Source organism: Pan paniscus, chromosome 18 (assembly GCF_029289425.2).
Source record: "Pan paniscus chromosome 18, NHGRI_mPanPan1-v2.0_pri, whole genome shotgun sequence".
In the NCBI taxonomy this organism is placed as follows: domain Eukaryota; kingdom Metazoa; phylum Chordata; class Mammalia; order Primates; family Hominidae; genus Pan; species Pan paniscus.
Window position 1 is genome coordinate 42,728,252 of NC_073267.2, and position 72,089 is coordinate 42,800,340.

Consider the following 72,089-nt stretch of genomic DNA (forward strand, 5'->3'; position numbering starts at 1 on the left):
GAATGGAATGGAATGGAGTGGAGTGGAATGGAATCAACCCGAATGTAATGTAATGTAATGGAATGGAATGGAATGGAATGCAATGGAATGGAATGGATTCAACGCGAAGGGAAGGGAATGGAATGGAATGGAATGGAATGGAATGGAATGGAATGGAATGGAATGGAATGTAGCCGAATGGAATGTAATGGAATGGAAAGGAATGGAATGGAATGGAATCAACCAGAATGGAAGGAAATTGAATGGAAAGGAATGCAATTGAATGGAATGGAATGGAATCAACCACAATGGAATGGAAAGGAATGGAATGGAATCAATCAGAACGGAATGGAATGGAATGGAATGGAATGGAATGGAATGGAATTGAATGGAATCAATAGGAACGTAATGGAATGGATTGGAATGGAATGGAATGGATTGGAATGGAATGGAATGGAATCAACCCGAATGGAATGGAATGCTATGGAATGGAATGGATGTCATCAATCCTAATGGAATTGAATGGAATGGAATGGCGTGGAATGGAATGCTATCAACACGAATTGAATGAAATGGAATGGAATGAAATGGAATGGAATCATCCCAAATGGAATAGAATGGAATGGAATGGAATGAAACCGAATGGAATGGAATGGAATGGAATGGAATGCAATCGAATCAACCATAATGGAATGGAATGGAATGGAATGGAATGGAACTCAATGGAATCAACCAGAATGGAATGGAATGGAATGGAATGTTCTGGAATGGAATGGAAGCAACCGAATGGAATGGAATGGAATGGAACGGAATTGAATCAACCCAAATGGAATGTAATGCAATGGAATGGAATGGAATGGAATGGAATCAACCCAAATGGAATGGAATGGAATGGATTGCAATCAACCGGGATGGAATGCAATGGATTGGAATGGAATAGAACGGAATCTACCCGAATGGAATGAAATGGAATGCAATGGAACGGAATGGAATTGAATCGAAACAAACCGAATGGAATGGAATGGGATTTAATGGAATGGATTGGAATGGAATCATCGCGAATAGAGTGGAATGGAATGGAATAGAATGGAATGGAATGCAATCAACCCGAATGGAATAGAATGGAATGGAATGGAATGGAATGGAATCAACCAGAATGGGATGGAGTGGAATGGAATTGAATGGAATCAACACGAATGGAATGACATGAAATGGAATGCAATGCAATGGAATGGAATTGAATGGAATGGAATGGAATCAACCAGAATGCAATGGAATGGAATAGAATGGAAAGAAATGGAATGGAATCAACCCAAATGGAATGGAATGGAATGGAATGGAATGGAATCAACCCGAATGGAATGGAATGGAAAGGGATGGAATGTAATGCAATGGGATGGAATGGAATCAACGAGAATAGAATGGAATGGAATGGAATAGAATGGTATGGAATGGAATCAAACAGAATAGAATGGAATGGAATGGAATGGAATCAACGAGAATGGAATAGAATGGAATGGAATGGAATGGAATGGAATGGAATGGAATCAACCCGAATGGAATGAAATGGAATGGAAAGGAATGCATTGGAATGGAATGGAATGGAACCAATCCGAATGGAATAAAATGGAATGGAATGGAATGGAATGGAATCAAAAGGAATGGAATGGAATAGAATGGAATGGAATGGAATGGAATGGAATCAACCAGAATGGAATGGAATGGAATGGAATGTTCTGCAATGGAATGGAAGCAACCGAATGGAAAGGAATGGAATGAAATGGAATCAACCCGAATGGAATGGAATGGAATGGAATGGAATGGAATGGAATGGAATGCAATGGATTCAACCCGAATGGAATGGAATGGAATTGAATGGAATGAACCCGAATGGAATGAAATTGAATGGAAAGGAATGCAGTGCAATGGAATGGAATGGAATCAACCACAAAGAATGGAATGGAATGGAATGGAATCAATCGGAATGGAACGCAATGGAATGGAATGGATTGGAATGGAATCAATTGGAATGAAACGGAATGGAATGGAATGGTTTGGAATGGAATCAATAGGAATGGATTCGAATGGATTGGTATGGAATGGAATGGAATCAACCCGAACGGAATGGAATGGAATGGAATGGAATGGAATAGAACGGAATCTACCCTAATGGAATGTAATGGAATTTAATGGAATGGAATATAATGGAATCAACCCGAATGGAATGGAATGGAATGGAATGGAATAGAATAGACCCACGTGGAATGGAATGGATTGGAATGGAGTGGAATGGAATGGAATGGAATGGAATGGAATGGAATGGAATGGAATGGAATGGAATGGAATGTTCTTGACTGGAATGGAAGAAACCCGAATGGAATGGAATGGAATGGAATGGAATGCAATGGAATTAACCCGAATGGAATGGAATGGAGTGGAATGGAATGGAGTCAACCCAAATGGAATGGAATGGAATGGAATAGAATTAACCCGAATGGAATGGAATGGAATGGAAAGGAATCAACCCAAATGGAATGGAATGGTGTGGAATGGATTTAACAAGAATGGAATGGAATGGAATGGAATGGAATCAACCCAAATTGAATGGAATGGTATGGAATGGTATGGAATGCCATGAACCGTAATGGGATGGAATGGAATGGAAAGGCGAAGAATGGAAAGGTAGCAACACGAATGGAATGCTATGGAATGTAATGTAATGGAATGGAATCATCCCGAATTGAATGGAATGGAATGGAATGGAATGGAATGGAATTAAATGGAATGGAATCAACCCGAATTGAATGGAATGGAAAGCAATGGAGTGGAAAGGAATCAACCAGAAGGGAATGGAAAGGAATTGATTAGAATGGAATGGAATCAAACCGAATGGAATGGAATGGAATGGAAAGGAATGCATTGGAATGGAATAGAATGGAATAAAACCGAATGGAATAAAATGGAATGGAATGGAATGGAATGGAATCAAAAGGAATGGAATGGAATAGAATGGAATGGAATGGAATGGAATGGAATCAACCGGAATGGAATGGAATGGAATGGAATGGAATGCAATGTTCTGGAATGAAATGGAAGCAACCGAATGGAATGGAATGGAATGGAATGGAATCAACCCGAATGGAATGGAATGGAATGGAATGGAATGGAATGGAATGCAATGGAATCAACCCGAATGGAATGGCACAGATTGGAATAGAATGGAATGGAATGGAAAGGAATGGAATGGAATCAACCGGAATGGAATGGAATGGAATGGAATGGAATGGAATCAACCCGAATGGAATGGAATGGAATGGAATGCAATGGAATAGAAAGGAATGGAATCAACCCGAATGGAATGGAATGGAATGGAATGGAATCGAATGGAATGGAAAGAACCCGAATGGAATGGAATGGAAAGGAATGGAATGGAATGTTCTGGAATGGAATGGGAGCAATACGAACGGAATGGAATTGAATGGAATTGAAGGGAATGGTATGGAATGGAATAAACCAGAATGGACTGGAATGGAATGGAATGGAATCAACCCGAATGGAATGAAACGGAATGGAATGTAATGCAATGGAATGGAACGGAATGGAATCAAACCGAATGGAATGGAATGGAATGGAATGGAATGGAATGGAATGGAATCAAAACGAATGGAGTGGAATGGAATTGAATGAAATCAACAGGAATGGAAAGGAATGAAATGGAATGGAATATAATGGAATATTCTTGACTGGAATGGAAGCAACCCGAATGGCATGCAATGGAATGGAATCGAATGGAATGGAATGGAATGGAATTAACCCGAATGGAATGGAATGGAAAGGAATGGAATGAACCCAAGTGGAATGGAATGGTATGGAATGGGATGGAATGGCATCAACCCTAATGGAATGGAATGGAGTGGAATGGAATGGAATGGAATGGTATCAACACGAATGGAACGGAATGGAATGGAATGGAATGGAATGGAATGGAATCATGCAGAATGGAATGGAATGGAATGGATTGGAATGGAATGGAATGGAATGGAATGAAATGGAACGGAAAAAACCCGAATGGAATGGAATGGAATGGTATGGAATAAACCCGAAGGTAATGGAACGGAATGGAATGGAATGGAATGGAATGGAATGGAATGGGATGGAATCAACCCGAATGGAATGGAATGGCATGGAATGCAATGGAATGGAATGGAATGGAATGGAATCAACCCGAATGGAATGGAATGGAATGGAATGGAATGGAATGGAATGGAATGGAATGGAATCGAAATAAATGGAATGGAATCAACCCGAATGGAATGGAATGAAATGGAATGGTATGCAATGGAATGGAATGGATTCAACCCGAAGGGAATGGAATGAAATGGAATCGAATGGAAAGGAATGGAATGGAATGAACCAGCTGGAATGGAATGGAAAGGAATGGAATGGAATGGAATCAACCCGAATGGAATGAAATTGAATGGAAAGGAATGCAACGGAATGGAAAGGAATGGAATGGAATGGAATGGAATCAACCACAATGGAATGGAATGGAATGGAATGGAATGGAATGGAATGGAATGGAATGGAATGGAATGGAATGGAATCAATCGTAATGGAATGGAATGAAACGGAAAGGAATGGATTGGAATGGAATGGAATCAATCGGAAAGGAATGGAATGGATTGGAAAGGAATGGAATGGAATCAACCCGATCGGAATGGAATGGAATGGAATAAAATGGAATCTACACGAATGGAATGGAAAGGAATGGAATGGAATGGAATGGAAAGGAATGGAATGGAATGGAATGGAATGGAATCAACCCGAATGGAATGGAATGGAATGGAATGCAATGGAATGGAATCAACACTAACGGAATGGAATGGTATGCAATGGAATGCAATGGAATGGAATCAACCCGAATGGAATGGAATGGAATGGAAAGGAATGGAATCAACCCACATGGAATGGAATGGATTTGAATGGAGTGGAATGGAATGGAATGGAATGGAATGGATTGGAATGTTCTTGACTGGAATGGAAGCAACCCGAATGGATTGGAATTTAATGGAATGAAATGGAATGGGATGGAATGGAATCAACGCGAATAGAATGGAATGGAATGGAATAGAATGGAATTGAATGGAATAGAATGGAATGTAATGGAATCAACCCGAATGTAATGGAATGGAATGGAATGGAATCAACCTGAATGGAATGGAATGGTATGGAATGGAATGGAAAAAACCCGAATGGAATGAAATGGAATGGAATGGAATGAACCCAAATGGAATGGAGCGGTATGGGTTGGAACGGAATGGAATCAACCCGAACGGAATGTAATGAAATGGAATGGAATAGAATCAACAGGAATGGAATGTTATGGAATGGAATGGAATGCAATCAACCCGAATGGAATGGAGTGGAATGGAATAGAACGGAATGGAATGGAATGGATTGGAATGGAATGGAATCAACCCGAATGGAATGGAGTGGAATGGAATGCAATGGAATGGATAGAAATGGAATGGAATCAAACCGAATGAAATGGAATGGAATGGAAAGGAATGCAATGCAATGGAATGGAATGGTATCAACCCGAATGGAATGGAATGGAATGGAATGGAATGGAATGGATTCAACCAGAAGGGAATGGAATGGAATCTAATCGAATGGAACGGAATGGAATGGAATGAACCCGAATGGGATAGAATGGAATGGAATGGAATGTAAAGGAATGGAATGGAATGGAGTCAACCCGAATGGAATGAAATTGAATGGAATGGAATACAACGGAATGGAAAGAATGGAATGGAATGAAATGGAATCAACCACAATGGAATGGAATGGAATGGAATTAACCCGAATGGAATGGAATGGCATGGAATCAACCCAAATGGAATGGAATGTTATGGAATGGAATTGAATGGCATCAACCCTAATGGTATGGAATGGAATCGAATGGCGTGGAATGGAATGCTATCAACACGAATGGAATGGAATGGAATGGAATGGAATGGAACGGAATCATCCCGAATGGAATGGAATGGAATGGAATCAACACGAATGGAATGGAATAGAATGGAATGGAATGGAATGGAATGGAATGCAATCAACACGAATGCATTGGAATAGAATGGAATGGAATGGAATGGAATCCACCCAAATGGAATGGAATGGAATGGAATGGAATGCAATCTAATCAACCCGAATTGAATGGAATGGAATGGGATGGAATGGAATGGAATGGAATGGGATGGAATGTAAACAACGCGAATAGAATGGAATGGAATGGAATAGAATGGAATGGAATGGAATAGAATGGAATGGAATGGTATCAACTCGAATGGAATGGAATGGAATGGAATGGAATCAACCAGAATGGAATAGAATGGAATGGAATGGAATGGAATGGAATAAACCCGAATGGAATGAAATGGAATGGAATGGAAAGCATTGGAATGGAATGGAATGGAATCAAACAGAATGGAATAAAATGGAATGGAACGTAATCAAAAGGAATGGAATGGAATAGAATGGAATGGAATGGAATGGAGTCAACGCGAATAGAATGGAACAGAATAGAATGGCATGGAAAAGAATCACACCGAACGGAATAAAATGGAATGGAATGGAATGGAATCAAACCGAATGGAATGGAATGGAATGGAATGGAAAGGAATCAACCAGTATGGAATGGAATGGAATGGAATGGAATGGAATGGAATGGAATGAACCAGGATGGAATGGAATGCAATGGAATATAATGGAAAGGAATGGAATGGAATGGAATCAACCCGAATGGAATGAAATTGAATGGAATGGAATGAAACGGATTGGAAAGGAATGGAATGGAATGGAATGGAATGGAATGGAATGGAATGGAATGGAATGGAATCAACCACAAAGGAATGGAGAGGAATGGAATGGAATGCAATGGAATGGAATGGAATTAATCGGAATGGAATGGAATGGAACGGAATGGAATGGAAAGGAATGGCATGGAATCAATCGGAATGGAATGGAATGGATTGGAATGGAACGGAATGGAATCAACACGAACGGAATGGAATGGAATGGAATGGAATGGAATAGAACGGAATCTACAAGAATTGAATGGAATGGAATGGAATGGAATGGAATGGCATCAACCCGAATGGAATGGAATGGAATGGTATTTAATGGAATCAAACCGAGTGGAATGGAATGGTATGGAAAGGAATGGAATGGAATCAACCCGAATGGAATGGAATGGAATGGAGTGGAATGGAATGGAATGGAATGGAATGGAATGGAATGGAATCAACCCGAAGGGAATGGAGTGGAATGGAATGGAATGGAATGGAATGGAATGGAATGGAATGGAATCAACCCACATGGAATGGAATGGATTGGAATGGAGTGGAATGGAATGGAATGGAATGGAATATTCTTGACTGGAATGGAATCCACCCGAATGGAATGGAAAGGAATGGAGTCGAATGGAATGGAATAGAATGCAATTAACCCGAATGGAATGGAGTGGAATGGAATGGAATCAAGCCAATGGGAATGGAATGGTATGGATTGGAATGGAAAGGCATCAACCCTAATGGAATGGAATGGAATGGAATGGCGTGGAATGGAACGGTATCAACACGAATGGAATGGAATGGAATGGAAAGGAAGGGAACGGAATCATCCCGATTGGAATGGAATGGAAAGGAATCAACCTGAATGGAATGAAACGGAATGGAATGGAATGCGATGGAATGGTATCGAATGGAATCAACACGAATGGAATGGAATAGAATGGAAAGGAATGGAATGGAATCAACCAGAATGGAATGGAATGTAATGGGATGGAATGGAATGGAATGGGATGGAATGGAATCAATGCGAATAGAATGGAATGGAATGGAATAGAATCGAATGGAATGGAAGAGAATGGAATGGAATGGAATCAACTCGAATGGAATGGAATGGAATGGAATGGAATGGAATGGAATCAACCAGAATGGAATAGAATGGAATGGAATGGAATGCAATGGAAAGGAAACAACCCGAATGGAATCAAGCCGAATGGAATAAAATGGAATGGAATGAAATGGAATGGAATGGAATGGAATGGAATGGAATGGAATGGAATGGAATCAACCGGAATGGAATGGAATGTTCTGGAATGGAAAGGAAGCAACCGAATGGAAAGGAATGTAATGGAATGCAGTCAAACCGAATGGATTGGAATGAAATGGAATGGAATGGAATGGAATGGAATGAAATGGAATGGAATCTTACAGAATGGATTGGAATGAAATGGAATGGAATGGAATGGAATGGAATGGAGTCAACACAAATGGAATGGAATGGAATGGAATGGAATGGAATGGAATGGAATCAACCCGAATGAAATGGAATGGAGTGGAATGGAGTGGAACGGAATCAACCAGAATGGAATACAATCGAATGCAATGGAATGGAATAAACCCGAATGGAATGAAAAGGAATGGAATGGAATGCATTGGAATGGAATGGAATGGAATCAAACCGAATGGAATAAAATGGATTGGAATGGAATGGAATGGAAGCAAAAGGAATGGAATGTAATAGAATGGAATGGAATGGAATGAAATGGAATCAACCGGAATGGAATGGAATGGAATGTTCTGGAATGGAATGGAAGCAACCGAATGGAATGGAATGGAATGGAATGGAAAAAACCGGAATGGAATGGAATGGAATGGAAAGAAATGGAATGGAATCAACCTGAGTGGAATGGAATGGAATGGAATGGAATGGAATGCAATGGAATGGAAGGGAATGGAATCAACCCGAACGGAATGGAATGGAATGGAATTGAATGGAATGGAATGGAATCCACCCTAATGGTATGAAATGGAATGGAATGCAATGGATTCAACCCGAATGGAATGGAATGGAATGGGAAGGAATGGAATGGAATGGGATGGAATGGAATCAACGCGAATAGAATGGAATGGAATGGAATACAATGGAATGGAATGGAATAGAAAGAAATGGAATGGAATCAACCCGAATGCAATGGAATGAAATGGAATGGAATGGAATCAACCGGAATTGAATGGAATGGTATGGATTGGAATGGAATGGAATCAACCCGAACGGAATGGAATGGAATGGAGTGGAATGGAATAGAATGGAATGGAATGGAATCAAAAGCAATGGAATGGTATGGAATGGAATGGAATGGAATCAACCCGAATGGAATGAAATTGAATGGAATGGAATGAAACGGATTGGAAAGGAATGGAATGGAATGGAATGGAATGGAATGGAATGGAATGGAATCAACCACAAAGGAATGGAGTGGAATGGAATGGAATGCAATGGAATGGAATGGAATTAATCGGAATGGAATGGAATGGAACGGAATGGAATGGAAAGGAATGGCATGGAATCAATCGGAATGGAATGGAATGGACTGGAATGGAAAGGAATGGAATCAACCCGAACGGAATGGAATGGAATGGAATGGAATGGAATAGGACGGAACCTATAAGAATTGAATGGAATGGAATGGAATGGAATGGCATCAACCCGAATGGAATGGAATGGAATGGTATTTAATGGAATCAAACCGAGTGGAATGGAATGGTATGGAAAGGAATGGAATGGAATCAACCCGAATGGAATGGAATGGAATGGAATGGAATGGAATGGAATGGAATCAACCCACATGGAATGGAATGGATTGGAATGGAGAGGAATGGAATGGAATGGAATGGAATGGAATGTTCTTGACTGGAATGGAAGCCACCCGAATGGAATGGAAAGGAATGGAGTCGAATGGAATGGAATGGAATGCAATTAACCCGAATGGAATGGAGTGGAATGGAATGGAATCAAGCCAATGGGAATGGAATGGTATGGATTGGAATGGAAAGGCATCAACCCTAATGGAATGGAATGGAATGGAATGGCGTGGAATGGAACGGTATCAACACGAATGGAATGGAATGGAATGGAAAGGAAGGGAACGGAATCATCCCGATTGGAATGGAATGGAAAGGAATCAACCTGAATGGAATGAAACGGAATGGAATGGAATGCGATGGAATGGTATCGAATGGAATCAACACGAATGGAATGGAATAGAATGGAAAGGAATGGAATGGAATCAACCAGAATGGAATGGAATGTAATGGGATGGAATGGAATGGAATGGGATGGAATGGAATCAATGCGAATAGAATGGAATGGAATGGAATAGAATCGAATGGAATGGAAGAGAATGGAATGGAATGGAATCAACTCGAATGGAATGGAATGGAATGGAATGGAATGGAATGGAATCAACCAGAATGGAATAGAATGGAATGGAATGGAATGCAATGGAAAGGAAACAACCCGAATGGAATCAAGCCGAATGGAATAAAATGGAATGGAATGAAATGGAATGGAATGGAATGGAATGGAATGGAATGGAATGGAATGGAATCAACCGGAATGGAATGGAATGTTCTGGAATGGAAAGGAAGCAACCGAATGGAAAGGAATGTAATGGAATGCAGTCAAACCGAATGGATTGGAATGAAATGGAATGGAATGGAATGGAATGGAATGAAATGGAATGGAATCTTACAGAATGGATTGGAATGAAATGGAATGGAATGGAATGGAATGGAATGGAGTCAACACAAATGGAATGGAATGGAATGGAATGGAATGGAATGGAATGGAATCAACCCGAATGAAATGGAATGGAGTGGAATGGAGTGGAACGGAATCAACCAGAATGGAATACAATCGAATGCAATGGAATGGAATAAACCCGAATGGAATGAAAAGGAATGGAATGGAATGCATTGGAATGGAATGGAATGGAATCAAACCGAATGGAATAAAATGGATTGGAATGGAATGGAATGGAAGCAAAAGGAATGGAATGTAATAGAATGGAATGGAATGGAATGAAATGGAATCAACCGGAATGGAATGGAATGGAATGTTCTGGAATGGAATGGAAGCAACCGAATGGAATGGAATGGAATGGAATGGAAAAAACCGGAATGGAATGGAATGGAATGGAAAGAAATGGAATGGAATCAACCTGAGTGGAATGGAATGGAATGGAATGGAATGGAATGCAATGGAATGGAAGGGAATGGAATCAACCCGAACGGAATGGAATGGAATGGAATTGAATGGAATGGAATGGAATCCACCCTAATGGTATGAAATGGAATGGAATGCAATGGATTCAACCCGAATGGAATGGAATGGAATGGGAAGGAATGGAATGGAATGGGATGGAATGGAATCAACGCGAATAGAATGGAATGGAATGGAATACAATGGAATGGAATGGAATAGAAAGAAATGGAATGGAATCAACCCGAATGCAATGGAATGAAATGGAATGGAATGGAATCAACCGGAATTGAATGGAATGGTATGGATTGGAATGGAATGGAATCAACCCGAACGGAATGGAATGGAATGGAGTGGAATGGAATAGAATGGAATGGAATGGAATCAAAAGCAATGGAATGGTATGGAATGGAATGGAATGGAATCAACCCGAATGGAATGAAATTGAATGGAATGGAATGAAACGGATTGGAAAGGAATGGAATGGAATGGAATGGAATGGAATGGAATGGAATGGAATCAACCACAAAGGAATGGAGTGGAATGGAATGGAATGCAATGGAATGGAATGGAATTAATCGGAATGGAATGGAATGGAACGGAATGGAATGGAAAGGAATGGCATGGAATCAATCGGAATGGAATGGAATGGACTGGAATGGAAAGGAATGGAATCAACCCGAACGGAATGGAATGGAATGGAATGGAATGGAATAGGACGGAACCTATAAGAATTGAATGGAATGGAATGGAATGGAATGGCATCAACCCGAATGGAATGGAATGGAATGGTATTTAATGGAATCAAACCGAGTGGAATGGAATGGTATGGAAAGGAATGGAATGGAATCAACCCGAATGGAATGGAATGGAATGGAATGGAATGGAATGGAATGGAATCAACCCACATGGAATGGAATGGATTGGAATGGAGAGGAATGGAATGGAATGGAATGGAATGGAATGTTCTTGACTGGAATGGAAGCCACCCGAATGGAATGGAAAGGAATGGAGTCGAATGGAATGGAATGGAATGCAATTAACCCGAATGGAATGGAGTGGAATGGAATGGAATCAACACGAATGGAATGGAATAGAATGGAAAGGAATGGAATGGAATAGATTCAACACGAATGGAATGGAATGGAATGGAATGGAATGGAATGGAATGGCATGGAATGGAATCCACCCAAATGGAATGGAATGTAATGGGATGGAATGGAATTTAATGGGATGGAATGGAATCAATGCGAATAGAATGGAATGGAATTGAATAGAATGGGATGGAATGGAAGAGAATGGAATGGAATGGAATCAACCCGAATGGAATGGAATGGAAAGGAATGGAATGGAATCAACCAGAATGGAATGGAATGTAATGGGATGGAATGGAATGGAATGGGATGGGATGGAATCAACCCGAATGGAATGGAATGGAAAGGAATGGAATGGAATCAACCAGAATGGAATGAAATGGAATGGAATGGAATGGAACGGAACGGAATCGACCGGAATGGAAAGGATTGGAATGCAATGGTATGGAATGGAATGTTCTGGAATGGAATGGAAGCAACCGAATGGAATGGAATTGAATCGAACGGAATGGAATGGATTGGAATGGAATAGAACAGAATCTACCCGAATGGAATGAACTGGTTTGCAATGGAATGGAATGGAATGGAATGGAATGGAATGGAATGGAACGGAATGGAATCGAGTCAACCGGAATGGAATGGTGTGGAATGGGATTTAATGGAATGGAATGGAATGGAATGGAATAGAAACATCGCGAATAGAATGGAATGGAATAGAATGGAATGGAAAGCAATCACCCCGAATGGATGGGAATGGAATGGAATGGAATGGAATGGAACGGAATGGAATGGAATCAACCAGAATGTAATGGAATGGAATGCAATGGAATGGAATGGAATGGAATAGAATGGGATGGAATGGAATGGAATCAACCAGAATGGAATGGAGTGGAATGGAATAGGATGGAATGGAATGGAATGGAATGGAATGGAATGGAATGGAATGGAATCAACCCAAATGGAATGGAATGGAATGAAATGGAATGTAATTAACCCGAATGGACTGGAATGGAATGGAATGGAATGGAATGGAATGGAATGGAATGGAATCAACCAGAGTGGAATGGAATGGAATGGAATGGAATGGAATGGAATGGAATGGAATGGAATGGATTCAACGCGAAGGGAATGGTATGGAATGGAATGGAAAGGAATGGAATGGAATGGAATGGAATGGAATCAACCCAAATGGAATGACATGGAATGGAATGGAATGCAATTGAATGAAATGGTATGGAATCAAACCGAATTTGATGTAATGTAATGTAATGAAATGGAATGGAAAGGAATGGAATCTAAACGAATGGAATGGAATGGAATGGAATGAAATCTACCGGAATGGAATGGAAAGGAATGGAATGTTCTGGAATGGAATGGAAGCAACCCAAATGGAATGGAATGGAATGGAAGGGAATGGAATAGAATTGAATCAACCAGAATGGAATGGAATGGCATTGAATGGAATCAAACCGAATGGAATGAACTGGAATGGAATGTAATGCAATGGAATGGAATTGAATGGAATCAAACCGAATGGAATGGAATGGAATGGAATCAAAACGAATGGAACGGAATGGAATGGAATGGAATGGAATCAACCTGAATAGAAGGGAATGGAAAGGAATGGAATGGAATGGAATGGAATGTTCTTGAATGGAATGTAAGCAACCCAAATGGAATGGAATGGAATGGAATGGAATGGAATGGAATGGAATTAACCCGGATGGAATGGAATGAAATGGAATGGAATCAACCCAAATGGAGTGGAATGGTATGGAATGGAATGGAATGTCATCAATTCTAATGGAATGGAATGGAATGGAATGGCGTGGATTGTAATGGTATCAACACGAATGGAATGGATTGGAATGGAATCATCCCGAATGGAATGCAATGGAAAGAATGGAATGGAATCGAATCGAATGAAATGGAATGGAAACAACCCGAATCGAATGCAATGGAATGGAATGGAAGGGAATAAACCCGAAGGGAATGGAAAGGAATGGAATGGAATGGAATCATCCAGAATGGAATGAAATGGAATTGAAAGGAAGGAATTGGAATGGAATAGAATGGAATGCCATGGAATGGAATCAACACGAATGGAAGGGAATGGAATGGAATGGAATGGAATGGAATGGAATCAACATGAATGGAATGAAACGGAATGGAATGGAATGCAATGGAATGGAATGGAATGGAATCAACACGAATGGAATGGAATGGAATGGATTGGAATGGAATGGAATCAACCCAAATGCAATGGAATGGAATGGAATGGAATGGAATGGAATGGAATCAACCCGAATTGAATGGAATGGAATGAGATGGAATGGAATGCAATGGGATGGAATGCAATCAACGAGAATAGAATGGAATGGAATGGAATAGAATGGAATGGAATGGAATCAATCCGAATTGAATGGAATGGAATGGAATCAACCAGAATGGAATGGAATGGAATGGAATGGAATCAATGCAAATGGAATGAAATGACATGGAATGGAATCAGGCCGAATAGAATTGAATGGAATGGGTTGGAATGTAATCAACGAGAATAGAATGGAATGCAATGGATTAGAATGGAATGGAATGGAATCAAGCCGAATGGAATGGAATGGAATGGAATGGAATGGAATGGAATGGAATGGAATGGAAAGGAATCAACCGGAATGGAATGAAATGGAATGGAATGGAATGGAACGGAATGGAATCGACCGGAATGGAAAGGATTGGAATGCAATGGTATGGAATGGAATGTTCTGGAATGGAATGGAAGCAACCGAATGGAATGGAATGGAATGGAACGGAATGGAATCAACCCAAATGGAATGGAATGGAATGGAATGGAATGGATTGGAATGGAATACAACGGAATCTACCCGAATGGAATGAACTGGTATGCAATGGAATGGAATGGAATGGAATGGAATGGAATGGAATGGAACGGAATGGAATCGAGTCAACTGGAATGGAATGGAGTGGAATGGGATTTAATGGAATGGAATGGAATGGAATGGAATGGAAACATCGCGAATAGAATGGAATGGAATAGAATGGAATGGAAAGAAATCACCCCGAATGGATGGGAATGGAATGGAATGGAATGGAATGAAATGGAATGGAATCAACCAGAATGGAATGGAATGGAATGCAATGGAATGGAATGGAATGGAATCAACCCGAATGGAATGACATGGAATGGGATTAAATGGAATGGAATAGAATGGAATGGAATCAACGCGAATAGAATGGAATGGAATGGAATAGAAAGGAATCGAATGGAAACAACCCGAATGGAATGGATTGGAATGGAAACAACCCAAATGTAATGGAGTGGAATGGAATGGAATGGAGTGGAATGGAATGGAATGGAATCAACCGGTATGGAATGGAATGGAATGGAATGGAATAGAACGGAATCTACCCGAATGGAATGAAGTGGAATCCAATGGATTGGAATAGAATGGAATGAAATGGAATGCAAAGGATTCAACCCGAATGGAATGGAATCGAATGGAATGGAATCAAATGGAATGGAATGGAATCAACCCGAATGGAATGGAATGGTATGGAATGCAATGGAATAGAATCAACGCGAATGGAAAGGAATGGAATGGGATGGAATGGAATAAACGCGAATAGAATGGAAAGGAATGGAATAGAATGGAATGGAATGGAATCAACCCGAATGGAATGGAATGGAATGGAATGGAATGGAATGGAATGGAATGGAATGCAATCAACCGGAATGGAATGGAATGGTATGGATTGGAGCGGAATGGAATCTACCCAAAGGGAATGGAATGGAATGGAATGGAATGGAATGGAATGGAATGGAATGGAATGCAATGGAATGGAATCAACTGGAGTGGAATGGAAGAGAATGGAATGTTGTGGAATGGAATGGAAGCAACCCGAATGCAATGGAATGCAGTGGAATGGAATGGAATGGAATGCAATGGAATCAAACCAAATGGAATGGAATGAAATTGAAGGGAATGGAATCAACCGGAATGGAATGGAGTGGAATGGGATGGAGTGCAATGGAATGGAATGGAATGGAATGGAATCAACCCGAATGGAATGGGATGGAATGGAATGCAATGGAATGGAATGGAATGGAATCAACCTGAATGGAGTGAAATGGGATGGAATGGAATGCAATGGAATGGAAAGGAATGGAATGGATTGCAATGGAAATGAATGGAATGGAATGGAATCAACCCGAATGGAATGGAATGGAATGGAATGGAATCAACCCGAATGGAACGAAATGGAATGGAGTGGAATGCAATGGAATGGAATCAACCCAAAGGGAATGGAATGGAATGGAATGGAAAGGAATGGAATGGAATGGAATCAACGCGAACCGAATGGAATGAAATGGAATGGAATTGAATGGAATGGAATGGAAACAACCCGAATGGAATGGAATGGAATGGAATCAACCCGAACCGAATGGAATGAAATGGAATGGAATGGAATGCAATGGAATGGAATGGAATGCAATGGAATGGAATAGAATGGAATGGAATGGAATAGAATGGAATAGGAGGGAATGGAATAGAATGGAATGGAATGGAATCAACACGAATGGAATGGAATGGAATGGAATGGAATCAATGAGAATAGAATGGAATGGAATGGAATGGAATGGAACGGAACGGAAAGAATCAACCGGAATGGAATGGATTGGAATGCAATGGAATGGAATGGATTGTTCTGGAATGGAATGGAAGCAACCGAATGGAATGGAATGGAATGGAATGGAATGGAATGGAATGGAACGGAATGGAATCAACTCAAATTGAATGGAATGGAATGGAATGGAATCAACCCAAATGGAATGGAATGGAATGGAATGGAAAGGAATGGAATCAAACCGAATGGAATGGAATGGAATGGAATGGAAAGCAATGGAATGGAACGGAATGGAATCAACCCAAATGGAATGGAATGGAATGGAAAGGAAAGAATGGAATCAAACCGAATGGAATTCAATGGAATGGAATGGAATGGAATGAAATTGAATCAAAACGAATGGAATGGAATGGAATGAAATTGAATCAACCGGAATGGAATGCAACGGAATGGAATGAAATGTAAAGGAATGGAATGTTCTGGAATGGAATAGAAGCAACCCGAATGGAACGGAATGGAATGGAATGGAAGGCAATGGAATGGAATGGAATGGAATGGAATTAACCAGAATGGAGTGGAATCAATTCAAATGGAATGGAATGGTATGGAATGTAATGGAATGGCATCAACCCTAATGGAGAGGAATGGAATGGAATGGCGTGGAATGAAATGGTATCAACATGAACGGAATGGAATGGAATAGAATGGAATGGTATGGAATGGAATCGAATGGAATCAATCCGAATGGAATGGAATGGAATGGAATGGAATCAAACCGAAGGGAATGGAATGGAATGGAATGGAATGGAATAGAATCAACCCGAATGGAATGAAATGAAATGGAATGGAATGCAATGGAATGGAATGGAATGGAATCAACTCGAATGGAATGGAATGGAATGGAATGGAATGGCATGGATTGGAATCAACATGAACGGAATGGAATGGAATGGAATCGAATGGAATGGAATGGAATGGAATCAACCCGAATGGAATGAAAAGGAATGGAATGGAATGCAATGGAATGCAATGGAATGGAATAGAATGGAATGGAATACAATGGAATGGAATGGAATGGAATCAACACGAATGGAATGGAATGGAATGCAATGGAATGGAATGGAATCAATGCAAATGGAATGGAATGAAAAGGAAAGGAATGGAATGGAATCAGCCCGAATAGAATTGAATGGAATGGGATGGAACTGAATCAACGCGAATAGAATGGAATGGAATGGAATAGAATGGAATGGAATGGAATCAACCCGAATGAAATGGAATGGAATGGAATGGAATGGAATGGAATCAACCAGAATGGAATGGAATGGAATGGAATGGAACGGAATGGAATCAACCGGAATGGAATGGATTGGAATGCAATGGAATGGAATGGAATGTTCTGGAACGGAATGGAAACAACCGAATGGAATGGAATGGAATGGAACGGAATGGAATCATCCGAAATGGAATGGAATGGAATGGAATAGAATGGAATGGAATGGAATCAACCCAAATGGAATGGAATGGAATGGAATGGATTGGAATGGAATAGAACGGAATCTACCCAAATGTAGTGAAATGGTATGCAATGTAATGGAGTGGAATGGAATCGATTCAACCCGAATGGAATGGAATGGAATGGGATTGAGTGGAATGGAATGGAGTGGAATGGAATGGAATGGAATGGAATGGAATGGAATCAACGCGAATAGAATGGAATGGAATAGAATGGAATGGAAAGGAATCACCCCGAATGGATGGGAATGGAATGGAATGGAATGGGATGGAATGGAATCAACCGGAATGGAATCAACCAGAATGGAATGGAATGGAATGGAATGGAATGGATTGGAAAGGAATGGAATAGAAGCAACCCGAATGGAATGGAATGGAATGGAATGGAAGGCAATGGAATGGAATGGAATGGCTTGGAATTAACCCTAATGGAATGGAAAGGAATGGAATGGAATCAATTCAAATGCAATGGAATGGTATGGAATGGAATGGAATGGCATCAACCCTAATGGAGTGGAATGGAATGGAATGGCGTGGAATGAAATGGTATCAATATGAATGGAATGGAATGGAATAGAATGGAATCGTATGGAATGGAATGGAATGGAATGGAATCAACCCAAATGGAATGGAATGGAATGGAATCAACCCGAATGGAATGGAATGGAATGGAATGGATTGGAATGGAATAGAACGGAATCTTCCCAAATGTAGTGAAATGGTATGCAATGTAATGAAGTGGAAAGGAATCGAGTCATTCCGAATGGAATGGAATGGAATGGGATTGAGTGGAATGGAATGGAGTGGAATGGAATGGAATGGAATGGATTCAACGCGAATAGAATGGAATGTAATAGAATGGAATGGAAAGGAATTCCCCCGAATGGATGGGAAAGGAATGGAATGGAATGGGATGGAATGGAATCAACCGGAATGGAATGGAATGGAATGGAATGGAATCACCCCGAATGGAATGACATGGAATGGAATAGAATGCAATGGTATGGAACGGAATGGAATCAAACCGAATGGAATGGAATGGAATGGAATGGAATGGAATGGAATGGATTGGAATGGAATGGAATGGATTGGAATGGAATGGAATCAAAACGAATGGAATGGAATGGAATGGAATGGAATCAACCGGAATGGAATGCAATGGAATGGAAAGGAATGGAATGGAATGGAATAGAATAGAAGCAACCCGACTGGAATGGAATGGAATGGCAGGCAATGGAATGGAATGGAATGGCATGGAATTAACCCGAATGGAATGGAATGGAATGGAATGGAATGGAATCAATTCAAATGGAATGGAATGGTATGGAATGGAATGGAATGGCATCAACCCTAATGGAGTGGAATGGAATGGAATGCAATGGCGTGGAATGGAATGGAATCAACATGAATGGAATGGAATGGAATAGAATGGAATCGTATGGAATGGAATGGAAGGGAATCAACCCGAATGGAATGGAATGGAATGGAATGGAATGGAATCAACCCGTAGGGAATGGAATGGATTGGAATGGAATGGAATGGAATGGAATGGAATCAACCCGAATGGAATGAAATTGAGTGGAATGGAATGCAATGGAATGGAATGGAGTCAACCCGAATGGAACAGAATGGAATGCAATGGAATGGCATGGAATGGAATCAACAGGAATGGAAAGGAATGGAATGGAATGGCATGGATTGGAATCAACACGAATGGAAGGGAATGAAATGGAATGGAATGGAATGGAATGGAATGATCTGGAATGGAATAGAAGCAACCCGAATGGAAAGGAATGGAATGGATTGCAATGGAATGGAATGGAATGGAATGGAATTAACCCGAATGGAATGGAATGGAATGGAATGGAATGGAATCAATTCAAATGGAATGGAATGGTAGGGAATGGAATGGAATGGCATCAACCCTAATGGAGTGGAATGGAATGGAATGGCGTGGAATGCAATGGTATCAAAATGAATGGAACGGAATGGAATAGAATGGAATCGTATGGAATGGAATGGAATCAAACCGAATGGAATGGAATGGAATGGAATGGAATGGAATGGAATCTACCAGAATGGAACGGAATGGAATGGAATGGAAGGGAATGGAATGGAATGGAATGGAATGGAATCAACCCGAATGGAATGGAATGGAATGGAATGGAATGGAATGGCATGGAATGGAATCAACACGAATGGAAGAGAATGGAATGCAATAGAATGGAATGGAATGGAATGGAATGGAATCAAAACGAATGCAATGGAATGGAATGGAATGGAATGAACTGGAATGGAATGCAATGGAATGGAATGGAATGGAAAGGAATGGAATGTTCTGGAATGGAATAAAAGCAACACGAATGGAACGGAATGGAATGAAATGGAAGGCAACGGAATGGAATGGATTGGAATGGAATTAACCCGAATGGAATGGAATGGAATGGAATCAATTCAAATGGAATGGAATGGTATGGAATGGAATGGAATGGCATCAACCCTAATGGAGTGGAATGAAATGGAATGGAATGGCGTGGAATGGAATGGTATCAACATGAATGGAATGGAATGGAATAGAATGAAATCGTATGGAATGGAATGGAATGGAATAATCCCGAATGGAATGGAATGGAATGGAATGGAATAAATCCGAAGGGAATGGAATGGAATGGAATGGAATGGAATGGAATGGAATGGAATAGAATCAACCCGAATGGAATGAAATGGATTGGAATGGAAAGGAATGGAATTGAATGGAATGGAATCAACCCGAATATAATGGAATGGAATGGAATGCGATGGCATGGAATGGAATCAACATGAACGGAAGGGAATGGAATGGAATGGAATGGAATGGAATGGAATGGAATGGAGTCAACACGAATGGAATGAAAAGGAATGGAATGGAATGCAATGGAATGGAATGGAATGGAGTAGAATGGAAAGGAATGCAATGGAATGGAATGAAATGGAATGGAATGGAATGGAATCAACCAGAATGGAATGGAATGGCGTGGAATGGAATGGTATCAACATGAATGAAATGAAACGGAATGGAATGGAATGCAAAGGAATGGAATGGAATGGAATTAACACGAATGGAATGGAATAGAATGGAATGGAATGGAATCAACACGAATGGAATGGAATAGAATGGAAAGGAAATGAATGGAATGGAATGGAATGGAATGGAATCCACCCAAATGGAATGGAATGGAATGGAATGCAACGGAATCAACCCGAAGGGAATTGAATGGAATTCAATGGAATTGAATGGAATGGGATGGAATGGAATCAATGCGAATAGAATGAAATGGAATCGAATAGAATGGAATGGAATGGAATAGAATGGAATGGAATGGAATCAACCCGAATGGAATGGAATGGAATGGAATGGAATCAACCAGAATGGAATAGAATGGAATGGAATGGAATGGAATGGAATGAAATAAACCCGAATGGAATGAAATGGAATTAAAAGGAATGCATTGGAGTGGAATGGAATGGAATGGAATCAAACCGAATGGAATAAAATGGAATGGAATGGAATGGAATGGAATCTACCGGAATTTAATGTAATGGAATGGAATGTTCTGGAATGGAATGGAAGCAACGGAATGGAATGGAATGGAATGGAATGAAACCGAATGGATTGGAATGAAATGGAATGGAATGGAATGGAATGGAATGGAATGGAATGGAAACAACCCAAATGGAATGGAGTGGAATGGAATGGAATGGAGTGGAATGGAATGGAATGGAATCAACCGGTATGGAATGGAATGGATTGGAATGGAATAGAACGGAATCTACACGAATGGAATGAAGTGGAATCCAATGGAATGGAATAGAATGGAATGAAATGGAATGCAAAGGAGTCAACCCGAATGAAATGGAATCGAATGGAATGGAATCAAATGGAATGGAATGGAATCAACCCGAATGGAATGGAATGGTATGCAATGAAATGGAATAGAATCAACCCGAATGGAAAGGAATGGAATGGGATGGAATGGAATGGAATGGGATGGAATGGAATCAACGCGAATAGAATGGAAAGGAATGGAATAGAATGGAATGGAATGGAATCAACCCGAATGGAATGAAATGGAATGGAATGTAATCAACCCGAATGAAATGGAATGGTATGGATTGGAGCGGAATGGAATCAACCTAAAGGGAATGGAAAGGAATGGAATAGAATGCAATGCAATGGAATGGAATCAAAAGGAATGCAATGGTATGGAATGGAATGGAATGGAATGGAATGGAATGGAATCAACCCGAATGCAATGGATTGGAATGGAATGGAATGGAATGGAATGGAATGGAATGGAATTAACCCAAATGGAATGGAATGGAATCAACCCGAATGGAATGGAATGGAATCGGATGGAATGAAATGGAATGGGATGCAATGGAATCAACGCGAATAGAATGGAATGGAATGGAATAGAAAGGAATGGAATGGAATCAACCCGAATGGAATGGAATGGAATGCAATGGAATGCAATGGAATGGAAATTAATCAACCAGAAGCGAATGGAAAGGAATGGAATGCAATGGAATGGAATCAACCCGAATGGAATGAAATGGAATGGAAAGGAATGCATTGGAATGGAATGGAATGGAATCAATCCGAATGCAATGAAATGTAATGGAATGCAATGGAATGGAATGGAATCAACCGGAATGGAATGGAATGGATTGGAATGGAATAGAACGGAATCTACCCGAATGGAATGAAATAAATGCATTGGAATGGAATAGAATGGAATAAAATGGAATGGAATTGAGTCAACCCGAATGGAAAGGAATCGAATGGAATGGAATCAAATGGAATGGAATGGAAACAACCCGAATGGTATGGAATGGAGTGGAATGGAATGGAATGAAATGGAATGGAATCAACCCGAATGGAATGAAATGGAATGGAATGGAATGCATTGCAATGGAATGGAATGCAATCCAACCGAATGAAATGGAATGGAATGGAATGGAATGGAATGGAATGGAATGGAATCAACCGGCATGGAATGGAAAGTAATGGAATGGAATGGAATGGAATCAACCCTAATGCAATGGAATCGAATGGAATGGAATTTAATCATCCAGAATGGAATGGAATGGATAGGAATGGAATAGAATGGAATCAACCCGAATGGCAAGAAATGGAATGCAATGGAATGGAATGGAATGGAATCGAATCAACCGGAATGGTATGGAATGGAATGGAATGGAATCAACGCAAATAGAATGTAATGGAATGGAATACAATGGAATGGAATGGAAAAACCCGAATGGAATGAAATGGAATGGAATGGAATGAAAACGAATTGAATGGAATGCAATGGAATGGAATGGAATGGAATCAAAACGAATGGAATGGAATGGAATGGAATGGAATCAACCGGAGTGGAATGGAATGGAATGGAATGGAATGGAATCAACTGGAGTGGAATGGAATAGAATGGAATGTTCAGGAATGGAATGGAAGCAACCCGAATGCAATGGAATGGAATGGAATGGAATGGAATGGAATGCAATGGAATCAAACCAAATGGAATGGAATGTAATTGAAGGGAATGGAATCAACCGGAATGGAATGGAGTGGAATGGAATGGAGTGGAAAGGAATGGAATGGAATGGAATGGAATCAACCCGAATGGAATGGAATGGAATGGAATGCAATGGAATGGAATGGAATGGAATAAACCCGAATGGAATGAAAAGGAATGGAATGGAATGCAATGGAATGGAATGGAATGGAATAGAATGGAATGGAATGCAATGGAATGGAATGAAATGGAATGGAATGCAATGGAATGGAATGAAATGGAATGGAATGGAATGGAATCAACCCGAATGGAATGGAATGGCGTGGAATGGAATGGTATCAACATGAATGAAATGAAACGGAATGGAATGGAATGCAAAGGAATGGAATGGAATGGAATCAACACGAATGGAATGGATTAGAATGGAAAGGAATGGAATGGAATGGAATGGAATGGAATGGAATGGAATGGAATGGAATCCACCCAAATGGAATGGAATGGAATGGAATGCAACGGAATCAACCCGAATGGAATGGAATGGAATTTCATGGAATTGAATGGAATGGGATGGAATGGAATCAACGCGAATAGTATGAAATGTAATGGAATAGAATGGAATGGAATGGAATAGAATGGAATGGAATGGAATCAACCCGAATGGAATGGAATGGAATGGAATGGAATGGAATGGAATGGAATGGAATGGAATCAAGCAGAATGGATTAGAATGGAATGGAATGGAAGGCAATGGAATGGAATCAACCCGAATGGAATGAAATGGAATGGAATGGAATGCATTGGAATGGAATGGAAAGGAATCAAACCGAATGGAATAAAATGGAATGGAATGGAATGCAATGGAATCAAAGGGGATGGAAAGGAATAGAATGGAATGGAGTGGAATGGAATGGAATGGAATGGAATCAAACGGAATGGAATGGAATGGAATGTTCTGGAATGGAAAGGAAGTAACCGAATGGAATTGAATGAAATGGAATGGAGTCAAATCGAATGGATTGGAATGAAATGGAATGGAATGGAATGGAATGCAATGGAATCTAACCGAATGGATTGGAATGAAATGGAATGGAATGGAATCAACCCAAATGGAATGGAATGGAATGGAATGGAATGGAATGGAATGGAATGGAATCAACCCGAATGGAATGGAGTGGAATGGAATGGAATGGAATGGAATGGAATGGAATCAACCAGAATGGAATAGAATGGAATGGAATGGAATGGAATGGAATGGAATGGAATGGAATAAACCAGAATGGAATGAAATGGAATTAAAAGGAATGCATTGGAGTGGAATGGAATGGAATCAAACCGAATGGAATAAAATGGAATGGAATGGAATGGAATGGAAGCAAAAGGAATGGAATGGAATAGAATGGAATGGAATGGAATGGAATGGAATCTACCGGAATGGAATGGAATGGAATGGAATGTTCTGGAATGGAATGGAAGCAACCGAATGGAATGGAATGGAATGGAATGAAAGCGAATGGATTGGAATGAAATGGAATGGAATGGAATGGAATGGAAACAACCCAAATGGAATGGAGTGGAATGGAATGGAATGAAGTGGAATGGAATGGAATGTAATGGAATGGAATCCACACAAATGGAATGGAATGGAATGGAATGCAACGGAATCAACCCGAATGGAATGGAATGGAATTTGATGGAATTGAATGGAATAGGATGGAATGGAATCAACGCGAATAGAATGAAATGTAATGGAATAGAATGGAATGGAATGGAATAGAATGGAATGGAATGGAATCAACCCGAATGGAATGGAATGGAATGGAATGGAATGGAATGGAATCAACCCGAATGGAATGAAATGGAATGGAATGGAATGCATTGGAATGGAATGGAAAGGAACCAAACCGAATGGAATAAAATGGAATGGAATGGAATGCAATGGAATCAAAGGGAATGGAAAGGAATAGAATGGAATGGAGTGGAATGGAATGGAATGGAACTGAATCAACCCGAATGGAACGGAATGGAATGGAATGGCATGGAATGGAATGGAATGGAATCAACCCAAAGGGAATGGAATGGAATGGAATTGAAAGGAATGGATTGGAATGGAATCAACCCGAATGGAATGAAATTGAATGGAATGGAATGCAATGGAATGGAAAGTAATGGAATGGAATGGAATGGAATGGAATCAACAACAATGGAATGGAATGGAATCAATCGTAATGGAATGGAATGGAACGCAATGGAATGAAATGGAATGGCATGGAATCAATCGGAATGGAATGGAATGGATTGGAATGGAATGGAATGGAATCAACCCTAACGGAATGGAATGGAATGGAATGGAATGGAATGGAATAGAACGGAATCTACCTGAATGGAATGGAATGGAATGGAATGGAATGGAATGGAATCAACCCGAATGGAATGCAATGGAATGGAATGGAATGGAATGGAATCAACTCGAATGGAATGGAATGGTATGGAATGGAATGGAATGGATTCAAACCGAATGGAATGGAATGGAATGGAGTGGAATGGAATGGAATGGAATAAACCCGAATGGAATGGAATGGAATGGAGTGGAATGGAGTGGAATGGAATGGAATGGAATGGAATGGAATGGAATGGAATCAACACACATGGAATGGAATGGAGTGGAATGGAATGGAATGGAATGGAATGTTCTTGACTGGAATGGAAGCCACCAGAATGGAATGGAATGGAATGGATTCCAATGGAATGGAATGGAATGCAATTAACCCGAATGGAATGGAATGGTAAGCAATGGAATCAACCCAAATGGAATGGAATGGTATGGAAAGGAATGGAATGGCATCAACCCTAATGGAATAGAATGGAATGGAATGGCGTGGAATGGAATGGTATCAACATGAATGGAATGAAACGGAACGGAATGGAATGCAAAGGAATGCAATGGAATGGAATCAACACGAATGGAATGGAATAGAATGGAAAGGAATGGAATGGAATGCAATGGAATGGGATGGAATCAACCCAAATGGAATGGAATGGAATGGAATGCAACGGAATCAACCCGAATGGAATGGAATGGAATTTGATGGAATGGAATGGAATGGGATGGAATGGAATCAACGTGAATAGAATGGAATGGAATGGAATAGAATGGAATGGAATGGAATATAATGGAATGGAATGGAATCATTCCGAATGGAATTGAATGGAATGGAATCAACCAGAATGGATGAGAATGGAATGGAATGGAATGCAATGGAATGGAATCAACCCGAATGGGATGAAATGGAATGGAATGGAATGGATTGGAATGGAATGGAAAGGAATCAACCCGAATGGAATTAAATGGAATGGAATGGAATGGAAATGAATCAAAGGGAATGGAATGGAATAGAATGGAATGGAGTGGAATGGAATGGAATGGAATGGAATCAACCAGAATGGAATGGAATGGAATGGAATGTTCTGGAATGGAAAGGAAGCAACCGAATGGAATTGAATATAATGGAATGGAGTCAAATCGAATGGATTGGAATGAAATGGAATGGAATGGAATGGAATGCAATGGAATCTAACCGAATGGATTGGAATGAAATGGAATGGAATGGAATCAACCCAAATGGAATGGAACGGAATGGAATGGAATGGAATGGAATGGAATGGAATGGAATCAACCCGAATGGAATGGAATGGAATGGAATCAACCAGAATGGAATAGAATGAAATGGAATGGAATGGAATGGAATGGAATGGAATAAACCCGAATGGAATGAAATGGAATTAAAAGGAATGCATTGGAGTGGAATGGAATGGTATGGAATCAAAACGAATGGAATAAAATGGAATGGAATGGAATGGAATGGAATGGAAGCAAAAGGGATGGAATGGAATAGAATGGAATGGAATGGAATGGAATGGAATGGAATGGAATCTACCGGAATGGAATGGAATGGAATGGAATGTTCTGGAATGGAATGGAAGCAACCGAATGGAATGGAATGGAATGGAATGAAACCGAATGGACTGGAATGGAATGGAATGGAATGGAATGGAAACAATCCAAATGGAATGGAATGGAATGGAATGGAATGGAATGGAATGGAATGGAGTGGAATGGAATGGAATGGAGTGGAATGGAATGGAATGGAATGGAATGGAATGGAATGGAGTGGAATGGAATGGAATGGAATCAACCGGTATGGAATGGGATGGATAGGAATGGAATAGAACGGAATCTACCCGAATGGAATGAAGTGGAATCCAATGGAATGGAATAGTATGGAATGAAATGGAATGCAAAGGAGTCAACCCGAAGGGAATGGAATCGAATGAAATGGAATCAAATGGAATGGAATGGAATCAACCCGAATGGAATGGAATGGTATGGAATGGAATGGAATGGAATCAACCCGAATGGAATGGAATGGAATGGAATGGAAACAACCCGAAGGGAATGGAATGGAATAGAATGGATTAGAATGAACCCGAATGGAATGAAATGAAATGGAATGGAATGCAATGGAATGGAATGGAATGGAATCAACCCGAATGAAATGCAATGGAATGGAATGGAATGGCATGGAATGGAATCAACATGAACGGAATGGAATGGAATGGAATGGAATGGAATGGAATGGAATCAACCCGAATGGAATGAAAAGGAATGAAATGGAATGCAATGGAATGCAATGGAATGGAATAGAATGGAATGGAATGCAATGGAATGGAATGGAATGGAATGGAATCAAAACGAATGGAATGGAATGGAATGGAATGCAATGGAATGGGATGGAATTTTATGGAATGGAATGGAAGCAACCGAATAGAATGGAATGGAATGGAATCAATCAGAATGGAATGGAGTGCATTGGTATGGAATAGAAAGGAATCTACCCGAATGCTATGAAATGGAATGCAACGGAATGGAATAGAATGGAATGAAATGGAATGGAATGGAGTCAACCCGAATGGCATGGAATAGAATGGAATGGAATCAAATGGAACGGAATGGAATGAACTCGAATGGAATGGAATGGTATGGAATAGAATGGAATGGAATGGAATCAACCCGAATGAAATGGAATGGAATGGAATGGAATGGAATCAACACGAATGGAATGGAATGGAATGGAATGGAATGGAATGTAGCCGAATGGAATGTAATGGAATGGAAAGGAATGGAATGGAATGGAATCAACTCGAATGGAAGGAAATTGAATGGAAAGGAATGCAATGGAATGGAATGGAATGGAATCAACCACAATGGAATGGAAAGGAATGGAATGGAATGGAATGGAATGGAATGGAATGGAATCAACCCGAATGGAATGGAATGGAATGGAATCAACCAGAATGGAATAGAATGAAATGGAATGGAATGGAATGGAATGGAATGGAATAAACCCGAATGGAATGAAATGGAATTAAAAGGAATGCATTGGAGTGGAATGGAATGGTATGGAATCAAAACGAATGGAATAAAATGGAATGGAATGGAATGGAATGGAATGGAAGCAAAAGGGATGGAATGGAATAGAATGGAATGGAATGGAATGGAATGGAATGGAATGGAATCTACCGGAATGGAATGGAATGGAATGGAATGTTCTGGAATGGAATGGAAGCAACCGAATGGAATGGAATGGAATGGAATGAAACCGAATGGACTGGAATGGAATGGAATGGAATGGAATGGAAACAATCCAAATGGAATGGAATGGAATGGAATGGAATGGAATGGAATGGAATGGAATGGAGTGGAATGGAATGGAATGGAGTGGAATGGAATGGAATGGAATGGAATGGAATGGAATGGAGTGGAATGGAATGGAATGGAATCAACCGGTATGGAATGGGATGGATAGGAATGGAATAGAACGGAATCTACCCGAATGGAATGAAGTGGAATCCAATGGAATGGAATAGTATGGAATGAAATGGAATGCAAAGGAGTCAACCCGAAGGGAATGGAATCGAATGAAATGGAATCAAATGGAATGGAATGGAATCAACCCGAATGGAATGGAATGGTATGGAATGGAATGGAATGGAATCAACCCGAATGGAATGGAATGGAATGGAATGGAAACAACCCGAAGGGAATGGAATGGAATAGAATGGATTAGAATGAACCCGAATGGAATGAAATGAAATGGAATGGAATGCAATGGAATGGAATGGAATGGAATCAACCCGAATGAAATGCAATGGAATGGAATGGAATGGCATGGAATGGAATCAACATGAACGGAATGGAATGGAATGGAATGGAATGGAATGGAATGGAATCAACCCGAATGGAATGAAAAGGAATGAAATGGAATGCAATGGAATGCAATGGAATGGAATAGAATGGAATGGAATGCAATGGAATGGAATGGAATGGAATGGAATCAAAACGAATGGAATGGAATGGAATGCAATGGAATGGGATGGAATTTTATGGAATGGAATGGAAGCAACCGAATAGAATGGAATGGAATGGAATCAATCAGAATGGAATGGAGTGCATTGGTATGGAATAGAAAGGAATCTACCCGAATGCTATGAAATGGAATGCAACGGAATGGAATAGAATGGAATGAAATGGAATGGAATGGAGTCAACCCGAATGGCATGGAATAGAATGGAATGGAATCAAATGGAACGGAATGGAATGAACTCGAATGGAATGGAATGGTATGGAATAGAATGGAATGGAATGGAATCAACCCGAATGAAATGGAATGGAATGGAATGGAATGGAATCAACACGAATGGAATGGAATGGAATGGAATGGAATGGAATGGAATGTAGCCGAATGGAATGTAATGGAATGGAAAGGAATGGAATGGAATGGAATCAACTCGAATGGAAGGAAATTGAATGGAAAGGAATGCAATGGAATGGAATGGAATGGAATCAACCACAATGGAATGGAAAGGAATGGAATGGAATCAATCAGAACGGAATGGAATGGAATGGAATGGAATGGAATGGAATGGAATGGAATCAATAGGAACGGAATGGAATGGATTGGAATGGAATGGAATGGAATCAACCCGAATGGAATGGAATGGTATGGAATGGAATGGATGTCATCAATCCTAATGGAATGGAATGGAATGGAATGGCGTGGAATGGAATGGTATCAACACGAATTGAATGAAATGGAATGTAATGAAATGGAATGGAATCATCCCGAATGGAATAGAATGGAATGGAATGGAATGAAACCGAATGGAATGGAATGGAATGGAATGGAATGCAATGGAATCAACCATAATGGAATGGAATGGAATGGAACTCAATGGAATCAACCAGAATGGAATGGAATGGAATGGAATGTTCTGGAATGGAATGGAAGCAACCGAATGGAATGGAATGGAATGGAACGGAATGGAATCAACCCAAATGGAATGTGATGCAATGGAATGGAATGGAATGGAAAGGAATCAACCCAAATGGAATGGAATGGAATGGATTGCAATCAACCGGGATGGAATGCAATGGATTGGAATGGAATAGAACGGAATCTACCCGAATGGAATGAAATGGAATGCAATGGAACGGAATGGAATTGAATCGAAACAAACCGAATGGAATGGAATGGGATTTAATGGAATGGATTGGAATGGAATCATCGCGAATAGAGTGGAATGGAATGGAATAGAATGGAATGGAATGCAATCAACCCGAATGGAATAGAATGGAATGGAATGGAATGGAATGGAATGGAATGGAATCAACCAGAATGGGATGGAGTGGAATGGAATTGAATGGAATCAACACGAATGGAATGACATGGAATGGAATGCAATGCAATGGAATGGAATGGAATGCAATGGAATGGAATGGAATGCAATGGAATGGAATCAACCCGAATGCAATGGAATGGAATATAATGGAAAGAAAGGGAATGGAATCAACCCAAATGGAATGGAATGTAATGGAATGGAATGGAATGGAATCAACCCGAATGGAATGGAATGGAATGGGATGGAATGTAATGCAATGGGATGGAATGGAATCAACGAGAATAGAATGGAATGGAATGGAATAGAATGGTATGGAATGGAATCAAACAGAATAGAATGGAATGGAATGGAATGGAATCAACGAGAATGGAATAGAATGGAATGGAATGGAATGGAATGGAATGGAATGGAATGGAATGGAATGGAATCAACCCGAATGGAATGAAATGGAATGGAAAGGAATGCATTGGAATGGAATGGAATGGAACCAATCCGAATGGAATAAAATGGAATGGAATGGAATGGAATGGAATCAAAAGGAATGGAATGGAATAGAATGGATTGGAATGGAATGGAATGGAATCAAAACGAATGCAATGGAATGGAATGGAATGGAATCAACTGGAATGGAATGCAATGGAATGGAATGGAATGGAAAGGAATGGAATGTTCAGGAATGGAATAAAAGCAACCCAAATGGAACGGAATGGAATGAAATGGAAGGCAACGGAATGGAATGGATTGGAATGGAATTAACCAGAATGGAATGGAATGGAATGGAATCAATTCAAATGGAATGGAATGGTATGGAATGGAATGGAATGGCATCAACCCTAATGGAGTGGAATGAAATGGAATGGAATGGCGTGGAATGGAATGGTATCAACATGAATGGAATGGAATGGAATAGAATGAAATCGTATGGAATGGAATGGAATGGAATAAACCCGAATGGAATGGAATGGAATGGAATGGAATCAACCCGAAGGGAATGGAATGGAATGGAATGGAATGGAATGGAATGGAATAGAATCAACCCGAATGGAATGAAATGGATTGGAATGGTAAGCAATGGAATTGAATGGAATGGAATCAACCCGAATATAATGGAATGGAATGGAATGCGATGGCATGGAATGGAATAAACATGAACGGAAGGGAATGGAATGGAATGGAATGGAATGGAATGGAATGGAATCAACACGAATGGAATGAAAAGGAATGGAATGGAATGCAATGGAATGGAATGGAATGGAGTAGAATGGAAAGGAATGCAATGGAATGGAATGAAATGGAATGGAATGGAATGGAATCAACCAGAATGGAATGGAATGGCGTGGAATGGAATGGTATCAACATGAATGAAATGAAACGGAATGGAATGGAATGCAAAGGAATGGAATGGAATGGAATTAACACGAATGGAATGGAATAGAATGGAATGGAACGGAATCAACACGAATGGAATGGAATAGAATGGAAAGGAAAGGAATGGAATGGAATGGAATGGAATGGAATCCACCCAAATGGAATGGAATGGAATGGAATGCAACGGAATCAACCCGAAGGGAATTGAATGGAATTCAATGGAATTGAATGGAATGGGATGGAATGGAATCAATGCGAATAGAATGAAATGGAATCGAATAGAATGGAATGGAATGGAATAGAATGGAATGGAATGGAATCAACCCGAATGGAATGGAATGGAATGGAATGGAATCAACCAGAATGGAATAGAATGGAATGGAATGGAATGGAATGGAATGAAATAAACCCGAATGGAATGAAATGGAATTAAAAGGAATGCATTGGAGTGGAATGGAATGGAATGGAATCAAACCGAATGGAATAAAATGGAATGGAATGGAATGGAATGGAAGCAAAAGGAATGGAGTGGAATAGAATGGAATGGAATGGAATGGAATGGAATCTACCGGAATTTAATGTAATGGAATGGAATGTTCTGGAATGGAATGGAAGCAACGGAATGGAATGGAATGGAATGGAATGAAACCGAATGGATTGGAATGAAATGGAATGGAATGGAATGGAATGGAATGGAATGGAATGGAATGGAATGGAATGGAAACAACCCAAATGGAATGGAGTGGAATGGAATGGAATGGAGTGGAATGGAATGGAATGGAATCAACCGGTATGGAATGGAATGGATTGGAATGGAAGAGAACGGAATCTACACGAATGGAATGAAGTGGAATCCAATGGAATTGAATAGAATGGAATGAAATGGAATGCAAAGGAGTCAACCCGAATGAAATGGAATCGAATGGAATGGAATCAAATGGAATGGAATGGAATCAACCCGAATGGAATGGAATGGTATGCAATGAAATGGAATAGAATCAACCCGAATGGAAAGGAATGGAATGGGATGGAATGGAATGGAATGGGATGGAATGGAATCAACGCGAATAGAATGGAAAGGAATGGAATAGAATGGAATGGAATTGGATGGAATGGAATCAACGCGAATAGAATGGAAAGGAATGGAATAGAATGGAATGGAATGGAATCAACCCGAGTGGAATGAAATGGAATGGAATGTAATCAACCCGAATGAAATGGAATGGTATGGATTGGAGCGGAATGGAATCAACCTAAAGGGAATGGAATGGAATGGAATAGAATGCAATGCAATGGAATGGAATCAAAAGGAATGCAATGGTATGGAATGGAATGGAATGGAATGGAATGGAATCAACCCGAATGCAATGGATTGGAATGGAATGGAATGGAATGGAATGGAATGGAATGGAATGGAATGGAATTAACCCAAATGGAATGGAATGGAATCAACCCGAATGGAATGGAATGGAATCGGATGGAATGAAATGGAATGGGATGCAATGGAATCAACGCGAATAGAATGGAATGGAATGGAATAGAAAGGAATGGAATGGAATGCAATGGAATGCAATGGAATGGAAATTAATCAACCAGAAGCGAATGGAAAGGAATGGAATGCAATGGAATGGAATCAACCCGAATGGAATGAAATGGAATGGAAAGGAATGCATTGGAATGGAATGGAATGGAATCAATCCGAATGCAATGAAATGTAATGGAATGCAATGGAATGGAATGGAATCAACCGGAATGGAATGGAATGGATTGGAATGGAATAGAACGGAATCTACCCGAATGGAATGAAATAAATGCATTGGAATGGAATAGAATGGAATAAAATGGAATGGAATTGAGTCAACCCGAATGGAAAGGAATCGAATGGAATGGAATCAAATGGAATGGAATGGAAACAACCCGAATGGTATGGAATGGAGTGGAATGGAATGGAATGAAATGGAATGGAATCAACCCGAATGGAATGAAATGGAATGGAATGGAATGCATTGCAATGGAATGGAATGCAATCCAACCGAATGAAATGGAATGGAATGGAATGGAATGGAATGGAATGGAATGGAATGGAATCAACCGGCATGGAATGGAAAGTAATGGAATGGAATGGAATGGAATCAACCCTAATGGAATGGAATCGAATGGAATGGAATTTAATCATCCAGAATGGAATGGAATGGATAGGAATGGAATAGAATGGAAACAACCCGAATGGCAAGAAATGGAATGCTATGGAATGGAATGGAATGGAATCGAATCAACCGGAACGGTATGGAATGGAATGGAATGGAATCAACGCAAATAGAATGTAATGGAATGGAATACAATGGAATGGAATGGAAAAACCCGAATGGAATGAAATGGAATGGAATGGAATAAAAACGAATTGAATGGAATGCAACGGAATGGAATGGAATGGAATCAAAACGAATGGAATGGAATGGAATGGAATGGAATCAACCGGAGTGGAATGGAATGGAATGGAATGGAATGGAATCAACTGGAGTGGAATGGAATAGAATGGAATGTTCAGGAATGGAATGGAAGCAACCCGAATGCAATGGAATGGAATGGAATGGAATGGAATGGAATGGAATGCAATGGAATCAAACCAAATGGAATGGAATGTAATTGAAGGGAATGGAATCAACCGGAATGGAATGGAGTGGAATGGAATGGAGTGGAAAGGAATGGAATGGAATGGAATGGAATCAACCCGAATGGAATGGAATGGAATGGAATGCAATGGAATGGAATGGAATGGAATGGAATAAACCCGAATGGAATGAAAAGGAATGGAATGGAATGCAATGGAATGGAATGGAATGGAATAGAATGGAATGGAATGCAATGGAATGGAATGAAATGGAATGGAATGCAATGGAATGGAATGAAATGGAATGGAATGGAATGGAATCAACCCGAATGGAATGGAATGGCGTGGAATGGAATGGTATCAACATGAATGAAATGAAACGGAATGGAATGGAATGCAAAGGAATGGAATGGAATGGAATCAACACGAATGGAATGGATTAGAATGGAAAGGAATGGAATGGAATGGAATGGAATGGAATGGAATGGAATGGAATGGAATCCACTCAAATGGAATGGAATGGAATGGAATGCAACGGAATCAACCCGAATGGAATGGAATGGAATTTGATGGAATTGAATGGAATGGGATGGAATGGAATCAACGCGAATAGTATGAAATGTAATGGAATAGAATGGAATGGAATGGAATAGAATGGAATGGAATGGAATCAACCCGAATGGAATGGAATGGAATGGAATGGAATGGAATGGAATCAAGCAGAATGGATTAGAATGGAATGGAATGGAAGGCAATGGAATGGAATCAACCCGAATGGAATGAAATGGAATGGAATGGAATGCATTGGAATGGAATGGAAAGGAATCAAACCGAATGGAATAAAATGGAATGGAATGGAATGCAATGGAATCAAAGGGGATGGAAAGGAATAGAATGGAATGGAGTGGAATGGAATGGAATGGAATGGAATCAAACGGAATGGAATTGAATGGAATGTTCTGGAATGGAAAGGAAGTAACCGAATGGAATTGAATGAAATGGAATGGAGTCAAATCGAATGGATTGGAATGAAATGGAATGGAATGGAATGGAATGCAATGGAATCTAACCGAATGGATTGGAATGAAATGGAATGGAATGGAATCAACCCAAATGGAATGGAATGGAATGGAATGGAATGGAATGGAATGGAATGGAATGGAATCAACCCGAATGGAATGGAATGGAATGGAATGGAATGGAATGGAATGGAATCAACCAGAATGGAATAGAATGGAATGGAATGGAATGGAATGGAATGGAATGGAATGGAATGGAATAAACCAGAATGGAATGAAATGGAATTAAAAGGAATGCATTGGAGTGGAATGGAATGGAATCAAACCGAATGGAATAAAATGGAATGGAATGGAATGGAATGGAAGCAAAAGGAATGGAATGGAATAGAATGGAATGGAATGGAATGGAATGGAATCTACCGGAATGGAATGTAATGGAATGGAATGTTCTGGAATGGAATGGAAGCAACCGAATGGAATGGAATGGAATGGAATGAAAGCGAATGGATTGGAATGAAATGGAATGCAATGGAATGGAATGGAAACAACCCAAATGGAATGGAGTGGAATGGAATGGAATGGAGTGGAATGGAATGGAATGTAATGGAATGGAATCCACCCAAATGGAATGGAATGGAATGGAATGCAACGGAATCAACCCGAATGGAATGGAATGGAATTTGATGGAATTGAATGGAATAGGATGGAATGGAATCAACGCGAATAGAATGAAATGTAATGGAATAGAATGGAATGGAATGGAATAGAATGAAATCGTATGGAATGGAATGGAATGGAATAAACCCGAATGGAATAGAATGGAATGGAATGGAATCAACCCGAATGGAATGGAATGGAATGGAATGGAATGGAATGGAATGGAATCAACCCGAATGGAATGAAATGGAATGGAATGGAATGCATTGGAATGGAATGGAAAGGAACCAAACCGAATGGAATAAAATGGAATGGAATGGAATGCAATGGAATCAAAGGGAATGGAAAGGAAAAGAATGGAATGGAGTGGAATGGAATGGAATGGAATTGAATCAACCCGAATGGAACGGAATGGAATGGAATGGCATGGAATGGAATGGAATGGAATCAACCCAAAGGGAATGGAATGGAATGGAATTGAAGGGAATGGATTGGAATGGAATCAACCCGAATGGAATGAAATTGAATGGAATGGAATGCAACGGAATGGAAAGTAATGGAATGGAATGGAATGGAATGGAATCAACAACAATGGAATGGAATGGAATCAATCGTAATGGAATGGAATGGAACGCAATGGAATGAAATGGAATGGCATGGAATCAATCGGAATGGAATGGAATGGATTGGAATGGAATGGAATGGAATCAACCCTAACGGAATGGAATGGAATGGAATGGAATGGAATGGAATAGAACGGAATCTACCTGAATGGAATGGAATGGAATGGAATGGAATGGAATGGAATGGAATCAACCCGAATGGAATGCAATGGAATGGAATGGAATGGAATGGAATCAACTCGAATGGAATGGAATGGTATGGAATGGAATGGAATGGAATCAAACCGAATGGAATGGAATGGAATGGAGTGGAATGGAATGGAATGGAATAAACCCGAATGGAATGGATTGGAATGGAGTGGAATGGAGTGGAATGGAATGGAATGGAATGGAATGGAATGGAATGGAATCAACACACATGGAATGGAATGGAGTGGAATGGAATGGAATGGAATGGAATGTTCTTGACTGGAATGGAAGCCACCAGAATGGAATGGAATGGAATGGATTCCAATGGAACGGAATGGAATGCAATTAACCCGAATGGAATGGAATGGAAAGGAATGGAATCAACCCAAATGGAATGGAATGGTATGGAAAGGAATGGAATGGCATCAACCCTAATGGAATAGAATGGAATGGAATGGCGTGGAATGGAATGGTATCAACATGAATGGAATGAAACGGAATGGAATGGAATGCAAAGGAATGCAATGGAATGGAATCAACACGAATGGAATGGAATAGAATGGAAAGGAATGGAATGGAATGCAATGGAATGGGATGGAATCAACCCAAATGGAATGGAATGGAATGGAATGCAACGGAATCAACCCGAATGGAATGGAATGGAATTTGATGGAATGGAATGGAATGGGATGGAATGGAATCAACGTGAATAGAATGGAATGGAATGGAATAGAATGGAATGGAATGGAATATAATGGAATGGAATGGAATCATTCCGAATGGAATTGAATGGAATGGAATCAACCAGAATGGATGAGAATGGAATGGAATGGAATGCAATGGAACGGAATCAACCCGAATGGAATGAAATGGAATGGAATGGAATGGATTGGAATGGAATGGAAAGGAATCAAACCGAATGGAATTAAATGGAATGGAATGGAATGGAAATGAATCAAAGGGAATGGAATGGAATAGAATGGAATGGAGTGGAATGGAATGGAATGGAATGGAATCAACCAGAATGGAATGGAATGGAATGGAATGTTCTGGAATGGAAAGGAAGCAACCGAATGGAATTGAATATAATGGAATGGAGTCAAATCGAATGGATTGGAATGAAATGGAATGGAATGGAATGGAATGCAATGGAATCTAACCGAATGGATTGGAATGAAATGGAATGGAATGGAATCAACCCAAATGGAATGGAACGGAATGGAATGGAATGGAATGGAATGGAATGGAATGGAATCAACCCGAATGGAATGGAATGGAATGGAATCAACCAGAATGGAATAGAATGAAATGGAATGGAATGGAATGGAATGGAATGGAATAAACCCGAATGGAATGAAATGGAATTAAAAGGAATGCATTGGAGTGGAATGGAATGGTATGGAATCAAAACGAATGGAATAAAATGGAATGGAATGGAATGGAATGGAATGGAAGCAAAAGGAATGGAATGGAATAGAATGGAATGGAATGGAATGGAATGGAATGGAATGGAATCTACCGGAATGGAATGGAATGGAATGGAATGTTCTGGAATGGAATGGAAGCAACCGAATGGAATGGAATGGAATGGAATGAAACCGAATGGACTGGAATGGAATGGAAAGGAATGGAATGGAAACAACCCAAATGGAATGGAATGGAATGGAATGGAATGGAATGGAATGGAATGGAGTGGAATGGAATGGAATGGAGTGGAATGGAATGGAATGGACTGGAATGGAATGGAATGGAATGGAGTGGAATGGAATGGAATGGAATGGAGTGGAATGGAATGGAATGGAATCAACCGGTATGGAATGGAATGGATAGGAATGGAATAGAACGGAATCTACCCGAATGGAATGAAGTGGAATCCAATGGAATGGAATAGTATGGAATGAAATGGAATGCAAAGGAGTCAACCCGAATGGAATGGAATCGAATGGAATGGAATCAAATGGAATGGAATGGAATCAACCCGAATGGAATGGAATGGTATGGAATGGAATGGAATGGAATCAACCCGAATGGAATGGAATGGAATGGAATGGAATGGAATGGAAACAACCCGAAGGGAATGGAATGGAATAGAATGGATTAGAATGAACCCGAATGGAATGAAATGAAATGGAATGGAATGCAATGGAATGGAATGGAATGGAATCAACCCGAATGAAATGCAATGGAATGGAATGGAATGGCATGGAATGGAATCAACATGAACGGAATGGAATGGAATGGAATGGAATGGAATGGAATCAAGCCGAATGGAATGAAAAGGAATGAAATGGAATGCAATGGAATGCAATGGAATGGAATAGAATGGAATGGAATGCAATTGAATGGAATGGAATGGAATCAACCACAATGGAATTGAAAGGAATGGAATGGAATCAATCAGAACGGAATGGAATGGAATGGAATGGAATGGAATGGAATTGAATGGAATCAATAGGAACGTAATGGAATGGATTGGAATGGAATGGAATGGATTGGAATGGAATGGAATGGAATCAACCCGAATGGAATGGAATGCTATGGAATGGAATGGATGTCATCAATCCTAATGGAATTGAATGGAATGGAATGGCGTGGAATGGAATGCTATCAACACGAATTGAATGAAATGGAATGGAATGAAATGGAATGGAATCATCCCAAATGGAATAGAATGGAATGGAATGGAATGAAACCGAATGGAATGGAATGGAATGGAATGGAATGCAATCGAATCAACCATAATGGAATGGAATGGAATGGAATGGAATGGAACTCAATGGAATCAACCAGAATGGAATGGAATGGAATGGAATGTTCTGGAATGGAATGGAAGCAACCGAATGGAATGGAATGGAATGGAACGGAATTGAATCAACCCAAATGGAATGTAATGCAATGGAATGGAATGGAATGGAATGGAATCAACCCAAATGGAATGGAATGGAATGGATTGCAATCAACCGGGATGGAATGCAATGGATTGGAATGGAATAGAACGGAATCTACCCGAATGGAATGAAATGGAATGCAATGGAACGGAATGGAATTGAATCGAAACAAACCGAATGGAATGGAATGGGATTTAATGGAATGGATTGGAATGGAATCATCGCGAATAGAGTGGAATGGAATGGAATAGAATGGAATGGAATGCAATCAACCCGAATGGAATAGAATGGAATGGAATGGAATGGAATGGAATCAACCAGAATGGGATGGAGTGGAATGGAATTGAATGGAATCAACACGAATGGAATGACATGAAATGGAATGCAATGCAATGGAATGGAATTGAATGGAATGGAATGGAATCAACCAGAATGCAATGGAATGGAATAGAATGGAAAGAAATGGAATGGAATCAACCCAAATGGAATGGAATGGAATGGAATGGAATGGAATCAACCCGAATGGAATGGAATGGAAAGGGATGGAATGTAATGCAATGGGATGGAATGGAATCAACGAGAATAGAATGGAATGGAATGGAATAGAATGGTATGGAATGGAATCAAACAGAATAGAATGGAATGGAATGGAATGGAATCAACGAGAATGGAATAGAATGGAATGGAATGGAATGGAATGGAATGGAATGGAATCAACCCGAATGGAATGAAATGGAATGGAAAGGAATGCATTGGAATGGAATGGAATGGAACCAATCCGAATGGAATAAAATGGAATGGAATGGAATGGAATGGAATCAAAAGGAATGGAATGGAATAGAATGGAATGGAATGGAATGGAATGGAATCAACCAGAATGGAATGGAATGGAATGGAATGTTCTGCAATGGAATGGAAGCAACCGAATGGAAAGGAATGGAATGGAATGGAATGGAATGGAATGCAATGGATTCAACCCGAATGGAATGGAATGGAATTGAATGGAATGAACCCGAATGGAATGAAATTGAATGGAAAGGAATGCAGTGCAATGGAATGGAATGGAATCAACCACAAAGAATGGAATGGAATGGAATGGAATCAATCGGAATGGAACGCAATGGAATGGAATGGATTGGAAAGGAATCAATTGGAATGAAACGGAATGGAATGGAATGGTTTGGAATGGAATCAATAGGAATGGATTCGAATGGATTGGTATGGAATGGAATGGAATCAACCCGAACGGAATGGAATGGAATGGAATGGAATGGAATAGAACGGAATCTACCCTAATGGAATGTAATGGAATTTAATGGAATGGAATATAATGGAATCAACCCGAATGGAATGGAATGCAATGGAATGGAATGGAATGGAATGGAATCAACCCGAAAGGAATGGAATGGTATGGAATGGAATGGAATGGAACAAACCCGAATGGAATGGAATGGAATGGAATGGAATCAACCCGAAAGGAATGGAATGGTATGGAATGGAATGGAATGGAACAAACCCGAATGGAATGGTATGGAATGGAATGGAATGGAACAAACACAAATGGAATGGAATGGAATGGAATGGAATCAACACAAATGGAATGGAATGGAATGAGATGGAATGGAATGCAATGGGATGGAATGCAATCAACGAGAATAGAATGGAATGGAATGGAATAGAATGGAATGGAATGGAATCAATCCGAATTGAATGGAATGGAATGGAATCAACAAGAATGGAATGGAATGGAATGGAATGGAGTGGAATGGAATCAACCCGAATGAAATGAAATGGAATGGAAAGGAATGCATTGGAATGGAATGGAATGGAAGCAATCCGAATGGAATAAAATGGAATGGAATGGAATGGAATGGAATCAACCCGAACCGAATGGAATGGAATGGAATTGAAAGGAATCAACCAGAATGTAATGTAACGTAATGGAATGGAATGGAATGGAATGGAATGGAATGGAATGGAATGGAATCTAAACAAATGGAATGGAATGGAATGGAATGGAATCTACCAGAATGGAATGGAATGTAATGGATTGGAATGGAATGGAATGGAATCAACCCGAATGCAATGGAATGGAATGGAATGGAATGGAATGGAATGGAATGGAATGGAATGGAATGGAATCAACACAAATGGAATGGAATGGAATTGAATGGAATCAACCCGAATGGAATGGAATGGAATGAGATGGAATGGAATGCAATGGGATGGAATGCAATCAACGATAATAGAATGGAATGGAATGGAATAGAATGGAATGGAATGGAATCAATCCGAATGGAATGGAATGGAATGGAATCAACCTGAATGGAATGGAATGGAATGGAATGGAGTGGAATGCAATGGAATGGAATAAACCCGAATGAAATGAAATGGAATGGAAAAGAATGCATTGGAATGGAATGGAATGGAAGCAATCCGAATGGAATAAAATGGAATGGAATGGAATGGAATGGAATCAAAAGGAATGGAATGGAATTGAATGGAATGGAATGGAATGGAATGGAATGGAATGGAATGGAATCAACCGGAATGGAATGGAATGCAATGGAATGGAATGGAATGGAATGGAATTTTATGGAATGGAATGGAAGCAACCGAATAGAATGAAATGGAATGGAATCAATCAGAATGGAATGGAATTCATTGGTATGGAATAGAAAGGAATCTACCCGAATGCTATGAAATGGAATGCAACGGAATGGAATAGAATGGAATGAAATGGAATGGAATGGAGTCAACCCGAATGGCATGGAATAGAATGGAATGGAATCAAATGGAACGGAATGAAATGAACTCGAATGGAATGGAATGGTATGGTATGGAATAGAATGGAATGGAATGGAATCAACCCGAATGGAATGGAATGGAATGGAATGGAATGGAATCATCACGAATGGAATGGAATGGACTGGAATGGAATGAAATGGAATCGAATCAACCCGAATGGAATGGAATGGAATGGAATGGAATGGAATGGAATGGAATGGATTCAACCCGAATGGAATGGAATGGAATGGAATGGAATGAATCCGAATGCAATGGAATGGAATGGAATGGAAAGGAATGGAATCAATCCGAATGGAATGGAATGGAATGGAATCAACCTGAATGGAATGGAATGGAATGGAATGGAGTGGAATGCAATGGAATGGAATAAACCCGAATGAAATGAAATGGAATGGAAAAGAATGCATTGGAATGGAATGGAATGGAAGCAATCCGAATGGAATAAAATGGAATGGAATGGAATGGAATGGAATCAAAAGGAATGGAATGGAATTGAATGGAATGGAATGGAATGGAATGGAATGGAATGGAATGGAATCAACCGGAATGGAATGGAATGCAATGGAATGGAATGGAATGGAATGGAATTTTATGGAATGGAATGGAAGCAACCGAATAGAATGAAATGGAATGGAATCAATCAGAATGGAATGGAATTCATTGGTATGGAATAGAAAGGAATCTACCCGAATGCTATGAAATGGAATGCAACGGAATGGAATAGAATGGAATGAAATGGAATGGAATGGAGTCAACCCGAATGGCATGGAATAGAATGGAATGGAATCAAATGGAACGCAATGAAATGAACTCGAATGGAATGGAATGGTATGGTATGGAATAGAATGGAATGGAATGGAATCAACCCGAATGGAATGGAATGGAATGGAATGGAATGGAATCATCACGAATGGAATGGAATGGAATGGAATGGAATGTAGCCGAATGGAATGTAATGGAATGGAAAGGAATGGAATGGAATGGAATCAAACCGAATGGAATGAAATTGAATGGAAAGGAATGCAATGGAATGGAATGGAATGGAATCAACCACAAAGGAATGGAAAGGAATGGAATGGAATCAATCAGAACGGAATGAAATGGAATGGAATGGAATTTAATCAATAGGAACGGAATGGAATGGACTGGAATGGAATGGAATGGAATCAACCCGAATGGAATGGAATGGTATGGAATGGAATGGATGTCATCAATCCTAATGGAATGGAATGGAATGGAATGGCGTGGAATGGAATGGTATCAACACGAATGGAATGAAATGGAATGGAATGAAATGGAATGGAATCATCCCGAATGGAATGGAATGGAATGGAATGGAATGAAACCGAATGGAATGGAATGGAATGGAATGGAATGCAATGGAATGGAATGGAATGAAACCGAATGGAATGGAATGGAATGGAATGCAATGGAATCAACCATAATGGAATGGAATGGAATGGAATGGAACTGAATGGAATCAACCAGAATGGAATGGAATGGAATGGAGTGGAGTGTTCTGGAATGGAATGGAAGCAACCGAATGGAATGGAATAGAATGGAACGGAATGGAATCAACCCAAATGGAATGTAATGCAATGGAATGGAATGGAATGGAATGGAATCAACCCGAATGGAATGGAATGGAATGGAATGGCATGCAATGGAATGGAATGGAGTGGAATCAACCCGAATGGAATGGAATGGATTGGAATGGAATGGAATGGAATGCCATGGAATGGAATCAACACGAATGGAAGGGAATGGAATGGAATGGAATGCAATGGAATGGAATGGAATGGAATGGAATGCAATGGAATGGAATGGAATGGAATCAGCACGAATGCAATGGAATGGAATGGAATGGAATGGAATGGAATGGAATGGAATGGAATCAACGCGAATGCAATGGAATGGAATAGAATGAAATGGAATGAAATGGAATCAACCCAAATGGAATGGAATCGAATGGAATGAATTCATGTGGAATGGAATGGAATCAACTCGAATGGAATGGAATGGTATGGAATGGAATGGAATGGAATTGAATCAACCCGAATGGAATGTAATGAGATGGAATGGAATGGAATGGAATGGAATCAACACGAATGGAATGGAATGGAATGGAATGGAATGGAATGGAATGAAATGGAATGGAATCAACCCGAATGGAATGGAATGGAATGGAATAGGATGGAATGGTGTGGAATGGAATGGAATTGAATGGATTGGAATCAACCCGAATGGAATGGAATGGAATGGAAGGGAATGGAATGAAATGGAATGGAATCAACCCGAAGGGTATGGAATGGAATGGAATGGAATGCAATGGAATGGAAAGGAATGGAATCAACCCGAATGGAATGGAGTGGAATGGAATGGAATGGAAAGAAATGGATTCAACCCGAATGGAATTGAATGGAATTGAATGGAATGAACCCAAATTCAATGGAATGGAATGGAATGGAAAGGAATGGAATCAACCCGAATGGAATGAAATTGAATGGAAATTAATGCAGTGCAATGGAATGGAATGGAATCAACCACAAAGAATGGAATGGAATGGAATGGAATCAATCGGAATGGAACGGAATGGAATGGAATGGATTGGAATGGAATCAATTGGAATGGAAAGGAATGGAATGGAATGGATTGGAATGGAATCAATAGGAATGGAATCGAATGGATTGGAATGGAACTGAATGGAATCAACCCGAACGGAATGGAATGGAATGGAATGGAATGGAATAGAACGGAATCTACCCGAATGGAATGTAATGGAATTTAATGGAATGGAATTTAATGGAATCAACCCGAATGGAATGCAATGCAATGGAATGGAATGGAATGGAATGGATTCAACCCGAAAGGAATGGAATGGTATGGAATGGAATGGAATGGAACAAACACGAATGGAATGGAATGGAATAGAATAGACCCACGTGGAATGGAATGGATTGGAATGGAGTGTAATGGAATGGAATGGAATGGAATGGAATGTTCTTGACTGGAATGGAAGCAACCCGAATGGAATAGAATGGAATGGAATCGAATGGAATGGAATGCAATGGAATTAACCCTAATGGAATGGAATGGAGTGGAATGGAATGGAGTCAACCCAAATGGAATGGAATGGAATGGAATAGAATTAACCCGAATGGAATGGAAAGGAATGGAATGGAATCAACCCAAATGGAATGGAATGGTGTGGAATGGATTTAACCCGAATGGAATGGAATGGAATGGAATGGAATGGAATCAACCCAAATGGAATGGAATGGAATGGAATGGAATGGAATCAAACAGAATGGATTGGAATGAAATGGAATGGAATGGAATGGAATGGAATCAACCCAAATGGAATGGAATGGAATGGAATGGAATAGAATCAACCGGAATGGAATGGAATGGATTGGAATGGAATAGAACTGAATCTACCCGAGTGGAATGAAATGGAATGCAATGGAATGGAATAGAATGGAATGAAATGGAAGGGAATGGAGTCAACCAGAATGGAGTGGAATCGAATGGAATGGAATCAAATGGAATGGAATGGAATCAAGCTGAATGGAATGGAATGGTATGGAATGGAATGGAATGGAATCAACCCGAATGGAATGGAATGGAATGGAATGGAATGCAATGGAATCAACCCGAATGGAATGGCAAGGATTGGAATAGAATGGAATGGAATGGAAAGAAATGGAACGGAATCAACCGGAATGGAATGGAATGGAATGGAATGGAATGGAAAGGAATGGAATCAACCCGAATGGAATGGAATGGAATGGAATGCAATGGAATAGAATGGAACGCAATCAACCAGAATGGAATGGAATGGAATGGAATGGAATGGAATGCAATGTTCTGGAATGGAATGGAAGCAACACGAATGGAATGGAATGGAATGGAATTGAAGGGAATGGTATGGAATGGAATAAACCAGAATGGAATGGAATGGAATGGAATGGAATCAACCCGAATGGAATGAAATGGAATGGAATGGAATGCAATGGAATGGAATGGAATGGAATCAAACCGAATGGAATGGAATGGAATGGAATGGAATCAAAACGAATGGAGTGGAATGGAATTGAATGAAATCAACAGGAATGGAAAGGAATGAAATGGAATGGAATATAATGGAATATTCTTGACTGGAATGGAAGCAACCCGAATGGCATGCAATGGAATGGAATCGAATGGAATGGAATGGAATGGAATTAACCCGAATGGAATGGAATGGAAAAGAATGGAATGAACCCAAATGGAATGGAATGGTATGGAATGGGATGGAATGGCATCAACCCTAATGGAATGGAATGGAATGGAATGGCATGGAATGGAATGGTATCAACACGAATGGAATGGAATGGAATGGAATGGAATGGAATGGAATCATCCAGAATGGAATGGAATGGATTGGATTGGAATGGAATGGAATGGAATGGAATGAAATGGAACGGAAAAAACCCGAATGGAATGGAATGGAATGGTATGGAATAAACACGAAGGGAATGGAACGGAATGGAATGGAATGGAATGGAATGGAATGGAATCAACCCGAATGGAATGGAATGGAATGGAATGGAATGGAATGGTATCGAAATAAATGGAATGGAATCAACCCGAATGGAATGGAATGGAACGGAATGCAATGGAATGGAATGGAATGGAATGGAATCAACCCGAATGGAATGAATGGAATGGAATGGAATGGAATGGTATCGAAATAAATGGAATGGAATCAACCCGAATGGAATGAAATGGAATGGAATGGTATGCAATGGAATGGAATGGAATGGAATCAACCCGAATGGAATGGAATGGAATTGAATGGAATGGAATGGAATGGAATCAACACAAATGGAATGGAATGGAATGGAATGGAATCAACCCGAATGGAATGGAATGGAATGAGATGGAATGGAATGCAATGGGATGGAATGCAATCAACGATAATAGAATGGAATGGAATGGAATAGAATGGAATGGAATGGAATCAATCCGAATGGAATGGAATGGAATGGAATCAACCTGAATGGAATGGAATGGAATGGAATGGAGTGGAATGCAATGGAATGGAATAAACCCGAATGAAATGAAATGGAATGGAAAAGAATGCATTGGAATGGAATGGAATGGAAGCAATCCGAATGGAATAAAATGGAATGGAATGGAATGGAATGGAATCAAAAGGAATGGAATGGAATTGAATGGAATGGAATGGAATGGAATGGAATGGAATGGAATGGAATCAACCGGAATGGAATGGAATGCAATGGAATGGAATGGAATGGAATGGAATTTTATGGAATGGAATGGAAGCAACCGAATAGAATGAAATGGAATGGAATCAATCAGAATGGAATGGAATTCATTGGTATGGAATAGAAAGGAATCTACCCGAATGCTATGAAATGGAATGCAACGGAATGGAATAGAATGGAATGAAATGGAATGGAATGGAGTCAACCCGAATGGCATGGAATAGAATGGAATGGAATCAAATGGAACGGAATGAAATGAACTCGAATGGAATGGAATGGTATGGTATGGAATAGAATGGAATGGAATGGAATCAACCCGAATGGAATGGAATGGAATGGAATGGAATGGAATCATCACGAATGGAATGGAATGGAATGGAATGGAATGAAATGGAATCGAATCAACCCGAATGGAATGGAATGGAATGGAATGGAATGGAATGGAATGGAATGGATTCAACCCGAATGGAATGGAATGGAATGGAATGGAATGAATCCGAATGCAATGGAATGGAATGGAATGGAAAGGAATGGAATCAATCCGAATGGAATGGAATGGAATGGAATCAACCTGAATGGAATGGAATGGAATGGAATGGAGTGGAATGCAATGGAATGGAATAAACCCGAATGAAATGAAATGGAATGGAAAAGAATGCATTGGAATGGAATGGAATGGAAGCAATCCGAATGGAATAAAATGGAATGGAATGGAATGGAATGGAATCAAAAGGAATGGAATGGAATTGAATGGAATGGAATGGAATGGAATGGAATGGAATGGAATGGAATGGAATCAACCGGAATGGAATGGAATGCAATGGAATGGAATGGAATGGAATGGAATTTTATGGAATGGAATGGAAGCAACCGAATAGAATGAAATGGAATGGAATCAATCAGAATGGAATGGAATTCATTGGTATGGAATAGAAAGGAATCTACCCGAATGCTATGAAATGGAATGCAACGGAATGGAATAGAATGGAATGAAATGGAATGGAATGGAGTCAACCCGAATGGCATGGAATAGAATGGAATGGAATCAAATGGAACGCAATGAAATGAACTCGAATGGAATGGAATGGTATGGTATGGAATAGAATGGAATGGAATGGAATCAACCCGAATGGAATGGAATGGAATGGAATGGAATGGAATCATCACGAATGGAATGGAATGGAATGGAATGGAATGTAGCCGAATGGAATGTAATGGAATGGAAAGGAATGGAATGGAATGGAATCAAACCGAATGGAATGAAATTGAATGGAAAGGAATGCAATGGAATGGAATGGAATGGAATCAACCACAAAGGAATGGAAAGGAATGGAATGGAATCAATCAGAACGGAATGAAATGGAATGGAATGGAATTTAATCAATAGGAACGGAATGGAATGGACTGGAATGGAATGGAATGGAATCAACCCGAATGGAATGGAATGGTATGGAATGGAATGGATGTCATCAATCCTAATGGAATGGAATGGAATGGAATGGCGTGGAATGGAATGGTATCAACACGAATGGAATGAAATGGAATGGAATGAAATGGAATGGAATCATCCCGAATGGAATGGAATGGAATGGAATGGAATGAAACCGAATGGAATGGAATGGAATGGAATGGAATGCAATGGAATGGAATGGAATGAAACCGAATGGAATGGAATGGAATGGAATGCAATGGAATCAACCATAATGGAATGGAATGGAATGGAATGGAACTGAATGGAATCAACCAGAATGGAATGGAATGGAATGGAGTGGAGTGTTCTGGAATGGAATGGAAGCAACCGAATGGAATGGAATAGAATGGAACGGAATGGAATCAACCCAAATGGAATGTAATGCAATGGAATGGAATGGAATGGAATGGAATCAACCCGAATGGAATGGAATGGAATGGAATGGCATGCAATGGAATGGAATGGAGTGGAATCAACCCGAATGGAATGGAATGGATTGGAATGGAATGGAATGGAATGCCATGGAATGGAATCAACACGAATGGAAGGGAATGGAATGGAATGGAATGCAATGGAATGGAATGGAATGGAATGGAATGCAATGGAATGGAATGGAATGGAATCAGCACGAATGCAATGGAATGGAATGGAATGGAATGGAATGGAATGGAATGGAATGGAATCAACGCGAATGCAATGGAATGGAATAGAATGAAATGGAATGAAATGGAATCAACCCAAATGGAATGGAATCGAATGGAATGAATTCATGTGGAATGGAATGGAATCAACTCGAATGGAATGGAATGGTATGGAATGGAATGGAATGGAATTGAATCAACCCGAATGGAATGTAATGAGATGGAATGGAATGGAATGGAATGGAATCAACACGAATGGAATGGAATGGAATGGAATGGAATGGAATGAAATGGAATGGAATCAACCCGAATGGAATGGAATGGAATGGAATAGGATGGAATGGTGTGGAATGGAATGGAATTGAATGGATTGGAATCAACCCGAATGGAATGGAATGGAATGGAAGGGAATGGAATGAAATGGAATGGAATCAACCCGAAGGGTATGGAATGGAATGGAATGGAATGCAATGGAATGGAAAGGAATGGAATCAACCCGAATGGAATGGAGTGGAATGGAATGGAATGGAAAGAAATGGATTCAACCCGAATGGAATTGAATGGAATTGAATGGAATGAACCCAAATTCAATGGAATGGAATGGAATGGAAAGGAATGGAATCAACCCGAATGGAATGAAATTGAATGGAAATTAATGCAGTGCAATGGAATGGAATGGAATCAACCACAAAGAATGGAATGGAATGGAATGGAATCAATCGGAATGGAACGGAATGGAATGGAATGGATTGGAATGGAATCAATTGGAATGGAAAGGAATGGAATGGAATGGATTGGAATGGAATCAATAGGAATGGAATCGAATGGATTGGAATGGAACTGAATGGAATCAACCCGAACGGAATGGAATGGAATGGAATGGAATGGAATAGAACGGAATCTACCCGAATGGAATGTAATGGAATTTAATGGAATGGAATTTAATGGAATCAACCCGAATGGAATGCAATGCAATGGAATGGAATGGAATGGAATGGATTCAACCCGAAAGGAATGGAATGGTATGGAATGGAATGGAATGGAACAAACACGAATGGAATGGAATGGAATAGAATAGACCCACGTGGAATGGAATGGATTGGAATGGAGTGTAATGGAATGGAATGGAATGGAATGGAATGTTCTTGACTGGAATGGAAGCAACCCGAATGGAATAGAATGGAATGGAATCGAATGGAATGGAATGCAATGGAATTAACCCTAATGGAATGGAATGGAGTGGAATGGAATGGAGTCAACCCAAATGGAATGGAATGGAATGGAATAGAATTAACCCGAATGGAATGGAAAGGAATGGAATGGAATCAACCCAAATGGAATGGAATGGTGTGGAATGGATTTAACCCGAATGGAATGGAATGGAATGGAATGGAATGGAATCAACCCAAATGGAATGGAATGGAATGGAATGGAATGGAATCAAACAGAATGGATTGGAATGAAATGGAATGGAATGGAATGGAATGGAATCAACCCAAATGGAATGGAATGGAATGGAATGGAATAGAATCAACCGGAATGGAATGGAATGGATTGGAATGGAATAGAACTGAATCTACCCGAGTGGAATGAAATGGAATGCAATGGAATGGAATAGAATGGAATGAAATGGAAGGGAATGGAGTCAACCAGAATGGAGTGGAATCGAATGGAATGGAATCAAATGGAATGGAATGGAATCAAGCTGAATGGAATGGAATGGTATGGAATGGAATGGAATGGAATCAACCCGAATGGAATGGAATGGAATGGAATGGAATGCAATGGAATCAACCCGAATGGAATGGCAAGGATTGGAATAGAATGGAATGGAATGGAAAGAAATGGAACGGAATCAACCGGAATGGAATGGAATGGAATGGAATGGAATGGAAAGGAATGGAATCAACCCGAATGGAATGGAATGGAATGGAATGCAATGGAATAGAATGGAACGCAATCAACCAGAATGGAATGGAATGGAATGGAATGGAATGGAATGCAATGTTCTGGAATGGAATGGAAGCAACACGAATGGAATGGAATGGAATGGAATTGAAGGGAATGGTATGGAATGGAATAAACCAGAATGGAATGGAATGGAATGGAATGGAATCAACCCGAATGGAATGAAATGGAATGGAATGGAATGCAATGGAATGGAATGGAATGGAATCAAACCGAATGGAATGGAATGGAATGGAATGGAATCAAAACGAATGGAGTGGAATGGAATTGAATGAAATCAACAGGAATGGAAAGGAATGAAATGGAATGGAATATAATGGAATATTCTTGACTGGAATGGAAGCAACCCGAATGGCATGCAATGGAATGGAATCGAATGGAATGGAATGGAATGGAATTAACCCGAATGGAATGGAATGGAAAAGAATGGAATGAACCCAAATGGAATGGAATGGTATGGAATGGGATGGAATGGCATCAACCCTAATGGAATGGAATGGAATGGAATGGCATGGAATGGAATGGTATCAACACGAATGGAATGGAATGGAATGGAATGGAATGGAATGGAATCATCCAGAATGGAATGGAATGGATTGGATTGGAATGGAATGGAATGGAATGGAATGAAATGGAACGGAAAAAACCCGAATGGAATGGAATGGAATGGGATGGAATGGAATGGAATGGGATGTAATGGAAACAACGCGAATAGAATGGAATGGAATGGCATAGAATGGAATGGAATGGAATAGAATGGTATCAACTCGAATGGAATGGAATGGAATGGAATCCACCAGAATGGAAAAGAATGGAATGGAATGGAATGGAATGGAATAAACCCGAATGGAATGAAATGGAATGGAATGGAAAGCATTGGAATGGAATGGAATGGAATCAAACAGAATGGAATAAAATGGAATGGAACGGAATCAAAAGGAATGGAATGGAATAGAATGGAATGGAATGGAATGGAGTCAACGCGAATAGAATGGAACAGAATAGAATGGCATGGAAAAGAATCTCACCGAATGGAATAAAATGGAATGGAATGGAATGGAATGGAATGGAATCAACTCGAATGGAATGGAATGGAATGGAAAGGAATCAACCAGAATGGAATGGAATGGAATGGAATGGAATGGAATGGAATGGAATCAACCCGAATGGAATGACATGGAATAGAATGGAATGCAATGGAATTGAATGGAATGGAATCAAACCGAATGTAATGTAATGTAACGTAATGGAATGGAATGGAATGGAATGGAATGGAATCTAAACAAATGGAATGGAATGGAATGGAATGGAATGGAATGGAATGGAATCAACCCGAATGCAATGGAATGGAATGGAATGGAATGGAATGGAATGGAATGGAATGGAATCAACACAAATGGAATGGAATGGAATGGAATGGAATCAACCCGAATGGAATGGAATGGAATGAGATGGAATGGAATGCAATGGGATGGAATGCAATCAACGAGAATAGAATGGAATGGAATGGAATAGAATGGAATGGAATGGAATCAATCCGAATGGAATGGAATGGAATGGAATCAACCTGAATGGAATGGAATGGAATGGAATGGAGTGGAATGCAATGGAATGGAATAACCCCGAATGAAATGAAATGGAATGGAAAAGAATGCATTGGAATAGAATGGAATGGAAGCAATCCGAATGGAATAAAATGGAATGGAATGGAATGGAATGGAATCAAAAGGAATGGAATGGAATTGAATGGAATGGAATGGAATGGAATGGAATGGAATGGAATCAACCGGAATGGAATGGAATACAATGGAATGGAATGGAATGGAATGGAATTTTATGGAATGGAATGGAAGCAACCGAATAGAATGGAATGGAAAGGAATCAATCAGAATGGAATGGAATGCATTGGTATGGAATAGAAAGGAATCTACCCGAATGCTGTGAAATGGAATGCAACGGAATGGAATTGAATGGAATGAAATGGAATGGAATGGAGTCAACCCGAATGGCATGGAATAGAATGGAATGGAATCAAATGGAACGAAATGGAATGAACTCGAATGGAATGGAATGGTATGGAATAGAATGGAATGGAATGGAATCAACCCGAATGGAATGGAATGGATTGGAATGGAATGGAATCAACACGAATGGAATGGAATGGAATGGAATGGAATGGAATGAAATGGAATCGAATCAACCCGAATGGAATGGAATGGAATGGAATGGAATGGAATGGAATGGATTCAACCCGAATGGAATGGAATTGAATGGAAAGGAATGCAGTGCAATGGAATGGAATGGAATCAACCAAAATGGAATGGAATGGAATGGAATCAATCGGAAAGGAATGGAATGGAATGGAATGGATTGGAATGGAATGGATTGGGATGGAATCAATTGGAATGGAACGGAATGGAATGGAATGGATTGGAATGGAATCAATCGTAATGGAATCGAATGGATTGGAATGGAATGGAATGGAATCAACCCGAACGGAATGGAATGGAATGGAATGGAATAGAACGGAATCTACCCGAATGGAATGTAATGGAATGTAATGGAATGGAATATAATGGAATCAACCCGAATGGAATGGAATGCAATGGAATGGAATGGAATGGAATCAACCCGAAAGGAATGGAATGGTGTGGAATGGAATGGAATGGAACAAACCCGAATGGAATGGAATGGAATGGAATGGAATGGAATGGAATGGAATGGAATGGATTCAACACGAATGGAATGGAATGGAACGGAATGTAATCAACCGGAATGGAATGGAATGGATTGGAATGGAATAGAACGGAATCTACCCGAATGGAATGAAATGGAATGCAAAGGAGTCAACCCGAATGGAATGGAATCGAATGGAATGGAATCAAGTGGAATGGAATGGAATCAACCCGAATGGAATGGAATGGAGTGGAATGGAATGGAATGAAATGGAATGCATTCAACGCGAATGGAATGAAATGGAATGGAATGGAATGCATTGCAATGGAATGGAATGGAGTCAAACCGAATGGAATGGATTGGAATGGAATGGAATGGAATGGAGAGGAATCAAAAGGAATGGAATGGAATGGAATCAACCGTAATGGAATGGAATGGCATGGAATGGAATGGAATCATCCGGATTGGAATGGAATGGATTGCAATGGAATAGAACGGAATCTACCCGAATGGTATGAAATGGAATCCAGTGGAATGGAATGGAATGGAATCGAATCAACCCGAATGGAATGGAATGGAATGGGATTAAATGGAATGGAATGGAATGGAATGGAATGGAAACGAATGAAATGGAATGGAAACAACCCGAATGGAATGCAATGGAATGGAATGGAAGGGAATAAACCCGAAGGGAATGTAACGGAATGGAATGCAATGGAATGGAATGGAATCATCCCGAATGGAATGAAATGGAATTGAAAGGAAGGCATTGGAATGGAATAGAATGGAATGCCATGGAAGGGAATCAACTCGAATGGAAGGGAATGGAATGGAATGTAATAGAATGGAATCAAAATGAATGGAATGAAACGTAATAGACTGGAATCAACATGAATGGAATGAGACGGAATGGAATGGAATGGAATGGAATGGAATGGAATGGAATGGAATCAACACGAATGGAATGGAATGGAATGGAATGGAATCATCCCGCATGCAATGGAATGGAATGGAATGGAATGGAATGGAATCAACCCAAATGAAATGGAATGGAATGGAATGGAATCAACCCGAATGGAATGGAATGGAATGAGATGGAATGGAATGCAATGGGATGGAATGCAATCAACAAGAATAGAATGGAATGGAATGGAATAGAATTTAATGGAATGGAATCAATCCGAATGGAATGGAATGGAATGGAATCAACCAGAATGGAATGGAATGGAATGGAATGGTGTGGAATGGAATGGAATGGAATCAACCCGAATGAAATGAAATGGAATGGAAAGGAATGCATTGGAATGGAAGGTAATGGAAGCAATCCGAATGGATTAAAATGGAATGGAATGGAATGGAATCAAAAGGAATGGAATGGAGTTGAATGGAATGGAATGGAATGGAATGGAATGGAATGGAATGGAATGGAATGGAATGGAATGGAATTTTATGGAAAGGAATGGAAGCAACCGAATGGAATGGAATGGAATGGAATGCAATCAAACCCAATGGATTGGAATGAAATCGAATGGAATGGAATGGAATGGAATGGAATGGAATGGAATGGAATCAATCAGAATGGAATGGAATGCATTGGTATGGAAAAGGAAGGAATCTACCCGAATGCTATGAAATGGAATGCAACGGAATGGAATAGAATGGAATGAAATGGAATGGAATGGAGTCAACCCGAATGGCATAGAATAGAATGTAATGGAATCAAATGGAATGGAATGGAATGAACTCGAATGGAATGGTATGGTATGGAATAGAATGGAATGGAATGGAATCAACCCGAATGGAATGGAATGGAATGGAATGGAATGGAATCAACACGAATGGAATGGAATGGAATGGAATGGAATGGAATGGAATGGAATGGAATGGAATCAACCCGAATGGAATGGAGTGGAATGGAATAGGATGGAATGGAATGGAATGTAATGGAATGGAATGGAATCAACCCGAATGGAATGGAATGGAATGGAATGGAATGGAATGGAATGAAATGGAATGGAATCAACCCGAATGGAATGGAATGGAATGGAATGGAATGGAGTGGAGTGGAATGGAATCAACCCGAATGTAATGTAATGTAATGGAATGGAATGGAATGGAATGCAATGGAATGGAATGGATTCAACGCGAAGGGAAGGGAATGGAATGGAATGGAATGGAATGGAATGGAATGGAATGTAGCCGAATGGAATGTAATGGAATGGAAAGGAATGGAATGGAATGGAATCAACCAGAATGGAAGGAAATTGAATGGAAAGGAATGCAATTGAATGGAATGGAATGGAATCAACCACAATGGAATGGAAAGGAATGGAATGGAATCAATCAGAACGGAATGGAATGGAATGGAATGGAATGGAATGGAATGGAATTGAATGGAATCAATAGGAACGTAATGGAATGGATTGGAATGGAATGGAATGGATTGGAATGGAATGGAATGGAATCAACCCGAATGGAATGGAATGCTATGGAATGGAATGGATGTCATCAATCCTAATGGAATTGAATGGAATGGAATGGCGTGGAATGGAATGCTATCAACACGAATTGAATGAAATGGAATGGAATGAAATGGAATGGAATCATCCCAAATGGAATAGAATGGAATGGAATGGAATGAAACCGAATGGAATGGAATGGAATGGAATGGAATGCAATCGAATCAACCATAATGGAATGGAATGGAATGGAATGGAATGGAACTCAATGGAATCAACCAGAATGGAATGGAATGGAATGGAATGTTCTGGAATGGAATGGAAGCAACCGAATGGAATGGAATGGAATGGAACGGAATTGAATCAACCCAAATGGAATGTAATGCAATGGAATGGAATGGAATGGAATGGAATCAACCCAAATGGAATGGAATGGAATGGATTGCAATCAACCGGGATGGAATGCAATGGATTGGAATGGAATAGAACGGAATCTACCCGAATGGAATGAAATGGAATGCAATGGAACGGAATGGAATTGAATCGAAACAAACCGAATGGAATGGAATGGGATTTAATGGAATGGATTGGAATGGAATCATCGCGAATAGAGTGGAATGGAATGGAATAGAATGGAATGGAATGCAATCAACCCGAATGGAATAGAATGGAATGGAATGGAATGGAATGGAATCAACCAGAATGGGATGGAGTGGAATGGAATTGAATGGAATCAACACGAATGGAATGACATGAAATGGAATGCAATGCAATGGAATGGAATTGAATGGAATGGAATGGAATCAACCAGAATGCAATGGAATGGAATAGAATGGAAAGAAATGGAATGGAATCAACCCAAATGGAATGGAATGGAATGGAATGGAATGGAATCAACCCGAATGGAATGGAATGGAAAGGGATGGAATGTAATGCAATGGGATGGAATGGAATCAACGAGAATAGAATGGAATGGAATGGAATAGAATGGTATGGAATGGAATCAAACAGAATAGAATGGAATGGAATGGAATGGAATCAACGAGAATGGAATAGAATGGAATGGAATGGAATGGAATGGAATGGAATGGAATCAACCCGAATGGAATGAAATGGAATGGAAAGGAATGCATTGGAATGGAATGGAATGGAACCAATCCGAATGGAATAAAATGGAATGGAATGGAATGGAATGGAATCAAAAGGAATGGAATGGAATAGAATGGAATGGAATGGAATGGAATGGAATCAACCAGAATGGAATGGAATGGAATGGAATGTTCTGCAATGGAATGGAAGCAACCGAATGGAAAGGAATGGAATGAAATGGAATCAACCCGAATGGAATGGAATGGAATGGAATGGAATGGAATGGAATGGAATGCAATGGATTCAACCCGAATGGAATGGAATGGAATTGAATGGAATGAACCCGAATGGAATGAAATTGAATGGAAAGGAATGCAGTGCAATGGAATGGAATGGAATCAACCACAAAGAATGGAATGGAATGGAATGGAATCAATCGGAATGGAACGCAATGGAATGGAATGGATTGGAATGGAATCAATTGGAATGAAACGGAATGGAATGGAATGGTTTGGAATGGAATCAATAGGAATGGATTCGAATGGATTGGTATGGAATGGAATGGAATCAACCCGAACGGAATGGAATGGAATGGAATGGAATGGAATAGAACGGAATCTACCCTAATGGAATGTAATGGAATTTAATGGAATGGAATATAATGGAATCAACCCGAATGGAATGGAATGGAATGGAATGGAATAGAATAGACCCACGTGGAATGGAATGGATTGGAATGGAGTGGAATGGAATGGAATGGAATGGAATGGAATGGAATGGAATGGAATGGAATGTTCTTGACTGGAATGGAAGAAACCCGAATGGAATGGAATGGAATGGAATGGAATGCAATGGAATTAACCCGAATGGAATGGAATGGAGTGGAATGGAATGGAGTCAACCCAAATGGAATGGAATGGAATGGAATAGAATTAACCCGAATGGAATGGAATGGAATGGAAAGGAATCAACCCAAATGGAATGGAATGGTGTGGAATGGATTTAACAAGAATGGAATGGAATGGAATGGAATGGAATCAACCCAAATTGAATGGAATGGTATGGAATGGTATGGAATGCCATGAACCGTAATGGGATGGAATGGAATGGAAAGGCGAAGAATGGAAAGGTAGCAACACGAATGGAATGCTATGGAATGTAATGTAATGGAATGGAATCATCCCGAATTGAATGGAATGGAATGGAATGGAATGGAATGGAATGGAATGGAATGGAATGGAATGAAATGGAATGGAATCAACCCGAATTGAATGGAATGGAAAGCAATGGAGTGGAAAGGAATCAACCAGAAGGGAATGGAAAGGAATTGATTAGAATGGAATGGAATCAAACCGAATGGAATGGAATGGAATGGAAAGGAATGCATTGGAATGGAATAGAATGGAATAAAACCGAATGGAATAAAATGGAATGGAATGGAATGGAATGGAATCAAAAGGAATGGAATGGAATAGAATGGAATGGAATGGAATGGAATGGAATCAACCGGAATGGAATGGAATGGAATGGAATGGAATGCAATGTTCTGGAATGAAATGGAAGCAACCGAATGGAATGGAATGGAATGGAATGGAATCAACCCGAATGGAATGGAATGGAATGGAATGGAATGGAATGGAATGCAATGGAATCAACCCGAATGGAATGGCACAGATTGGAATAGAATGGAATGGAATGGAAAGGAATGGAATGGAATCAACCGGAATGGAATGGAATGGAATGGAATGGAATGGAATCAACCCGAATGGAATGGAATGGAATGGAATGCAATGGAATAGAAAGGAATGGAATCAACCCGAATGGAATGGAATGGAATGGAATGGAATCGAATGGAATGGAAAGAACCCGAATGGAATGGAATGGAAAGGAATGGAATGGAATGTTCTGGAATGGAATGGGAGCAATACGAACGGAATGGAATTGAATGGAATTGAAGGGAATGGTATGGAATGGAATAAACCAGAATGGACTGGAATGGAATGGAATGGAATCAACCCGAATGGAATGAAACGGAATGGAATGTAATGCAATGGAATGGAACGGAATGGAATCAAACCGAATGGAATGGAATGGAATGGAATGGAATGGAATGGAATGGAATGGAATGGAATCAAAACGAATGGAGTGGAATGGAATTGAATGAAATCAACAGGAATGGAAAGGAATGAAATGGAATGGAATATAATGGAATATTCTTGACTGGAATGGAAGCAACCCGAATGGCATGCAATGGAATGGAATCGAATGGAATGGAATGGAATGGAATTAACCCGAATGGAATGGAATGGAAAGGAATGGAATGAACCCAAGTGGAATGGAATGGTATGGAATGGGATGGAATGGCATCAACCCTAATGGAATGGAATGGAGTGGAATGGAATGGAATGGAATGGTATCAACACGAATGGAACGGAATGGAATGGAATGGAATGGAATGGAATGGAATCATGCAGAATGGAATGGAATGGAATGGATTGGAATGGAATGGAATGGAATGGAATGAAATGGAACGGAAAAAACCCGAATGGAATGGAATGGAATGGTATGGAATAAACCCGAAGGTAATGGAACGGAATGGAATGGAATGGAATGGAATGGAATGGGATGGAATCAACCCGAATGGAATGGAATGGCATGGAATGCAATGGAATGGAATGGAATGGAATGGAATCAACCCGAATGGAATGGAATGGAATGGAATGGAATGGAATGGAATGGAATCGAAATAAATGGAATGGAATCAACCCGAATGGAATGGAATGAAATGGAATGGTATGCAATGGAATGGAATGGATTCAACCCGAAGGGAATGGAATGAAATGGAATCGAATGGAAAGGAATGGAATGGAATGAACCAGCTGGAATGGAATGGAAAGGAATGGAATGGAATGGAATCAACCCGAATGGAATGAAATTGAATGGAAAGGAATGCAACGGAATGGAAAGGAATGGAATGGAATGGAATGGAATCAACCACAATGGAATGGAATGGAATGGAATGGAATGGAATGGAATGGAATGGAATGGAATGGAATGGAATCAATCGGAATGGAATGGAATGAAACGGAAAGGAATGGATTGGAATGGAATGGAATCAATCGGAAAGGAATGGAATGGATTGGAAAGGAATGGAATGGAATCAACCCGATCGGAATGGAATGGAATGGAATAAAATGGAATCTACACGAATGGAATGGAAAGGAATGGAATGGAATGGAATGGAAAGGAATGGAATGGAATGGAATGGAATGGAATCAACCCGAATGGAATGGAATGGAATGGAATGCAATGGAATGGAATCAACACTAACGGAATGGAATGGTATGCAATGGAATGCAATGGAATGGAATCAACCCGAATGGAATGGAATGGAATGGAAAGGAATGGAATCAACCCACATGGAATGGAATGGATTTGAATGGAGTGGAATGGAATGGAATGGAATGGAATGGATTGGAATGTTCTTGACTGGAATGGAAGCAACCCGAATGGATTGGAATGGAATGGAATGAAATGGAATGGGATGGAATGGAATCAACGCGAATAGAATGGAATGGAATGGAATAGAATGGAATTGAATGGAATAGAATGGAATGTAATGGAATCAACCCGAATGTAATGGAATGGAATGGAATGGAATCAACCTGAATGGAATGGAATGGTATGGAATGGAATGGAAAAAACCCGAATGGAATGAAATGGAATGGAATGGAATGAACCCAAATGGAATGGAGCGGTATGGGTTGGAACGGAATGGAATCAACCCGAACGGAATGTAATGAAATGGAATGGAATAGAATCAACAGGAATGGAATGTTATGGAATGGAATGGAATGCAATCAACCCGAATGGAATGGAGTGGAATGGAATAGAACGGAATGGAATGGAATGGATTGGAATGGAATGGAATCAACCCGAATGGAATGGAGTGGAATGGAATGCAATGGAATGGATAGAAATGGAATGGAATCAAACCGAATGAAATGGAATGGAATGGAAAGGAATGCAATGCAATGGAATGGAATGGAATCAACCCGAATGGAATGGAATGGAATGGAATGGAATGGAATGGATTCAACCAGAAGGGAATGGAATGGAATCTAATCGAATGGAACGGAATGGAATGGAATGAACCCGAATGGGATAGAATGGAATGGAATGGAATGTAAAGGAATGGAATGGAATGGAGTCAACCCGAATGGAATGAAATTGAATGGAATGGAATACAACGGAATGGAAAGAATGGAATGGAATGAAATGGAATCAACCACAATGGAATGGAATGGAATGGAATTAACCCGAATGGAATGGAATGGCATGGAATCAACCCAAATGGAATGGAATGTTATGGAATGGAATTGAATGGCATCAACCCTAATGGTATGGAATGGAATCGAATGGCGTGGAATGGAATGCTATCAACACGAATGGAATGGAATGGAATGGAATGGAATGGAACGGAATCATCCCGAATGGAATGGAATGGAATGGAATCAACACGAATGGAATGGAATAGAATGGAATGGAATGGAATGGAATGGAATGCAATCAACACGAATGCATTGGAATAGAATGGAATGGAATGGAATGGAATGCACCCAAATGGAATGGAATGGAATGGAATGGAATGCAATCTAATCAACCCGAATTGAATGGAATGGAATGGGATGGAATGGAATGGAATGGAATGGGATGGAATGTAAACAACGCGAATAGAATGGAATGGAATGGAATAGAATGGAATGGAATGGAATAGAATGGAATGGAATGGTATCAACTCGAATGGAATGGAATGGAATGGAATGGAATCAACCAGAATGGAATAGAATGGAATGGAATGGAATGGAATGGAATAAACCCGAATGGAATGAAATGGAATGGAATGGAAAGCATTGGAATGGAATGGAATGGAATCAAACAGAATGGAATAAAATGGAATGGAACGTAATCAAAAGGAATGGAATGGAATAGAATGGAATGGAATGGAATGGAGTCAACGCGAATAGAATGGAACAGAATAGAATGGCATGGAAAAGAATCACACCGAACGGAATAAAACGGAATGGAATGGAATGGAATCAAACCGAATGGAATGGAATGGAATGGAATGGAAAGGAATCAACCAGAATGGAATGGAATGGAATGGAATGGAATGGAATGGAATGAACCAGGATGGAATGGAATGCAATGGAATATAATGGAAAGGAATGGAATGGAATGGAATCAACCCGAATGGAATGAAATTGAATGGAATGGAATGAAACGGATTGGAAAGGAATGGAATGGAATGGAATGGAATGGAATGGAATGGAATGGAATGGAATGGAATCAACCACAAAGGAATGGAGAGGAATGGAATGGAATGCAATGGAATGGAATGGAATTAATCGGAATGGAATGGAATGGAACGGAATGGAATGGAAAGGAATGGCATGGAATCAATCGGAATGGAATGGAATGGATTGGAATGGAACGGAATGGAATCAACACGAACGGAATGGAATGGAATGGAATGGAATGGAATAGAACGGAATCTACAAGAATTGAATGGAATGGAATGGAATGGAATGGAATGGCATCAACCCGAATGGAATGGAATGGAATGGAATTTAATGGAATCAAACCGAGTGGAATGGAATGGTATGGAAAGGAATGGAATGGAATCAACCCGAATGGAATGGAATGGAATGGAGTGGAATGGAATGGAATGGAATGGAATGGAATGGAATGGAATCAACCCGAAGGGAATGGAGTGGAATGGAATGGAATGGAATGGAATGGAATGGAATGGAATGGAATGGAATGGAATCAACCCACATGGAATGGAATGGATTGGAATGGAGTGGAATGGAATGGAATGGAATGGAATATTCTTGACTGGAATGGAATCCACCCGAATGGAATGGAAAGGAATGGAGTCGAATGGAATGGAATAGAATGCAATTAACCCGAATGGAATGGAGTGGAATGGAATGGAATCAAGCCAATGGGAATGGAATGGTATGGATTGGAATGGAAAGGCATCAACCCTAATGGAATGGAATGGAATGGAATGGCGTGGAATGGAACGGTATCAACACGAATGGAATGGAATGGAATGGAAAGGAAGGGAACGGAATCATCCCGATTGGAATGGAATGGAAAGGAATCAACCTGAATGGAATGAAACGGAATGGAATGGAATGCGATGGAATGGTATCGAATGGAATCAACACGAATGGAATGGAATAGAATGGAAAGGAATGGAATGGAATCAACCAGAATGGAATGGAATGTAATGGGATGGAATGGAATGGAATGGGATGGAATGGAATCAATGCGAATAGAATGGAATGGAATGGAATAGAATCGAATGGAATGGAAGAGAATGGAATGGAATGGAATCAACTCGAATGGAATGGAATGGAATGGAATGGAATGGAATGGAATCAACCAGAATGGAATAGAATGGAATGGAATGGAATGCAATGGAAAGGAAACAACCCGAATGGAATCAAGCCGAATGGAATAAAATGGAATGGAATGAAATGGAATGGAATGGAATGGAATGGAATGGAATGGAATGGAATGGAATCAACCGGAATGGAATGGAATGTTCCGGAATGGAAAGGAAGCAACCGAATGGAAAGGAATGTAATGGAATGCAGTCAAACCGAATGGATTGGAATGAAATGGAATGGAATGGAATGGAATGAAATGAAATGGAATGGAATCTTACAGAATGGATTGGAATGAAATGGAATGGAATGGAATGGAATGGAATGGAGTCAACACAAATGGAATGGAATGGAATGGAATGGAATGGAATGGAATGGAATCAACCCGAATGAAATGGAATGGAGTGGAATGGAGTGGAACGGAATCAACCAGAATGGAATACAATCGAATGCAATGGAATGGAATAAACCCGAATGGAATGAAAAGGAATGGAATGGAATGCATTGGAATGGAATGGAATGGAATCAAACCGAATGGAATAAAATGGATTGGAATGGAATGGAATGGAAGCAAAAGGAATGGAATGTAATAGAATGGAATGGAATGGAATGAAATGGAATCAACCGGAATGGAATGGAATGGAATGTTCTGGAATGGAATGGAAGCAACCGAATGGAATGGAATGGAATGGAATGGAAAAAACCGGAATGGAATGGAATGGAATGGAAAGAAATGGAATGGAATCAACCTGAGTGGAATGGAATGGAATGGAATGGAATGGAATGCAATGGAATGGAAGGGAATGGAATCAACCCGAACGGAATGGAATGGAATGGAATTGAATGGAATGGAATGGAATCCACCCTAATGGTATGAAATGGAATGGAATGCAATGGATTCAACCCGAATGGAATGGAATGGAATGGGAAGGAATGGAATGGAATGGGATGGAATGGAATCAACGCGAATAGAATGGAATGGAATGGAATACAATGGAATGGAATGGAATAGAAAGAAATGGAATGGAATCAACCCGAATGCAATGGAATGAAATGGAATGGAATGGAATCAACCGGAATTGAATGGAATGGTATGGATTGGAATGGAATGGAATCAACCCGAACGGAATGGAATGGAATGGAGTGGAATGGAATAGAATGGAATGGAATGGAATCAAAAGCAATGGAATGGTATGGAATGGAATGGAATGGAATCAACCCGAATGGAATGAAATTGAATGGAATGGAATGAAACGGATTGGAAAGGAATGGAATGGAATGGAATGGAATGGAATGGAATGGAATGGAATCAACCACAAAGGAATGGAGTGGAATGGAATGGAATGCAATGGAATGGAATGGAATTAATCGGAATGGAATGGAATGGAACGGAATGGAATGGAAAGGAATGGCATGGAATCAATCGGAATGGAATGGAATGGACTGGAATGGAAAGGAATGGAATCAACCCGAACGGAATGGAATGGAATGGAATGGAATGGAATAGGACGGAACCTATAAGAATTGAATGGAATGGAATGGAATGGAATGGCATCAACCCGAATGGAATGGAATGGAATGGTATTTAATGGAATCAAACCGAGTGGAATGGAATGGTATGGAAAGGAATGGAATGGAATCAACCCGAATGGAATGGAATGGAATGGAATGGAATGGAATGGAATGGAATCAACCCACATGGAATGGAATGGATTGGAATGGAGAGGAATGGAATGGAATGGAATGGAATGGAATGTTCTTGACTGGAATGGAAGCCACCCGAATGGAATGGAAAGGAATGGAGTCGAATGGAATGGAATGGAATGCAATTAACCCGAATGGAATGGAGTGGAATGGAATGGAATCAACACGAACGGAATGGAATAGAATGGAAAGGAATGGAATGGAATAGATTCAACACGAATGGAATGGAATGGAATGGAATGGAATGGAATGGAATGGCATGGAATGGAATCCACCCAAATGGAATGGAATGTAATGGGATGGAATGGAATTTAATGGGATGGAATGGAATCAATGCGAATAGAATGGAATGGAATTGAATAGAATGGGATGGAATGGAAGAGAATGGAATGGAATGGAATCAACCCGAATGGAATGGAATGGAAAGGAATGGAATGGAATCAACCAGAATGGAATGGAATGTAATGGGATGGAATGGAATGGAATGGGATGGGATGGAATCAACCCGAATGGAATGGAATGGAAAGGAATGGAATGGAATCAACCAGAATGGAATGAAATGGAATGGAATGGAATGGAACGGAACGGAATCGACCGGAATGGAAAGGATTGGAATGCAATGGTATGGAATGGAATGTTCTGGAATGGAATGGAAGCAACCGAATGGAATGGAATTGAATCGAACGGAATGGAATGGATTGGAATGGAATAGAACAGAATCTACCCGAATGGAATGAACTGGTTTGCAATGGAATGGAATGGAATGGAATGGAATGGAATGGAATGGAACGGAATGGAATCGAGTCAACCGGAATGGAATGGTGTGGAATGGGATTTAATGGAATGGAATGGAATGGAATGGAATAGAAACATCGCGAATAGAATGGAATGGAATAGAATGGAATGGAAAGCAATCACCCCGAATGGATGGGAATGGAATGGAATGGAATGGAATGGAACGGAATGGAATGGAATCAACCAGAATGTAATGGAATGGAATGCAATGGAATGGAATGGAATGGAATAGAATGGGATGGAATGGAATGGAATCAACCAGAATGGAATGGAGTGGAATGGAATAGGATGGAATGGAATGGAATGGAATGGAATGGAATCAACCCAAATGGAATGGAATGGAATGAAATGGAATGTAATTAACCCGAATGGACTGGAATGGAATGGAATGGAATGGAATGGAATGGAATGGAATCAACCAGAGTGGAATGGAATGGAATGGAATGGAATGGAATGGAATGGAATGGAATGGAATGGAATGGAATGGATTCAACGCGAAGGGAATGGTATGGAATGGAATGGAAAGGAATGGAATGGAATGGAATGGAATGGAATCAACCCAAATGGAATGACATGGAATGGAATGGAATGCAATTGAATGAAATGGTATGGAATCAAACCGAATTTGATGTAATGTAATGTAATGAAATGGAATGGAAAGGAATGGAATCTAAACGAATGGAATGGAATGGAATGGAATGAAATCTACCGGAATGGAATGGAAAGGAATGGAATGTTCTGGAATGGAATGGAAGCAACCCAAATGGAATGGAATGGAATGGAAGGGAATGGAATAGAATTGAATCAACCAGAATGGAATGGAATGGCATTGAATGGAATCAAACCGAATGGAATGAACTGGAATGGAATGTAATGCAATGGAATGGAATTGAATGGAATCAAACCGAATGGAATGGAATGGAATGGAATCAAAACGAATGGAACGGAATGGAATGGAATGGAATGGAATCAACCTGAATAGAAGGGAATGGAAAGGAATGGAATGGAATGGAATGGAATGTTCTTGAATGGAATGTAAGCAACCCAAATGGAATGGAATGGAATGGAATGGAATTGAATGGAATGGAATTAACCCGGATGGAATGGAATGAAATGGAATGGAATCAACCCAAATGGAGTGGAATGGTATGGAATGGAATGGAATGTCATCAATTCTAATGGAATGGAATGGAATGGAATGGCGTGGATTGTAATGGTATCAACACGAATGGAATGGATTGGAATGGAATCATCCCGAATGGAATGCAATGGAAAGAATGGAATGGAATCGAATCGAATGAAATGGAATGGAAACAACCCGAATCGAATGCAATGGAATGGAATGGAAGGGAATAAACCCGAAGGGAATGGAAAGGAATGGAATGGAATGGAATCATCCAGAATGGAATGAAATGGAATTGAAAGGAAGGAATTGGAATGGAATAGAATGGAATGCCATGGAATGGAATCAACACGAATGGAAGGGAATGGAATGGAATGGAATGGAATGGAATGGAATGGAATGGAATGGAATCAACATGAATGGAATGAAACGGAATGGAATGGAATGCAATGGAATGGAATGGAATGGAATCAACACGAATGGAATGGAATGGAATGGATTGGAATGGAATGGAATCAACCCGAATGCAATGGAATGGAATGGAATGGAATGGAATGGAATGGAATCAACCCGAATTGAATGGAATGGAATGAGATGGAATGGAATGCAATGGGATGGAATGCAATCAACGAGAATAGAATGGAATGGAATGGAATAGAATGGAATGGAATGGAATCAATCCGAATTGAATGGAATGGAATGGAATCAACCAGAATGGAATGGAATGGAATGGAATGGAATCAATGCAAATGGAATGAAATGAAATGGAATGGAATCAGGCCGAATAGAATTGAATGGAATGGGTTGGAATGTAATCAACGAGAATAGAATGGAATGCAATGGATTAGAATGGAATGGAATGGAATCAAGCCGAATGGAATGGAATGGAATGGAATGGAATGGAATGGAATGGAATGGAATGGAAAGGAATCAACCGGAATGGAATGAAATGGAATGGAATGGAATGGAACGGAATGGAATCGACCGGAATGGAAAGGATTGGAATGCAATGGTATGGAATGTAATGTTCTGGAATGAAATGGAAGCAACCGAATGGAATGGAATGGAATGGAACGGAATGGAATCAACCCAAATGGAATGGAATGGAATGGAATGGAATGGATTGGAATGGAATACAACGGAATCTACCCGAATGGAATGAACTGGTATGCAATGGAATGGAATGGAATGGAATGGAATGGAATGGAATGGAATGGAACGGAATGGAATCGAGTCAACTGGAATGGAATGGAGTGGAATGGGATTTAATGGAATGGAATGGAATGGAATGGAATGGAAACATCGCGAATAGAATGGAATGGAATAGAATGGAATGGAAAGAAATCACCCCGAATGGATGGGAATGGAATGGAATGGAATGGAATGAAATGGAATGGAATCAACCAGAATGGAATGGAATGGAATGCAATGGAATGGAATGGAATGGAATCAACCCGAATGGAATGACATGGAATGGGATTAAATGGAATGGAATGGAATAGAATGGAATGGAATCAACGCGAATAGAATGGAATGGAATGGAATAGAAAGGAATCGAATGGAAACAACCCGAATGGAATGGATTGGAATGGAAACAACCCAAATGTAATGGAGTGGAATGGAATGGAATGGAGTGGAATGGAATGGAATGGAATCAACCGGTATGGAATGGAATGGAATGGAATGGAATAGAACGGAATCTACCCGAATGGAATGAAGTGGAATCCAATGGATTGGAATAGAATGGAATGAAATGGAATGCAAAGAATTCAACCCGAATGGAATGGAATCGAATGGAATGGAATCAAATGGAATGGAATGGAATCAACCCGAATGGAATGGAATGGTATGGAATGCAATGGAATAGAATCAACGCGAATGGAAAGGAATGGAATGGGATGGAATGGAATAAACGCGAATAGAATGGAAAGGAATGGAATAGAATGGAATGGAATGGAATCAACCCGAATGGAATGGAATGGAATGGAATGGAATGGAATGGAATGGAATGGAATGGAATGCAATCAACCGGAATGGAATGGAATGGTATGGATTGGAGCGGAATGGAATCTACCCAAAGGGAATGGAATGGAATGGAATGGAATGGAATGGAATGGAATGGAATGCAATGGAATGGAATCAACTGGAGTGGAATGGAAGAGAATGGAATGTTGTGGAATGGAATGGAAGCAACCCGAATGCAATGGAATGCAGTGGAATGGAATGGAATGGAATGCAATGGAATCAAACCAAATGGAATGGAATGAAATTGAAGGGAATGGAATCAACCGGAATGGAATGGAGTGGAATGGGATGGAGTGCAATGGAATGGAATGGAATGGAATGGAATCAACCCGAATGGAATGGGATGGAATGGAATGCAATGGAATGGAATGGAATGGAATCAACCTGAATGGAGTGAAATGGGATGGAATGGAATGCAATGGAATGGAAAGGAATGGAATGGATTGCAATGGAAATGAATGGAATGGAATGGAATCAACCCGAATGGAATGGAATGGAATGGAATGGAATCAACCCGAATGGAACGAAATGGAATGGAGTGGAATGCAATGGAATGGAATCAACCCAAAGGGAATGGAATGGAATGGAATGGAAAGGAATGGAATGGAATG